General features: G+C 37.3%; 5 protein-coding genes and 1 pseudogene across 7 annotated transcripts; 2 read left to right on the top strand and 4 right to left on the bottom strand.

Annotated features, from left to right (window-relative positions):
- The first annotated feature begins 18,058 nt into the window (after positions 1 to 18,058).
- On the top strand, positions 18,059 to 21,029 carry LOC147544654 (zinc finger protein CONSTANS-LIKE 3-like). The gene is made up of 2 exons (XM_086635747.1): positions 18,059 to 18,288; positions 20,775 to 21,029. Exons 1-2 carry the CDS (start codon positions 18,121 to 18,123, stop codon positions 21,027 to 21,029), a joined length of 423 nt encoding a protein of 140 aa, XP_086491873.1. The 5' UTR covers positions 18,059 to 18,120.
- Positions 21,030 to 21,112: 83 nt separating this feature from the next.
- On the bottom strand, positions 21,113 to 24,063 carry LOC147544653 (Uncharacterized conserved protein (UCP012943)). Of its 2 annotated transcripts, none has more exons than XM_086637499.1 (4): positions 23,605 to 24,063; positions 23,371 to 23,512; positions 21,877 to 21,970; positions 21,113 to 21,730 (listed from the first exon to the last, which is right to left on the bottom strand). In XM_086637499.1, exons 1-4 carry the CDS (start codon positions 24,027 to 24,029, stop codon positions 21,441 to 21,443), a joined length of 951 nt encoding a protein of 316 aa, XP_086493625.1. In that variant the 5' UTR covers positions 24,030 to 24,063; the 3' UTR covers positions 21,113 to 21,440. The 2 variants fall into 2 exon arrangements, with proteins under 2 accessions (XP_086493625.1, XP_086493626.1); XM_086637500.1 differs by having other exon boundaries at positions 21,113 to 21,703.
- Positions 24,064 to 32,622: 8,559 nt separating this feature from the next.
- Positions 32,623 to 33,942, bottom strand: LOC147544652 (uncharacterized). Its single transcript, XM_086635746.1, has one exon. It carries the CDS (start codon positions 33,940 to 33,942, stop codon positions 32,623 to 32,625), a length of 1,320 nt encoding a protein of 439 aa, XP_086491872.1.
- Positions 33,943 to 45,100: 11,158 nt separating this feature from the next.
- On the top strand, positions 45,101 to 50,328 carry LOC147544651 (putative glycosyltransferase At5g03795). Of its 2 annotated transcripts, none has more exons than XM_086637702.1 (6): positions 45,101 to 45,332; positions 47,110 to 47,765; positions 47,880 to 48,010; positions 48,273 to 48,621; positions 49,206 to 50,057; positions 50,143 to 50,328. In XM_086637702.1, the coding sequence occupies exons 2-5, from the start codon at positions 47,364 to 47,366 to the stop codon at positions 49,890 to 49,892; spliced, it is 1,569 nt and encodes a 522-aa protein (XP_086493828.1). In that variant the 5' UTR covers positions 45,101 to 45,332; positions 47,110 to 47,363; the 3' UTR covers positions 49,893 to 50,057; positions 50,143 to 50,328. The 2 variants fall into 2 exon arrangements, with proteins under 2 accessions (XP_086493828.1, XP_086493829.1); XM_086637703.1 differs by having other exon boundaries at positions 45,331 to 45,441; positions 47,028 to 47,765.
- Positions 50,329 to 51,364: 1,036 nt separating this feature from the next.
- LOC147544650 (PLAT domain-containing protein 3-like) lies at positions 51,365 to 52,437 on the bottom strand. The gene is made up of 2 exons (XM_086637484.1): positions 52,131 to 52,437; positions 51,365 to 52,001 (listed from the first exon to the last, which is right to left on the bottom strand). Exons 1-2 carry the CDS (start codon positions 52,203 to 52,205, stop codon positions 51,519 to 51,521), a joined length of 558 nt encoding a protein of 185 aa, XP_086493610.1. The 5' UTR covers positions 52,206 to 52,437; the 3' UTR covers positions 51,365 to 51,518.
- Positions 52,438 to 59,000: 6,563 nt separating this feature from the next.
- Positions 59,001 to 60,925, bottom strand: LOC147544649 (protein FAR1-RELATED SEQUENCE 5-like; annotated as a pseudogene).
- Between the last annotated feature and the right edge of the window lie 11,164 nt (positions 60,926 to 72,089).

The raw sequence follows: 72,089 nt of genomic DNA, 5'->3' as shown, positions 1-72,089 counted from the left end.
GTTCACACCATATATATAGATACATGTCCTAATAATCGTATAAATAATTCCAACCAGAGGAATCCAAAGGCTGCTGACTTTCGGGATTCAGGATTACAGTTTGAGAAAGAGCTTGATTATATTTTTGGTGGTACAACTGCAGTAGGTGAGATGACATTTGCTCCGAGTTCTGGTGAAATGTCTTCATTCCTTCAGAACTTTAACACATAAAGAACAACAGATGACCAAAGTCAAGATACACAACCGTGTGTTAATGCTCAAACTAATGAAACACAACAATCTTCTGATGACGATATTGGAATAGGAGAGCCAACCGAAACTCAACGTTCTAGTAGGCAATCATTGCAAAATAAGAGGTGCAGAAGATCGTCTGGAGCTTCAAAGATTACCAATTCTATGGAAAAATTGATAGATGCAGTGTAGAATAGGACAAAGAGTATTGAAAAGGTATATAGCATTAGAGAGTGCATTGAAGCTCTAGGTACAATGGCAGATGTAATACCGGTAGGAAGCGAACTTTACTATGCTTCCTGTTAGAGTATAGCACCAGGCCCACTCGACAAGCCCGACCGACCATAAGCAAGGGGCAAACCGACTAGGGTTAATATTATAGGAAGTTGCTATATTATGTAATATTTTATGTATAAGTAAGTTTCCAATATTCCTAGATTACTTCTATATGTAAATCACTTGTAAACCTATAAATACCCATGTAAACCAATGAATACAATACACAGAGAATTCTTTCTAACATCTCTCTCTCTCTCTCACGATTTCTCTCCCTCTCTCTCTCTGTGTTCAGTTAACTGTTATCTCAATTATTCAAGAGGTGATTTACCTCTTCACATGGTATAAGAGCCAATTCAATTTTTTTTAATAATCAATTTTCTCTATCATGACTAATACTGAAGTCGATTCTGGAGATTATACTCCTAATTCTCCACCTAATCCGGTGTTTGATGTTCATCATTCTGATTCACTAACTACAATTCTCATCACTCCATTGTGAACCGGAGATAACTATGCCTCCTGGTCAAGAGCCATGAAGATGGATCTTCGGGCAAAAGATAAATTCGGGTTTGTAGATGGTTCTATTCCCAACCCCACTTCTCCAACTCAATTACACTCATGGGGAAGGTGTAATGATCTTGTTAGTAGTTGGATTATCAACTCCATTGCTCCGGATATTCGGTCTTCCGTTTCATACGATGAAAGTGCCGCCGATATTTGGCGTAATCTTTATGAAAGGTTTTTTCAAACCAATGCCCCAAAAATTTATCAATTGAAACGGGCAATTTCTTCCTTCAAACAAGAAGGACATGATGTATCCTCCTATTTTACTCAACTCAAATCTCTACAAGATGAGTTACAATCCCTTATGGTAGTCGATCCATGTATTTGTGGTCAAGTGAAATCGTTACTTGATCATACTAATCAAGAACGTGCTATGGAATTTCTTCAAGGGCTTCATGACCGTTTTTCGGCAATTCGAAGTCAAGTTTTGTTAATGGACCCTTTTCCTTCGATCCTAAAGATTCATTCTCTTGTCAAACAAGAAGAGATCCAACAAAACATCATGGCCGCTACTTCCAATCCACCGGAAGCCGCCACCCTTGCAACATACAACAATGATCAACGACCTTTTCGAATAGAGAAACCAAACGCTCAACGTCCTAAATGAGCTCGTCCCTTTTGTGACTATTGTCAACAACATGGCCACGTCCGGGCTTCATGTTATCAACTACACGGTTATCCAAACCGATCCAACTCGGGTGCTCGGCCAAATCGCCCACCACGACCGACCGGTCCTATTGCCGCCACCATAACCGAATCGGTTACTCCTCCCACGGGAACACCTCTAGCCACCTCATTAACTCAAGAGGAATATCAAGGTCTTCTTTCACTACTTGATCACCAACGCCAGTCTAACGGCGCTTCCAACCCTACTCAAGGTTCTACCGACGCAGGTATTAATTTTACAAGTATTAAATTCCTCTCTTCTCCTTGGGTTATTGATTCCGGTTCCGCCAAACATATATGTAGTTCTTTATCTCGTTTTTCACATTATGTTGATGCTCCACTTCATTGTTTTGTCCGTTTACCGGATGGTAAACGTATTCAAGTACGTCACATTGGAACGATTGTTTTCAATTCAAACTTAATTCTCAAAAACGTTTTACATGTTCCGGAATTTAAAATCAATTTAATTTCTGTCTCCCAACTCACCAATTCTCTTCGATGTTTAGTAACATTCGATTTTTGCTCATGTGTCTTTCAGGACACATTGACGAAAGCGAGGATTGGACTTGGTGATCTACATGAAGGACTATACTTTCTCCGCACGGATATTAGGATTTGCTCTTTTTCAATTTCTAGTAATAGTCTATATAATAAAGATGTTTCCGATATTTGGCATTGGCGCCTCGGACATCCTTCTTCTTCTATTTTTAAGTCTTTAATTTCAAAGAATCAATGTATGAAATTAGTTTCATTCAATAAAAATCCGTGCGAAATTTGTCCATTGTCCAAATTTACACGATTATCTTTTCCGTTAAGTACTTCTACTTCTTCTCGTCCCTTTGAATTAATTCATGCGGATTTATGGGGACCTTTCTCCGTTCCCTCAAACTCTGGTTGTCGTTACTTCTTAACCTTAGTGGACGATTTTACTCGTTGCACTTGGATTTTTTTAATGTCACATAAATCCGACACTACTCAATTTCTCAAGAATTTTTCTAATTATATATCAACTCAATTTGATTCTTCAATCTCACATTTACAATCCGGACAAGGAACGATTCCTATTCCGAAAATTCAATCAATCCGATCCGATAATGGTACGGAATTTATGAACCATGAACTTCAATCATGGTTCCGTAAGAAGGGCATTATTCATCAAACTAGTTGCCCTCATACTCCTCAACAGAATGGCATCATCGAAAGAAAACATCGACACATTCTAGAAGTAGCACGCTCCTTACGACTTCAAGCTCATTTCCCGATTTCCTTTTGGGGTGAATGTGTTCTAACGACAGTATATCTCATCAACAAATTGCCAACACCAACATTACAAGGCCTTTCTCCTCATGAAAAACTCTTGGGTTCTCCTCCCAAATTTGACCATCTTCGGGTCTTTGGATGTCTATGTTATACTAGACGCCTTTTGGTACAAACAAAGTTAGATTCCCGAGCATCTCTAGGTATTTTCGTCGACTATCCCCACAATCAAAAAGGATATCGCGTATTCGACTTGAATTCTCATAAAATAATCACATCTCGTGATGTTCTTTTTTACGAAGATAAATTTCCGATGTTATCTAAACATCCGATCCCTTCTCCTCCTCCCTACCGACCGATGGTCTCCATCCACGATGATGGCACTTTTACTTTTCCGAGGACATCACATCCACAATCGGCTACTCAACAAGCCTCTCATACCGCCACTGATGTGCCTATAGGCACTCCCTCACGGCCTTTCAGCTATGTCCCTTCCGCTTCGGATCAACCCGACAGTGACTTCCCTTCGGGCACCCCTGAGCACCTCACGGATCAAAGCCGGAGCCCAGCTCCCTCCTCTATCGATCACGCGCCCACTTCACTAGAGGCGCCTCCTCATGTTAATCCGATTCATCCTCCACGGCCGTCACGCAACCGCCGACCGCCCACTCATCTCAATGACTACGTCTGTCACTCTTACCCGGATTCTAACGTGGTATACCCTCTTACTCAATATCTGAATTTTGAACAATTCTCGGGTTCTCATCAAGTCTTTCTCAATTCGGTAATCACAACCATTGAACCCACTTTCTTTTCTCAAGCCGTCAAATCACCTCATTGGCGTGAGGCAATGTCTAAAGAAATTGCCGCTTTAGAATCAAATAACACATGGACCATTACGGACCTCCCTTCTAGAAAAAGGGCAATTGGATGTAAATGGGTCTACAAAATCAAATTCAAGGCCGATGGTTCCATTGAACGCTACAAAGCCCGTCTAGTAGCGAAAGGATACACACAAATCGAGGGTCTCGATTTTCATGACACCTTTGCCCCCGTCGCAAAATTAGTTACTGTACGCGTTCTTCTCTCAATCGCGTCTATTAAAGGTTGGTCTCTCCACCAACTAGATGTAAATAATGCCTTTCTCCAAGGCGACCTCGATGAAGAGGTCTTCATGAAATTACCCCCCGGTTTCTCCAAACAGGGGGAGTCCAAAGTCTGTCGACTTCGAAAATCTCTCTATGGCCTCAAACAGGCATCTCGTCAATGGTTTTCCAAATTTTCTTCCGTCCTTATCAAAAAGGGTTTCACACAGTCCCTTTCTGATTATTCGTTATTTTCTCTCTGCACATCTTCCGTACAACTTTACGTTCTAGTTTATGTAGATGATATTGTCATCACTGGAAATGATGAATCCGCCATTTCCAAACTCAAATCCTTTCCCCACACCACTTTCTCTCTCAAGGATTTGGGTCGTCTTCAATATATTTTAGGGATCGAAGTCTCCCGATCCTCCAAAGGCATCTTCCTTTCCCAATGCAAATATGCCCTTGACATCATTAAAGACTCTGGTCTTTCGGCATGCCGTCCTTCTCCCTTCCCAATGGAACAAAAGCTTCGTCTCAGTCCTTCCGATGGTGATCCTCTTCCAGATCCCACCGTTTACAGACGGCTGATTGGTCGTTTTCTCTATCTTACCGTAACACGTCCTGATATCTGTTATGCGGTCAATAATCTTAGTCAATTTCTACAAAAACCCAGCACTACTCACCTTGATGCTGCTCATCGGGTCCTTCGTTATCTCAAAGGATCCATTGGCTATGGCCTTCTTCTCTCTTCTTCCAGTTCTCTTCACATTACTGGATATTGTGACTCTGACTGGGCTGGATGCCCTTCCACTCGTCGTTCAATCACAGGTTACTTCACTATGTTGGGTACTAGCCCTCTCTCTTGGAAATCCAAGAAACAACCAACGATTGCTAAATCTTCTGCTGAAGCAGAATACCGTGCGCTAGCACATCTCACTAGTGAGCTTCAATGGCTGAAGTATCTTCTCAAAGATCTTGGCATAACACATTCTTCACCCATGACGGTTCACTGTGATAACAAAGCTGCTCTCCATATCGCCGATAATCCAGTTTTCCATGAACGAACAAAGCATATTGAGATTGATTGTCACTTCGTTCGGGAAAAGATCAAAGCAAATGTCATCGCTCCTCGTTTCACACCAACTTCTGAACAACTTGCGGATATCTTTACCAAACCACTAGGAGCTGATGCATTCAAGACGATTACTGGCAAGTTGGGCCTCACGTCCCTTTCTGCTCCAACTTGAGGGGGAGTGTTAGAGTATAGCACCAGGCCCACTCGACAAGCCCGACCGACCATAAGCAAGGGGAAAACCGACTAGGGTTAATATTATAGGAAGTTGCTATATTATGTAATATTTTATGTATAAGTAAGTTTCCAATATTCCTAGATTACTTCTATATGTAAATCACTTGTAAACCTATAAATACCCATGTAAACCAATGAATACAATACACAGAGAATTCTTTCTCACATCTCTCTCTCTCTCTCACAATTTCTCTCCCTCTCTCTCTCTGTGTTCAGTTAACTGTTATCTCAATTATTCAAGAGGTGATTTACCTCTTCACACTTTCATTGACAACTTCATGGACAAAGATGTGAGAGAGGTTTTTATGTCTCTACCAGCTGAAGTTCTTTTTGAATGGCTACAAAGGAGAAATAATAGTTTATAGTTAATAATTTAGATAAGCTATATTGATTAGGTTATTTGTTTATGATAAACTATTATTCATTTTGAAGTTCATTTTTTATTATTAAACCTAAACACTTAAGGTAATATTTTCAATTTTTTATTAGGTTATTTGTTTATGATAAACTATTATGGTTTAATTTGTGATATATGGAAAATTATTAAATAAATTGTGTTTTTCTTATATGTGGTTGTTTATATAATCATATGATAATTTGCTTTGAACAGTTATAATGGATTCAGATGAAGAAGATGCTATAATTCTTACAACTTACACCATTGCAAAATATTATTGTGAGAATTATGTTATCAAGAATCCAGTTAGAGAATCTGTTTTAAACGACAATGCGTATGTACTCGAGCTTTTACATGGACATCCTCAACCATGTCGTGATTTATTGCGGATGGACCAACATGTTTTTCTAAAATTATGTCATACGATGAGAGAACAAGGCTTGTTGAAGAACACAAGGAATGTGTCTATTGAAGAACAAATGACAATTTTTCTTATGACTATTGGTCATAATGAAAGAAATGTTATGATGTGTGATCGTTTCCAACACTCCGGAGAAACTATCAGCCGTCATTTCAATTTGGTATTACAAGCTATGACGAAATTTTCTACTTCAATCGTCAAACCTCTAGAAACTACTGCAGTTTCAACCCATATCCGGCATAACACAAAGTATTGGCCATTTTTCAAGGTAATTATTCATTTAAGTTTTTGATAAAATTCGAGTATATACTAGGTTGTTTATGATTATTTTTTTACTTATAGGATTGCATCGGGCAATTGACGGTACGCATATCAGTGCACATATTCCAACGACGAAACAAGTACCATTTAGAGGATGTAAAGATATATGTACCCAAAACGTGATGGATGTATGCTCATTTGACATGACATTCACTTTCGTACTTGCTGGATGGGAAGGTACCGCTAATGATTGGAAAATTTTCTATGCAACAATTAATAACCCGTTAATGAATTTTCCTCATCCACCACAAGGTAATTTATTCAACTGTGCAACATTTTACACATGATATTTCTAATTTACACTTAAAATACGTCTCACATTTTATCTCAGGTAAATACTATGTTGTTGATGCTGGGTACCCAAACATGAACGGCTATTTGGCTCCGTATCGCGGCGTAAGATACCATCTCCCTGATTTTCGTCGTAGTAGTTAAGCAAGAACACGAAAAGAAATGTTTAATCATCGGCATTCGTCACTACGAAGTGTTATAGAGCGGTGTTTTGGTGTATTAAAAGCAAGGTTTCCGATTCTTAAATGTATGCCACCGTGTCCATATGCAACACAAGTATTGATAGTTGTAGCATGTATGTCAGTCCACAACTTCATACGCAAAGAAACGACTGGAGATTGGTTAATGGAAGAATATGATAACGATGACGTCAGAGTTGATTATGATAATGGAGAAGAGCGTGAAGAAGGCTACAACGAAATGGGACCACAAATTATCAATCAACAACAAGTACAAATGGATAATATTCGAGAAATTATTGCTGACAATATTGCTCATGCGAATGATGTGAATGAAGATGATGATTAACTTAATACATTTTCCATTCCTAAGATATTTCAATAGTTTTTGCCTTTAATTGTGTAGATTCTATAACCAACTCCTGTCACAATTAGTTTTTTTATTGACATAAAATTTCGTTACATTTTATTATGTTTTATTACGGTAGATATATATATATATATACACATATTAAAAGTTAGGTAAAAGCACGTTAAGCCTATTTTTACCAAACGCTTTAGTATAGCTTTTGAAGATAAAAAAGCACTTTTATTGTGTCATACCAAACGGCCAACATAGCTTATTATAAAGAATTTTTGGGTTCCTAGTCCAAAAATCTACCCCTAATCACATATTTAGTCCCCCCTAATATTAATATAGGATTTTAAGCCAAAATAATAATTATAATTGATATTTAGTCCAAATTAGTTAAAGTATGTCTAGACTTTAAAGTTACAGTATTTTTCTGTTTAAAAATTCTTGTTTTGTTTCATAAATTACCTGTTATTTATTGTTAAAGTTTCATACTTTATTTCATGTTTTCCATACTTTATTTCATTTCTTTTATATGTGTCATACATAACACGTTATTTATCAACAATGTTTCTTACAAAACGAAAATGACTAAAAACCTATTTTCTGGGAAGATTGGACCTTAAACTTTTTTTGAACTTTATTTTGGACTTAAAACCCATGGACCCTATTATAAAGTACTTTTATTGAAGCGCTAAAAAAAAGCTCTAGTAATAAGCTATTTGCGTATCCAAATGAGGCCTTATTCAAGTAACATACTCGATTATCTTTTACCTGCTTAAGACCTGAAATCTCTAAACATCATATCTCTCACCACCCTTACATTCTTCATGCGTCTAAATCTTCGAAACTCTTCAAAAATTTGCAACTTGTGAGTCCTTCATAAGGCTATGAGCAAACCATTGAGGTCACGATACTTCTTAAATGGTTAGGTTTGTAGCATCTTTGTTACTCGATGATATTTCTCGTATTACCGGTCGCCTAGATTAGCTACTCTTGGAAAGACTCGAGTGACTTATGCTCACAAAATTTTACAAGTTCATCCATATCTAACAGGTTTACCATGTACATGCACTTTCAACTTTGCTGCCATAAGTTATTGTCGTTATTCACATTGACGATAACACCATGTGTTGCTCTGGTTATCATGAGTCGTTACAAAGTTCTAAATTGTCCTTCTTCAGACTTTAACTTACTAATTTCACTATCCATTTTCCAAATAAGCCGATATATAAATTTATCTTGTAAAATTTCTTAACTGTTTGCGGTTATCGATCCATGTAAACTTGTTTACTGCAAAATGTTATTATACATAACCTCCTTAGACACTTTTTTCTTCGATACTTCCACAATATTAATATGTCGACCTGCCCAAATTTACCACCAAAATTTCTTATTAACTCTTGGTTGTCCTCTCATACCACCTTGCAAAGCAATGAAGGTAAGAAACAACCATCATAAATCATCCCACGGGTTTCCCTTTTCCAAGTAAATGAAGTAAGAAACTAAGAATCACAAAAAAGCGAATAAATATATATAACATCTTTTAGTCTTCGGAGTTTTTAAATCTTGAAGTTTCTCGACGCCTAGTCTTGGTCATTTTTATCTTATGCTAAAGTTTTGGACAATCAATGCTCGACACTACATACAACTTATCGATCACCAAAATTAATTGCTCTAATACCACTTGGGACGCCTTAAGCCTTTGTAGTTAATGATATCGTGTGAATGGCCGCATGTAGGTGGTCGGTCGGGTATCTGTCAACGACCCTTCTCCAACATAGATAGAGAACAAGGGGATGAATAATTTATTTGAAGAAGGGTAAAGAAGGAAAGAAAATGTTGATTGCTAAACTTGACTAACGAGAAATGAAAAACAAGACTATTTTGGAAGCTGGACATCTTTCTGAGACCATTTTCGTGAGTTGGTAAGCAATAATATGCCAAAATGGAACTATCCGGAAACTTTCAATAAGATAGGGATGTTCATTTGATCTTTGTATCCACATTGTGATAAAGCCCTGTACATGGACTTTACAATATTAAATATATTCATGTAGCTTTCTCTTAGGAAAACTAAGTAATCACAAAATAATTCTAGCTCGGATACCAAATGTTGGAAATTAAAAGAGTTTAATTTCCGAATGATAAAGGAAATTATAACTTGTACAAACAAAGAAGAATGAAGAAGATATTTATCTGAATTGAATTACTTGACTTGATTTTGATCTAAATAAACTATAAAGACCGGTCTATTTATAGACCCAAATTCTACCCACTAACTAAGACCACTACTAACATGATTCTACTAACTCATCCATTAACCCCACTAAACTTAACTATCTAATTACTTAACCAATAAAATATATCTACTCATTAATTTTGAGTTTAAATTGGAAATTAAAAGAGTTTAATTTTCGAATGATAAAGGAAATTATAACTTGCACAAACAAAGAAGAATGAAGAAGATATTTATCTGAATTGAATTATTTGACTTGATTTGATGAAAATAGACTACAAAGACCGGTCTATTTATAGACCCAAATTCTACCCACTAACTAAGACCACTACTAACATGATTCCACTAACTCATCCATTAACCCACTAACTTAATCAACTAAAGAAAATAACTTCCCACTAACTTAACTCTCTAATAACTTAATTATTAAATCAATTTTGAGTTTAAATAAAATAACATTAAAATTAACAGTATCGTATCGGTATCTCAAAATAAGACCTAGCTAGAGAGTAAGAAACTAATACTCTGACAAAGAATACAACATTCAAATGCATATATATTAGTGATGTGCATGTACACAGATTCAAGCAGAGAGGTTACTAAGAAATACTAGTAAGAAGAAAATATGGTTTACTCCAAAGAAATTGTGGTGGTCGTACATAAGCTCACAACACAATGGGACTTCTTCACCCGTTGACAGTATCCACCTCCCAAACAAGCTCATTTTATGCATGAGAAGAAAACCAGCCTATAAAATCAAATACTCACATGCTTATCAAAAATGTGAATTCCAAAGGCCAGTGCTTCTTGACCCGTTAACAAATAAGAAGTTCTAGAACCATATTTTCCGGTCTAGAATGTAGTTTCCATAAAACTCGTACATAGTTCTCTATCTTTCAGACAGACAATAAATAGAATTTTCGTATAGCACTTTAAGGTGGAAGGATATAATATGGTGGTCCTATGTCATTTTCATATAGCACTTTAAGGTGGAAAGATAATATGGTGGACCTATGTTTTTTGTTTTGTGAAGGCTGAAAGTCATCTACTCAGTTTAATCATGGATAACCTTGGTGTCTCTTTGTATGGTTTATCTACCTTTCCTTATGAACCATTCAATAGGAACATATGGTGGACCTATGTTAGCCAATCACTATAGAGTTTTCTTTTCCATTGGTGCCATGATTAGTAAGACCTGGAATACTCGAACATGAATCATTCTAGTGGAATTAGACAGACACCCGTAGTGGACAATTCTTAGTTGGATTGGTTGCCAAGTTCGTTTCGACTTAGGTCTCGGATTTCGAGACACAGGTACTATATTAATTTTCTAAAAAGAAATAATTGTTAATTGGATAGGGTCAGGCTGACCACGCGACAGGTTGGTCCGATCGCGTATCAAATAGGTTAAGACAGACCAGAACTAAGCAAAATGACTTTAGCCAGCGTAAGTTCGAGATAGATGAAAATTGTATTGTGCTACTCATTGTGTATAAGAGATTTTGAAGAAAAAACTTTCAAGAATAAATCGGCAGTGCTACAATTACAAAAGATTTTGACAAAATTCTTGACTTGATGACTCATTGTCGTTAAAAGACAAAGTTTCTTAAAATTTGACTACGGTCTGGATCATTCTTCTACTTGAATGACTCTGTCAAGTCAAGAATTCTGTCAAAATCCTTTGTACACTTGGATAATCTCAGATCAGCTTATCCAAACAAAGAATATAGTGCCATATGGTCACCCACTACAAAATGCCTAGCCAGACATTTTATGTGGACTACTTTTGCAAGTAATCAGAAGTGAATATCCTTGTTATGCGAAGACAAGACAAGTTGTCATAAAGTTAGGGTTAGGGACTTAGGGTTACTAGATCTTACAAATTGTATTTGAATTCAATTCTGATGTAGTCTGTAACAATCTATAATAACAGTAGTCGTAGAGTAAGGGAAATTCCAGAAAGATTTGAGAGAAAATTCTAAATAAACGGGTGGAGTTTTTCTTGATGTAGGACATAAATCAAGAAGAACTTGACAAATCAACTCCAACTGTTTATTTGAGATCTTCCAAAATTTGCGTGATTTTCTCTTGCTAGATGATTTTCCCTATAATACATAGTTATTATTTTTTTTTTGTCTTTTCTTACTAGAGATTCAAATTTGATTTAGACACAGACATTAGACAGTTCAAATTTATCTACAGATAATTATATCTGAGATACCTCCTCTTCAATTTTTTTTCAGTCTTTTCTTACTAGAGATTCAAATTTGATTTAGACAAAGACATTAGACAATTCAGATTTATCTACAGGTAATTTATGTCTGAGATACCTCCTCTTCAATTTATCTTCAAAAATCTAGATTAAAAGGAGAGAAGAATGGAAGAAGAAGGACGGAGAAATTAATGACCAAGTCCTTTCAGCAAAAGAAAAAAGACCAACTAACTAAAATGGCTCTAAATAAAGATTCCGCAAGTTAGCTTTAATTTCCAATTTTCTCTTTTCCTTTATTTTCCCTTTTTCTTAAAACAACATCTTTATTTATCCATTCCTTTTCCAAAACTCATTTAAGAAAATATAGAAGGCGACTTTATTCAATGCTCGCTTGTTTCCATGAATTTTATGTGATCGAGCGAGGCCCATACACTCCCATAATGAACTCAAGAAAGATTAGATGCACCAATGTAAAACTTGCTTGACCTCGGTTTATGCTCATTAGTGTAATGTGTAAGATATAATTATTCGTGTTTTACCCATTTTTTTTTTTTTTGATGAAGGTGTTTTACCAAGTTACACCTAGTAAGTTTAAATATATAAGTCTTCAACAAAAAAAAAAAAAAAAAAAAAAAGTTTAAATATATAAGACATTTCATCAAAAAAAAAGTTTAAATGTATAAGTGGGTCCTCTAGGACCTTAATTAAAAAAACCCCAATCACTCTTGGTACTTGTCACCACAACTCCGTCAATCTGACACAAAAAGAGAAACCTTTTTGGTATAATGGATATATAGGAATAGGAATAAACGTAGTGTTTATAGCCACACCTTCATTCTAGATCACTTGGTGAATAATAATGTCCCTTTTTTCTTGTATTATGTGTGTGTGGTTGTTTGGAAGAACAATATTCTAGGCCTTTTATGCCCTCACAAGTAAGGAGGAAGAAAAGTAGTATGTTCTCGCTTTCCTACAACCTTTTTTTTTTGTTGAACTAGTACTCATATATTAAATAAAAACGTTATTACAATATTTATTAACTAACATACATGGAATATTCTTCCAGCTTTTGCTTGCCTTCTTCTTTCTCGCCCATTTCGCTAGTTTATCTGCACTTGAATTTAGGTCTCTCTTTACATACTTGAATTGCACTTCTTCAAAGTCTTTCCTTCTTTCTTTAATTTTGCGTGTATGGATTAACGATTGTCAGTTCACCACATGTCGTTTTCGGTAGAGATGTTTGATTAGATTGATATTGTCGCTTTCTACTATTATCTTCTTATAATGATTCTCCTTCGCCCATTCGATACCAAATAAGATAGCCATTGCTTCTCCTTCTTCACTGTTTCTCGCTCTCGTGGATGTTACTTTCGCTGCGATGAATTGTGATTCTGCATTATGAACTATCATACTGATTCCCACATTGGATGTTACATTGGTATATGAAGCATCTACATTTATCTTAATAAAATTTTCCGGCGGAGGTTGCCATTTTTCACTTTTATTCTGCCTGTTTTTCTCGGATTTGGTGCTGGTTTTAGGAAAATTATCAATCATTCTGATAATTTTTTTGAGATCATTTAATTCATATTGAAAGCAGTGGTCGCACCTCACTTTCCATATTATCCATAAGATGGTAGTAAAGTGAATATTATTACTAGTGTAGCATTGATTCTTTTGATTTTCCCAGGAGAAAATCCATTCAGATAAAGAAGTAATGTTCTCCACGATGATGTTGTATTTAAACCAAATGTTTTTAGCTAATGCACAATGTAAAAGAGCATGTTCTATAGATTCAATGCTCGTGCAATTCGGACAAGTGTTATCATTATTTATATACTTACCTATTCTATCCTTCACTGGGAGTGCTTTGGTGCAGATTTTCCAAATGAACATCTTGATTCGTGGAATTGTTGGGAGAGACCAAATGAAGTTCCAGTTCTGGTTATTCGTGTTATTGATGTTAGTAGAATTACTAAGGTGCTGGTACATAGAGGCGACCGTAAATTTTCCCGTTTTAGTGAGTTTCCATCTGAGCTGATCTTTACCTTCGTTATTCAACGGGATAGACTGAATAAGATTCTAAATATGAATGTCAAAGTTTTCTCTTAAGACTTCAGTATTCCAACTGTTGTTCGAGATCAATTGTGACACTTTGGTGAGATTAGAATTATTAATGTTAGGAATTCTGCCATTACTGTCTGGGATCCAATTTTCGGTCCATATATTAATATCTTCCCCCGAATGCACTTCCCAAATCGCTAGATCATCAAGTAAGCTGTAGTGCTTCCTTATATTCTTCCACGTCCAGGAGTGATGAGTTTTAGCGGGACCAGGGGTATTAGATTTAGGAAAGTATTTAGTTTTGAGAATTTTTACCCAAGTAGCTTCAGAGTCAGTCTTGAGTCTCCACGCCAATTTAGCTAAGAGAGCCTTATTGTCCAAATCTGGCAGATGAAGCCCTAGACCTCCTAGTTTTTTCGGAGTGCAGATATAAGACCAAGCTTTGGTGCAAATACCTTTAGACTTACCCCACCTGAAATTCCGTTGAACGACCTTGATGCTTTTGCTAATTCCTTTAGGAATTGCGAAGCACTGCATCTGATATCGGGGTACGGCCGCAGCAATGGTTGAAAAAACCACCGTGCGACCAGCTGGTGAGAGGAAAGAGTGATTCCAGTTATTAAGTTTCTTCTTGATTTGTTCCAGAATGTCTTTGAAGACGGACATTTTTTTAGCACCGATGAAGAGTTGCGTGCCCAGATATTTCTCTGAAGTGGACGCATTTTTGACTTTCAGGGTACGCATGATCATTCTCTTGAACTTTGGATGCGAATTCTTAGAATAGAAAATATTGGACTTCGCATAATTAATCAATTGCCCTGATGTCTCACAAAAGTCCTGAAGGATTTTCTTGAGTAAGTGGATATTGTCTAAAGTGTTTTTCCCAAAAATAATGCAATCATCTGCAAAAAGGAGATGGGAGATCTCCAGATTCGTATTGCCAGTGGGAAAACCTAAGAATCTATCTTGATTGTTATTCATCATCAACTTACGACTGAGGTCTTCCATAGCTAAAGTAAACAGGAAAGGGGATAGGGGGTCGCCTTGTCGAATGCCTCTAGTGGGATGAAATGCTTTCCCCGGATGACCATTTATAAGAACCGACATAGTAGAAGTTGTGATGCAAGTATTTATCATATTGATCCAATGCTCGTTATATCCAAGGTTCTTCATGATGTCTGAGAGAAATTTCCATTCTATTCTGTCAAATGCTTTAGACATGTCTAACTTAAGACCAAAATATCCAGCTCCTCCTTTCATCTTCTTGTAAGAGTGAATGATTTCCTGGCCTATAATGATATTATCAGTAATTTGCCGACCTGGAACATAAGCGGCTTGAAAAGGAGATATAATAGGGCTCAAAGTGTGCTTAAACCGATCAGCCAACAATTTGGTAATTATCTTGTACGTAGTATTAAGAAGACTGATGGGTCGATAATCTGCCGGTGTTTGAGGAATCGGGGTTTTAGGGATCAAACAAATATGAGTGTGATTAATTTCCGGAGGTAATTGAGCGGTCTTGAAGAAGTTTTGGACCAGGTCGTATATATCTGCATTGATGGTCTCCCAGTTAGATTGGAAGAAGAAAGGAGGAAATCCATCTGGACCCGGCGCTGCTTCTTTCTTGAGACTCTGGATGGCCCAGTTGATTTCCTCCCTATCAGGTATCATTATGAGGTGTTTATTTTGCTCTTGAGTGATAGTGGGTGTAAAAAGGTTAAGCGTATTATAATCTTCTTTCGGATTGATCGTTGTACTAATATCAAGAAGATGCGACGTGAACGTATGTTGGATATCTGTAATCTCTTCGTGCCAATCACCATTTTTATCTTTGATCGCATTAATCTTATTGATTCTGTTGCGCTGAATAGCCTGAGAATGAAAATATTTAGTATTCTTGTCACCTAGATTGATTAAGTTGTTACGAGATTTCTCCTTCCACAGACTTTCTTGTTGGTTATAGAGTTCTTCTAGATTAGTAGTGAGTTTGTGTTCTTCCTCTTTAGTCTTACTATTTTGCAGGCTGTTAGTAATTTTATTGATATTGTTGTCGATGTTACCAAACACATTCTTATTCCACTTGGAGAGCTTCATACTTAGCTTTCTGAGGTCTTGTTGAATGTTATTAGAATTTTGATATTGCTTAATGTGCTTCCAGTTGTCCGCGATGAAGTTGAAGCATTATGGGTGTGTCATCCATGTTCTGATGAACTTAAATGGCTTAGGAGTGGTATAACTATGGGTTTTATTGTCTAGAAGGATGGGCAAATGATCTGATCCGACTGCTTCTAAGTGAGTGACTCCATAAGCATGGAATTGGTTAAGCCAAGGAAGATTAGCCAAAGCCCTCAGTGTCTTTTTTTTAGGATTATATCAACTACTTTCGTTGCATCATAGACATTCATGTTGAGTTTTGTATTAAGAGAAGATGTTTTGAGAACAATTCTGTGTATCTCGGGTCTCACCCCATTTATATAGATATTTTAGAAGAATTCCACTATTTGGAAAACAAAATTTGTGAGTTTTGAAGTGGAGAAGCTTTTAGGGGTTCACTCTTCTACTGGAAATGCTTTTCATAAGGAATATAGAGTTTATAGAGAGGGTCATAAGTTGTAAGGTCAGGAAAAATTAGCCTTTGGTCCAAAAGTAACATTTTAATATAAAAAAAATAATGGGAGGAACAAAACATGAAATCAATCCAAAATGAAAGGTTTTAGACTAATTTGTCAGGTTTAGTAGAATGACTAAAATTAGGTTTGGATTTAATATCTTTACATCCCAAAGGGTTGGGGATGTAAACTACATATATTGTACATTAGTTTGTATCCGGTTCACATGAGTTACGTCAGGTGCACATGAGTTACGTCAAACGCACATGAGCTATGTCAAACGCACGTAAACTATGTCATTCGAAAGTCATATAGTTATGTACAGGACGTTTCAAAATGTATTTTGCACAGATTTATGCACTGTGCAAAATACCATATGAAGAGAGTGACATGAAAATTTATTGTGCATGAATTAATGCAGGGTTCAAGATAGTAGATAAGGGAAGGGCATTCGTTCAAAAAAAGAAAAAGAGAGAAAGGCATTTGGATAGGTATTGTACATAAAAGAAACATGGCCTTTTCATTTTACATTATGTAATGTACAGGGGGAAATATATTGGTGTACAACTTTTTGCCTACCCGAACATACAATATTTTGTGGCCTAAAAATCCTTTGTCGACCATTTTTTGGTCAGTGGCTTTTTGGCCTGCCTGGAAAATCCAAAGCTTAATGCACTGTGACTTGGTCTTCCATTTGTAGTCCTAAGAGCATCTCCAATGCAACACTCAAACTCTAAATCTTACAGTGTCACATAGGATTTTTTGAGTTTTTTCTCTAAAATCCATCTCCAATGCAAAACTTAACATGAATCTCTAAAGTGATGTGTCAAGATTCATTTTAGAGATCCTTAAGAGGACACTCTAAGTTTAGAGTGTCCTCTTGATTTCTCTAAGTGCCATATAAGCAAATCAATTAGTTTTAAACTAAAATATAGGTTTTTGGAGTTTCTCTTGAGTGTTGCATTGGAGATGGTTTTGAAATGGAGTGTCTCTAAATGGTCAAATAGGAAAGAGATCATTTAGAGATCCATTTTTCACACTTGACACATAAGATTTTTACAGTTTTTCTTGGGATGCTCTAAGAAACTTGGCGGAATGGGCCTGCGAGATTCAAAATTTTATACCTTATAAAAAAATTTTGTTTCCAAAAAAAGATAGCCTAAAAGACACATGAACATGTATATCCCTCTATCTCTTCTTGAAGAAAAGTGAACTGTACCAAACCACCCCATTCACAATTTTACATTCACATGGATAAGCAAGTCAAATATGCAGAAGTAACCATCTGGCAGAGAGAGTGGGGCCAAACATAACCTTTCCAAACTTTATGTGTGATTAGTAAATATAAGTAATTCCTCAGTTGTGGGACCAACAAAACACCAACTATTTTTGAGTGTTTGTGATTCAAAGAATCTGCCACATAAGAAAATCAAATTGATCATACAAATCATTTCCTTGGCTCTCATTGATTCACTTTCCTCTCTCAGAATCAAAACATCTCTCTATTTAAACAATTTCATAGTGATCATACAAATCTATTCCTTCCCTCTCATTGATTTATTTTCCTCTCACCATCAATTGATCTACCCACTTCTCTCTCTATAGATCACACTCTCTCTAGATCATCTTCTAGCAGTATTCATGGAAGTTATGTATGAAAATGGTATGCACAAGTTCCTTCTCTACATAAATGAAGCAACTGATTTTGATGATTTTCATTCATCTTCAAGTAATGGAGAAGTACTGTTAACACAACCACCACCACCACCACCTCCTGCTCCTCTTGCTTCTACCATTCTCCATCATCAGGTCCTACACAAATACACAACTTTTGGCAATTTGACTACTTTCTTTTTATGTACAAGCCCAAGTACATATTTACATGCATATATGTGTCATTCTTGAAAACATAAGTACTTCTTTTTCAATCACAAGTGTTCCCACCCTTGGGGTGGACTAGATCTGTTGTGTTTCCACTTACCCACTAATTAGGTTCTTTGAAAACAAGGGAGTCGGTGTATGTTCTTTCCTCATTATTTAAATCTGACTCGTCTGAATTTAAATTGCCTTAGTAAAAACATAGTAGTCATTTGATTGTAGTTCAGATGATGACCTCTTTTTTTGTACTATTTTATGTTTGACTTAAATAGAACAAGAATGAAATTGAATGACCTACATATGATTCAGTCACCATTAATCAAATAAAAACAGCCGTTGTGGAGGTCTGACTTGACTCATATGACTAAATGCAAATGTCCGAATCATATTTCAAATTTGACTTAAAATAGAAAAACGGATGCTTTGCCCAAGTTATGCTCCACATACAAGGATTTTATACCTTTTCACCTGATTCCATTATATTTGAGAATTTTCTTAAGAAGCAAGTAGTCTTACCAATCAATTCTTACCTCAACTTAAGTTTAGTATTTCTCGTTTTGGAAAAATAACCAAGTCTATGTTTGAAACATGTGTATGGTAGACTCTTTCTCGAGAAATTACCAATTTACCTTCAATATTTACTACAACGAGTATAGTAGACTCTTTCTCTTGAGAACTACATGACAACTTCTTAGAAACTGAATTACCTGTATGGTACCATATTGGTATGTTATTTGTTGGGATATGCGCATTATATTTTTCCTTATGGTTCAAGACTACACTCAAAGACAATATATTTTACTCTGCTATTCAAACTAATGAATATTAACTAGGTAACTGAAATCTTTTGTAGTTTTTCAACAACAAAAAGAACTTGTAGTTTAATACTCAACTAGTTGATCTTATAAATGCAAGAGATATGAAATTAGGAAGATCGAATTTAAAGCTTCACAAGTAACCTAGTATCTTGTAATATTTTTACAACTATTGAGCATTCTGATTTCTTTCGAATTTGATAATTTTATATGTATTTTTTCTGAGGTGTAGATGGTGCCACCACCTTCAATACTCAATTTTAGGTAGTTATAATAGTAAAATATAAGAAGTGTTGGCCTCTAACCTCATCCTATTCCAATAACCATTTACATTTTAGCAATAGAAATACATAATTTCCTTTTTCTCTTAGATATTTTTATAGAGCTTATGACTGTGATATCCCCAACTAGATATAGTAATAGAATAGTTCAACTAGATGTTTTACCTTTTTGTTTTTTTTTAATCGATGTGATATCCCCAACTTGTGGAAAAAGAAAGTATAATGCGAAGTTTTAATTGCGCACCTAATAACTGTGAAAAGCGCCCCATATAATTTTCAAATACATCCCATATATCTGTTCAAGGCGCCCCATCAAAGCAAATTTGAGTGGAATTTGTGCGAAAAGGAGGCGCCTTTAACACACGTAAGGGGTGCTTTAAAATGGTTGGAAAATCCATGGAAATGTTTTTGTTGAAATGATATTTCTTGTTCCTATTTCCATAAAATAAACAAAATTCACCAAAAAATGCCACAATATATCCTACTCCCAAAATTTCCAACTTCTAGGCAGACAATTTTATAAAACCCCCGCATTATTGTTATAGGCACCTTTGAAATAGCCAACAATTTTAAATGCGCCTAATGTAATAAAGTGAGGCGCCTAGAACTTCCCCTTCTAGGCTTCCACTCTTTCTCTGAAACATAGAAAGGTTTTATCTGATTTTTAGAAGTCTTTGATTTTCCTTTTCTTTTTCCGCAGGTCCTCTTTTGTCAATTATTCTTTAATTTTTTACTTATTTTTTGTTCAGTGAAGAAAAAAAAATAGTAAAAAAAAATGTTGAATTTTAGAGAAAAAAATGATAGAGAAATTGTTGAATTTTAGAGATACTAAACAACTATGTTGTAAAATTTCATGCTCAAAGTTGTGGGTCTTTTTATTGTTTCTACTTGTTCTCCTTAAAACTTTTTCCAGAGCTCATCCACTACTTCTTTTCCATTTGAAAATTTTCCTGCTCAAAGTTGTCATTGATGATAAATTCGAGGGGAAAGTAGGCGAGAAAACTTTCTCCAAAAATACTTTAGGGCTTGTTTGGACAAATTCAAAGCGTTTTCGGCTCACCTATGTGAAATTTCCTCAGATAAAACTCGTATAGCTGAAACGGATAGAGTGAATTTTGAAAAAGACATCCTCTTACGGCAGATGCTAGAAAGACCCTAGCATCTCCAACAAGCTAAATATTATAAATGTACCCATCCACTGCCATAACAAGATCTTGAGTTCAATGCTTACTGCTCGAATTACATGTAATATAAGGTACAGTTGGTGTTGTAATATTGGATGATTCGTACTTTATTCATCTATTTTTTTTTCCTCGCGAAGGTGCCACTTTTAGGTGGTATGTTTACGGATGTCTCACCCGGAATACTGAAAGATTTGAGTGATGTTATGAGTACGTATGTCCGATCAAGTAGCAATGCATTTAGAAAGGCCAAAGTGTTGAGGTACAAAGAGAAGAAGAAGAGAAGGAACTTCAGGAAGACAATCAGATATCCCTCAAGGAAAGCATATGCTGAAATAAGGCCAAGAGTCAGAGGCCGATTCATCAAGGCTACTGAGTCAACTCAGTCTAGCTAAATTTAAATCAATTGTTTCTGGACTCTATATCCTCAGGAAACAGGACATGTCCTGTTTAAAGAATAATACAACTGAGATGCTCATTTACTGGACAATTGTTATATTATCAAAACCACAAGTTATTACAAAAGCACAAGTCTAGGCCCCAACCTTACTGGGCGAGTACGAAGTAAACTGGGCTACTTAAGTACGAAGCAGGCTCAGTTTGCATGTTTCCCTTCTTCGGTAAGGGCTCAGATGGTGAACTTAAACACACCACCCGACTACTATGCCAGACTAACTGAGTTTATTCTATCAAGATAAAGTATATCCACGGACGGAGTGTTCATACAAAGTTGTTAGTCCAACTAACCTAATTTTCGTAAAAAACAAAACATACCTTGTTCTAGTGTAATGTCGTCGAATGATGATCTAAGTCCTCTGAGACCGATTCAAGACCACAATCAAGAGAACCAGAATGGAGAGAAAGAGAGACGATCTCAGTGATTCTTTAAACATATCTTTAGTCTGTCCTTTGGTCTGGTCCTCTGGTTGAAGCACTATATTGAAGAGATGCGAGAGTTTCGTGATGACTTGTTCTACCTTCGCCTTAGTATTATCCAGAATCCACTTTAAAATGCTTGTTATTGGATAAGGGCTTCCGTCCAAGCTCTCTTGTTCTTCCTCATTCTCGCCTGTATAGGCCACAAAATCTTTTGCATCTGTATATATATCAGATGGATCAAGCAAAAATCTTGTATTAAGATGAAAATAATTTCGGTATGGAAAAGAAATTGTTCAATAGCAGTAACGGATAAAGAAAAGACCGACGCAAGTAAGTTATGAGATTCAAAGGATTTGTACAAACCAGTGTAAAAGGACTCTCTGATCTCCTGTACCACCTCATTGTTCAAAACCGCATCCCAAACAGCTCTATCGGTGGATAAGGAGACAACCATTCTCTACATAAAATACAAAAAACAACCTAATAAAATAACAAAGATTCGAAAAAAATCCGACAAATATAAATATAAAGTTTTGCAATGCAAATGTGCCAACACTTTCAATTAACAAAATCTTGCTAGGTTTTTGTCATGTCAAAACGCAATATCAGTTGTAGATAGAAATAGAACAATCTATATTACTTTTACAAAAAAAAAAAAAAAAAAAAACTTCGGTATTTTTCATAAATTCATTCTTAACTAATCAATTTATATTTTATAGAGATAATTTATACTAACAGAAGCCATTTGAATACACTGTGTAGAACTTCGCTATGATCGAACTAACAGTTCTTTTTTAAACTTATCTCCCTACAGTAATGGTCATTGAAGAAGGAACCAAATATAATGGCTAATCGAGATAACCCCCCATTCGAGAGAATTGGTCAAAATTTATTTCAATTTGAGGCATAAACTCAATAAGTCATTATTTTGAGGTCATCCCCAAAATGACCACTACTAACCGCGGGAAAAAATCATTATTCAAACGGTACAATGATCAAAGTACACTTTATCGTCCAAGCGCACAACTCAGAAAAATGTTCTACTACCAAAAAAACAAGCCGAAATTCGGTTGGGAATCCAACGTCTACGGCCTGATCTCGGTCTGCTTTTTTGGGCAAAGCATCAACCTTGGTACAACTAAACGGTCGGGCAACACGTACTTCTGGAGAGGTTAAACTCATTAGCCATCATTTAAAAGGCATCTTCAATTGATCACTAATGTGCTAAGTAACAAAAAAAAAAAGTAAAAGGAAAACAATTGACAATAAATGTAGAAACATTAGATATTATATTCTTGACCATGTGATTTCCACTTATCCATGTTGGCTCATATGCTTCCTCGCTTTGGGTTTCTCTCAGCCTCGGCATATATGTCTTGTTACATGATTTGGAGCATGCTTTTTTCGTAATAGTTGAGTCTATCTCATCTGTGACTAAAACAGATGATTACGGGGCTTTGTTCTTACCGAAGGCTCGACAAGACTTATACAGATGATTACGGGGTTTTGTTCTCAGCGAGGGCTCGACAAGACTATTACAGATGATTACGGGGTTTTGTTCTTAGCGAAAGCTCGACAAGACTAATACAGATGATTACAGGGTTTTGTTCTTAGCGAAGACTCGACAGAAGTAATCCATATGATTACGGGGTTTTGTTCTTAGCGAAGGCCCGACAGGACTAATACGAATGATTACGGGATTTTGTTCGTAGTGAAGGCTAGACAAACCAACCCAAAAGGACTGTGACACTTACTAAGCTAAGGCATGGCCCATGTAGTCTAGGCTATTTACCCTCTCCCCATAATGAGATAAAATGAGCTTCACATCTTAAATGATAAATCAGTATAGGACAGTACCTGGATAGTGGGCTCAGTTTGCAATAAGTGGAAAGCATCATAAACCCTTTCACATCCATGAGATCTTCCTAAAATACATCCAGGATTATATAATTCCAGGGCTGGCTCCATCCAATCCACATCTGACCCTGGTGAGGGAAATCTGTAAACCAAAATTTCAATAAATCAATAAAAAAATGTTTTTTGGGGGGGGGGGGGGGGAAAGAAAGATGTTTATAAAAGGGATTAGTTTACTGTTGAAGAGCAGAGACAGCAGTTTGAACTTCATCTTTGGAAGGAACCTCCCCAAACACAAATCTATCATAAAAGCCATTTTCAGTTTCATCTAATTCTCCATTTACAGATACCCATTCATCAGTTTCATACATGTCATTAGAACATGAGGAAACCCAATTTGGAGCAGAAGAAGAAATGGAAGCAGAAATTGAATGAGTAGGAGAAGCTATTGAAGAAGATGAAGATAAAGATAATATGTTTGATGAAGTAGTATTTGCATGTTTATTGATATTGGATTTTGTTGTATTTGTTTTTAGAGCTTCTTGGTGAACTCCTCCTCCCACACCTCTTTTTCCAACAGCCCTCATCATCCCTCCACCACCACCACCACCTCCTCCTCCTCCCCCAATCCAACCACCACTCCCAAATGACCTTCTCATCATCTCTCTCTCTCTCTCTAGCTTTTGTTCTTTCTCTAGTTTTGAGAGAGAATACTGAGGGACAGAAGATAAGTTGCTGTAGAAAATTACTACAGTATGTTACATATTGATAGTTTACAATAGTAGAAGCAATCTAAGCCGTTAATCTAGAAATGGAATTTCTGATTAACTTATTCTACTGGGTCTGGGTCCACCTAAGGAGAGCTTCTTTTATATTGGGTCCCAATCAGAGGGTGAAAATAATCAGAATATAAACAAGTAAGCTGTATGTAAGATAAGGATTCTACTACTTGGAGTGTGTTATATTCTCTCCTTAATTGTTTAGATAAGGGCTTCTGAAACTCTTACTCGTACTATTTTGTAGCAACACGTTAGTTAGGTCGTGGCTCTATTGATCTTCAGAGGTCTTAGCAAATGTGGAGACAGTTGGTTTAGGCGGAATAATTGAACGGTTTAGATCTTTGTCCTACGAACTGCTATGTCTACCTGAGATGCATAGTAAGACGACGTAACTGGTGTTTTTTGTCGATCTGATCTGACTTGAAATAGGACACCTTCCTCTATGTAAGAGGCAGATGCTTGGTTTCTTCATTGAGGCGGTTTAACATGAGGCGGTTTAACATGAGGCGGTTTTGAAAATCAAATTGAGTGGCGGTTTCAATTTGGATGGTTTCCAAATTTCTTCCAATCTCCACCGGCTTATATTATATATAAATATAGGGGTTGAGTGCTTTAAACAACACCAACACAAGCAACAACAACTCTTCTTTAGAGAGAGCTAAAGAGAGAGAGCAAGTGAGAGAGAAATTTTTTGTTCATAGTTTTGAGCGGTGTTAAATTTCTCGGTCGTTGAAGATTTAGTATAGAGGTTAATTTCTATACGGTACCATCTTGGGACGAACTTGCGGGTTGTGTGAGTCGTCTTCATCTATCCTTCAATAAAGATTTCTTGTTCGCCCGAGGACGTAGGCTTTAAAGCCGAACCTCGTTAAATTCTGTTCGCATATTTGATTTTGACTTAGCTTTTCGATTAATCTTCATAATCGGATCAATTTCTAGGATAGGTTCGATAGCTTCCGCGACTTTTAGTTATAACAATTGGTACCAGAGCCTTGTTGAGATTGAACGAAGAGAAGATGGGATCGAGAAGTGGTACGGTCAAATCAGGGAAATATGAGATAGAGAAGTTCAATGGGAAAAATGATTTTTCTTATTGGCGGTTGCAGATGAAGAATCTGTTAATCTCGCAGAAATTACATAAGACGTTGACGGGAAAGAAACCAGGAGAGATGTCAGATGAGGATTGGGAGGAGTTAGATCTCGAAGCACGGGCTACCATTATGTTGTGTCTTGAGAGGGACGTGGCGTTCCTAGTAGACGGAGAAACAACGGCGGCGGGTGTGTGGTTAAAGCTAGAAAGCAGTTTCATGACGAAAACTTTAACGAATCGGGTCTACTTAAAATCCAAATTATTCACATGTAGAATGGAAGAGGGTTCTTCTATTCAGGAATATGTGAATAGGTTTGACAGGATTATCTCAGATTTGAAGGATATTGATGTTAAGGTTGAGGATGAGGACCAAGCCCTCATATTGTTACTTTCATTACCTAAATCCTATGAGAACCTTGTTCAAACTTTGATGCTTGTTGGTGATAGTCTAACCATGGAAGAGACGAGAAATTCGCTATTAGCGGATGACCTTCGTAAGGTTGCTACTAGCAGTATGGCGTCGGGTGGAGTAGACAAGGAACAAGCACAAGGGTTGTTTGTAACGAGGGGGAGGAGTAATGAAAGGGGAAAGGGAAAGGGCGGGAAATCTAGATCCAAATCTAGAGGCTCTTTCAAGAAAACGTGCTTTAGTTGTGGTGAGCTTGGCCACTTTAAAGCGGCTTGTCCAAAGAGAAAGTTGAAGCAAAAGAACGAAGGCTACAAGGAGAAACAAGAGATGCAAGAGGCAGGATATGTGTCAGAAGAGGCGGACGAATGTTTCTCGGTGACAGAGGTGTCTGAGAAGATCTCCGATAAGTGGATGCTTGATTCAGGGGCGTCACACCATATGTGTCCAAATAGGGAGTGGTTTACTACCTATAGGAGTATAGATGGTGGTACAGTTATACTGGGTGATGATAGTATATGTAAAACTGTGGGACTCGGAACAATACGGATCAAGATGCACGATGGAGTGGTGAGAACATTGACGGACGTAAGACACATACCCGATTTGCGGAAAAATCTAATTTCCCTTGGTGTGTTGGAGCGGAACGGCTGTAAGATAATTATAGAGAATGGCTCCATAAAAGTCGTTAAGGGTTCTTTGGTGGTAATGAGAGGTACTCGTTACGGTAATTTATACAAACTTCTGGGGACAACAATTACGGGAGATGTAGCAGTAGGAATCAGTGGAAGGGATCCAACGGCTAGTACGAGGCTTTGGCATATGCGCCTTGGGCATATGTCAGAAAAGGGTCTATCCTTGATGTGCGGGAAAGGCTTGTTGAAGGACATGAAGAAGCCTTGCATGGAGTTTTGTGAGCATTGTGTGTTCGGGAAAGCACACAGGGTGACGTTCTCTACAAGCAAGCACAGGAGCAAAGAGGTATTAGACTACGTACATACCGATGTCTGGGGACCGGCAAGTTACCTTCCAAGGGTGGTTCCAGGTATTTTGTTACATTCGTTGATGATCATTCGAGATTTGTCTGGCTTTATTTTCTGAAGCATAAGAATGAGGATTTCAACACATTCCTGGTGTGAAAAGCAATGGTTGAGAACAAAACTGGTCGAAAGCTGAAGACGTTAAGGTCGGATAATGGGACTGAGTACACGGATGGGGCATTCAAGGAGTTTTGTAATCAGGAAGGCATTGTGAGGCACTGGACAGTAGTAAACACACCTCAGCAGAATGGAGTCGCAGAGAGATTGAACCGTACACTACTTGAGAAGGCTAGATGTATGCGCTCCAATTCGGGATTAGGCGTAGAATGGTGGGCAGAATCTGTTGCTACAGCTTGTTATATTGTGAACAGGTCTCCACATTCTTCTTTAGATGGCGGCATACCTTACGAGGTGTGGTCAGGTGAACATGCAGATTATGGGAGACTTAAGGTTTTCGGTTGTACGGCCTATTATGATGTTAAAGGTAACAAACTTGACAATAGAGCAAAGAAGGCAATTTTCTTAGGATATGCTACAGGAGTCAAGGGTTATCGGTTATGGTGTACGGAAGACAAGAAGTTTGTAATCAGCAGAGATGTGGTGTTTGATGAGTCGTCTATTGTAGCTATGGCGAAAGCTACGGTGCCTAGTTGTGGTGATGTTGGGTCTACTAAAGCTCAAGTAGTGGAAGTAGAAATCGAAGACCAACGGGTTTCTAGGAATCATGATCAGGTGGAGCATCAGGATAATACTCAGGATGAGGAAATTGATGAACCCGATCATGAGGAGGTTCAAGGGGAAGGTACACAAGTTTTACAACAACAACAGCAGGATGTTTCGGTACACACTAGGCCGAAACGGTTATATAAGCCGGTACAGAGGTTAGGGTCAGACAAACCTCTTAGGCATTACGGGCAGGCAAATGTGGTTGAATATGCACTCTCGGTGGAAGACGACGAGCCGGTCACCTTCAAACAAGCTATTACCGCGGAGGAAAGAGAGAGTTGGTTGGTTGCTATGCAAGAAGAGATGGAGTCTCTCCACAAGAACAAGACATGGGAGGTTGTCCCATTGCCCAAAGGTAAGTCTGTTATTGGTTGTAAATGGGTGTACAAGAAGAAAGAGGATTCTTCCGAAATCAAGGGTACAAGGTATAAGGCAAGACTAGTGGCCAAGGGTTATGCACAGAAAGAAGGGGTCGACTACAATGAGATTTTCTCACCGGTCGTGAAACATACTTCTATTCGGGTGCTATTGAGTATTGTTGCTCACAGGGATCTTGAGCTGGAACAACTCGATGTTAAAACCGCATTCTTGCACGGAGATTTGGAAGAAGAAATTTATATGGCTCAACCAGAGGGATACAAGGTTGAGGGCAAAGAAAATCAAGTATGTCGTTTGAGGAAATCTCTTTACGGATTGAAACAATCCCCTCGCCAATGGTACAAACGATTTGATTTTTTCATGCTAAAGCATGGTTTTCGCAGAAGTGACTATGATTGTTGTGTATACATCAAGAAGCTTCGCGAAGGTGACTTTATTTATCTCCTTTTGTATGTGGATGACATGCTTATTGCTTCTCGAAGCATGGTGGAGATAGATAAGTTGAAATCTCAACTCAGTCAAGAGTTTGAGATGAAAGACATGGGCGCTGCAAAGAAGATACTGGGAATGGAGATTAAGAGAGAGCGGTCAAGTAAGAAACTGTACTTGAATCAGAAAGGTTACATCGAACGAGTAGTTTCTCGATTTGGGATGCAGAATGCGAAGGCGGTGTCAACACCTTTGGCACCACACTTCAGGCTCTCGGGAAAACAATCTCCCACTACTACGGTGGAGAAGGATCATATGGATCGTGTACCGTATGCTAGTGCAGTTGGCAGTTTGATGTACGCTATGGTGTGTACTCGTCCGGATATTTCACAAGCGGTCAGTGTGGTTAGTAGGTTTATGGCAAACCCGGGGAAGACACATTGGGAAGCTGTGAAGTGGGTCTTGAGGTACTTGAAGGGTACTGTTGATACGGGTTTGTGCTTTGGTGGAGACACATGTCAGGTAAGCGGTTATGTTGACTCAGATTATGCTGGCGATCTAGATAGAAGACGATCTACTACTGGTTATGTATTTAAGGTACATGGTGCTCCAGTTAGTTGGCGATCGATGTTACAATCTACAGTTGCATTATCTACTACGGAGGCCGAGTATATGGCTATGGCCGAGGGTGTGAAGGAAGCATTGTGGTTGTGGGGTCTTCTGGATGATTTAGGGATTAAGCAGGAGTGCGTAGATGTATGGTGTGATAGTCAAAGTGCAATCCATTTGGCGAAGAATCAGGTACATCATGCTCGTACTAAGCATATCGATGTCAGGTATCACTTTGTACGAGATGTCATAGAGGAAGGTGATGTTTCTCTCATGAAGGTACACACGGATGAGAATCCCGCGGACATGTTGACTAAAGTGGTGACATGTAGCAAGTTTCAGCATTGTCTGGAATTGCTACAAATCGGCTCGTGTTAAGTTGCCCGAAAGGGCGTAACGGCGACAAGATAAACTTTATGTGAAGGATTGGTAGAACTACGGTAGGCTTGATCCTGTAAAAGGGTACGTAGGCAGTCATGGTCATATGGCGCAGTCGGATGAAGTTACAAGAAGCAGATATATCTTACAAGGAGTATCCTGGTGTTCGTCCAAAATTTGAAGTGTATCAAATTGTGTACGAGGTGGAGAATTGTAAGAGACAGATGTTTGGTTTCTTCATTGAGGCGGTTTAACATGAGGCGGTTTTGAAAATCAAATTGAGTGGCGGTTTCAATTTGGATGGTTTCCAAATTTCTTCCAATCCCCACCGGCTTATATTATATATAAATATAGGGGGGTTGAGTGCTTTAAACAACACCAACACAAACAACAACAACTCTTCTTTAGAGAGAGCTAAAGAGAGAGAGCAAGTGAGAGAGAAATTTTTTGTTCATAGTTTTGAGCGGTGTTAAATTTCTCGGTCGTCGAAGATTTAGTATAGAGGTTAATTTCTATACGGTACCATCTTGGGACGAACTTGCGGGTTGTGTGAGTCGTCTTCATCTATCCTTCAATAAAGATTTCTTGTTCGCCCGAGGACGTAGGCTTTAAAGCCGAACCTCGTTAAATTATGTTCGCATATTTGATTTTGACTTAGCTTTTCGATTAATCTTCATAATCGGATCAATTTCTAGGATAGGTTCGATAGCTTCCGCGACTTTTAGTTATAACACTCTATTAGAGCATTTCTAATGCAAGACTCAATCTTAAAGTTAAAATCTTAAGTGACATTTAGGACTTTAGAGTTCTTCTTAGAAAGATCTCTCCAACGAAAAATGCAAATTTTTTTTTTGTTGAACTAGTATTCATATATTAAATAAAAATGTTATTACAATATTTATTAACTAACATACATGGAATATTCTTCCAGCTTTTGCTTGCCTTCTTCTTTCCCATTTTGCTAGTTTATCTGCACTTGAATTTAGGTCTCTCTTTACATACATGAATTGCACTTCTTCAAAGTCTTTCCTTCTTTCTTTAATTTTGCGTGTATGGATTAACGATTGCCAGTTCACCACGTGCCGTTTTCGGTAGAGATGTTTGATTAGATTGATATTATCGCTTTCTACTATTATCTTCTTATAATGATTCTCCTTCGCCCATTCGATACCAAGTAAGATAGCCATTGCTTCTCCTTCTTCACTGTTTCTCGCTCTCTTGGATTGGATGTTACTTGCGCTGCGATGAATTGTGATTCTGCATTATGAACTATGAGACTGATTCCCACATTGGATGTTACATTGGTATATGAAGCATCTACATTTATCTTAATAAAAATTTCTGGCGGAGGTTGCCATTTTTCACTGTTATTCTGCCTGATTTTCTCGGATTTGGTGCTGGTTTTAGGAAAATTATCAATCATTCTGATAATTTTATTGAGATCATTTAATTCATATTGAAAGCAGTGGTCGCACCTCACTTTCCATTATCCATAAGATGGTAGTAAAGTGAATATTATTACTAGTGTAGCATTGATTATTTTGATTTTCCCAGGAGAAAATCCATTCAGATAAAGAAGTAATGTTTTCCGCGATGATGTTGTACTTAAACCAAATGTTTTTAGCTAATGCACAATGTAAAAGAGCATGTTCTATAGATTCAATGCTCGTGCAATTCGGACAAGTGTTATCATTATTTATATACTTACCTATTCTATCCTTCACATGGAGTGCTTTGGTGCAGATTTTCCAAATGAACATCTTGATTCGTGGAATTGTTGGGAGAGACCAAATGAAGTTCCAGTTCTGGTTATTCGTGTTATTGATGTTAGTAGTATTACTAAGGTGCTGGTACATAGAGGCGACCGTGAATTTTCCCGTTTTAGTGAGTTTCCATCTGAGCTGATCTTTACCTTCGTTATTCAACGGGATAGACTGAATAAGATTCTGAGTATGAATGTCAAAATTCTCTCTTAAGACTTCAGTATTCCAACTGTTGTTTGAGATCAATTGTGACACTTTGGTGAGATTAGAGTTATTTATGTTAGGAATTCTGCCATTACTATCTGGGGTCCAATTTTCGGTCCATATATTTATATCTTCACCCGAATGCACTTCCCAAATCGCTAAATCATCAAGTAGGCTGTAGTGCTTCCTTATAGTCTTCCACGTCTAGGAGTGATGAGCTTTAGCGGGCCCAGGGGTATTAGATTTAGGAAAGTAATTAGCTTTGAGAATTTTTACCCAAGTAGCTTCAGAGTCAGTCTGGAGTCGCCACGCCAATTTAGCTAAGAGAGCCTTATTGTCCAAATCTGGCAGATGAAGCCCTAGACCTCCTAGTTTTTTCGGAGTGCAGATATAAGACCAAGCTTTGGTGCAAATACCTTTAGACTTACCCCACAAGAAATTCCGTTGAACGGCCTTGATGCTTTTGCTAATTCCTTTAGGAATTGCGAAGCACTGCATCTGATATCATGGTACGGCCGCAGCAATGGTTGAAATAACCACCGTGCGACCAGCTTGTGAGAGGAAAGAGTGATTCCAGTTGTTGAGTTTCTTCTTGATTTGTTCCAGAATGTCTCTGAAGACGGACATTTTTTGAGCACCGATGAAGAGTTGCGTGCCCAGATATTTTTCTGAAGTGGACGCATATTTGACTTTCAGGGTACGCATGATCATTCTCTTGAACTTAGGATGTGAATTTTTAGAATAGAAAATATTGGACTTCGCATAATTAATCAATTGCCCTGAGGTCTCACAAAAGTCCTGTAGGATTTTCTTGAGTAAGTGGATATTGTCTAAAGTGTTTTTCCCAAAAATAATGCAATCGTCCGCAAAAAGTAGATGGGAGATCTCCAGATTAGTATTGCCCGTGGGAAAACCTAAGAATCTATCTTGATTGTTATTCATCATCAACTTTCGACTGAGGCCTTCCATAGCTAAAGTAAACAGGAAAGGGGAAAGGGGGTCGCCTTGACGAATGCCTCTAGTGGGATGAAATGCTTTCCCCGGACGACCATTTATAAGAACCGACATAATAGAAGTTGTGATGCAAGTATTTATCATATTGATCCAATGCTCGTTATATCCAAGGTTCTTCATGATGTCTGAGAGAAATTTCCATTCTATTCTGTCAAATGCTTTAGACATATCTAACTTAAGACCAAAATATCCAGCTACTCCTTTCATCTTCTTGTAAGAGTGAATGATTTCCTGGCCTATAATGATATTATCAGTAATTTGCCGACCTGGAACATAAGCAGCTTGAAAAGGAGATATAATAGGGCTCAAAGTGTGTTTAAACCGTTCAACCAACAATTTGGTAATTACCTTGTACGTAGTATTTAGGAGACTGATAGGTCGATAATCTGTCGGGGTTTGAGGAATAGGGGTTTTAGGGATCAAACAAATATGAGTGTGATTAATTTCCGGAGGTAATTGAGCGGTCTTGAAGAAGTTCTGGACCAGGTCGTATATCTGCATTGATGGTCTCCCAGTTAGATTGGAAGAAGAAAGGAGGATATCCATCTGGACCCGGCGCTGCTTCTTTCTTGAGACTCTGGATGGCCCAGTTGATTTCCTCCCTATCAGGTATCATTATGAGGTTTTTATTTTGCTCTTGAGTGATAGTGGGTGTAAAAAGGTTAAGCGTATTATAATCTTCTTTCAGATTGATCGTTGTACTAATATCAAGAAGATGCGCCGTGAACGTATGTTGGATATCTGTAATCTCTTCGTGCCAATCACCATTTTTATCTTTGATCGCATGAATCTTATTGATTCTGTTGCGCTGAATAGCCCAAGAATGAAAATATTTAGTATTCTTGTCACGTAGATTGATGAAGTTGTTTCGTGATTTCTCCTTCCACAGACTTTCTTGCTGGTTATAGAGTTCTTCTAGATTAGTAGTGAGTTTGTGCTCTTCCTCTTTAGACTTACTATTTTGCAGGCTGGTAGTAATTTTATTGATATTGTTTTCGATGTTACCAAACACATTCTTATTCCACTTGGAGAGCTTCATACTCAGCTTTCTGAGGTCTTGTTGAATGTTATTAGAATTTTGATATTGCTTGATGTGCTTCCAGTTGTCCGCGATGAAGTTGAAGCATTCTGGGTGTGTCATCCATGTTCTGATGAACTTGAACGGCTTAGGAGTAGTATTACTATGGGTTTTATTGTCTAGAAGGATGGGCAAATGATCTGATCCAACTGCTTCTAAGTGAGTGACTCCATAAGCATTGAATTGGTTAAGCCAAGGAAGATTAGCCAAAGCCCTATCAAGTCTCTCCTGAATTAAGTTCTCTCCTAGTTGTTTATTATTCCACGTGTATGGGTTACCTTGATATCCCAAGTCTAATAATCCTAATTTATTAATAATCTCCAGAGTTTTAGGAATATTCGAATGGGATCCTATAGTGCCACCCGATTTCTCAGTCGGGTCTAGGATAGTGTTAAGGTCTCCTATCATAACCCACGGGTTCTCTTGATCTTGGTTCATATTACTAAGAGTTTTCCAGGGTTTTAATTTATTCTTATGATAAGGTGAACCATAGAAACCTGTAATAGTGATAGCTTTATTCCAACCCGCAATGTTCAATTCTGCTTGAATCATGTTGTTATCAGAGTATAGGATCTTAAGATTGAGGTGGTGCTTCCAGTAAATAGCAAGACCGCCAGCTTTATTAATAGGATCTACCAAGAAGCAAGAATATTCTTTATTAATAGGGATAATCTTTTTCATGTTATGAGATTTATTTTTGGTTTCCGAGAGGAAAATTATATCAGGTTTATATTTCATGATAATGTTCATCAGGTGTTTTTTGGTGAGATAGTGGAAGCGCCCCTAACATTCCAGCTCAAGATGGAGGGATTATCTAAGTTGGGCTTATGTTGGGACATACTTAGAAGCTAACTGAAAAGCCCCAAATAAACTTACAGGCACCCACCGAAAGAAAGCAGGGGGAAGAAGTTAATGGCCCAACTGGCCAGCAGAGGAGCCCAGTCTCGAAAAAATAGGTCTAAAGGCACCTGAAAGGTGGGAGACTATGGAGACCAGAAAGCAAAAAGATCAAACTAGCAGCAACACTAAAAATTCTCAGCAGAACTTAGCTAACGGAATAACAGATTAAAGAGACCTAACAGTAAGCAAGAACATAGACACAAACTAAATAGATAACAACTTAGATAATATAAAGCAACATAGTACGATCATTACAAAAGGTATAGCAGATTAAAGATTACTTCTAAACCAAGCCTAAATCTGCCACTAAAACCTAAACAATCCAAGTTATCTTATATTAACTTGTTGTTTTCTTCATCTGCATTCAAAAGACTATCCCACCGACTGTATCTAACTCACTAATGAAACAAGATCATACCAAACTTAACTAACAGATAAGTATACAAAATAGACAATTAAAAGACTAACAACTAAAAGACTAACAACTAACAACACTGCTTAGTTGACTGGATTGGACTGTTCCTGACCTCCTTCCCCCCTTTCTGCACCTGAGAATTCCAGGAGACTCTAACAATGAGTCTGCAAATATATGCCTTCTTATTTCTTCTTGACTGTCCATTGACTCAGATGATGTGTAGAGCCATTTAGAAGGGACAAGAGAGGACTGACCTAATGAACCTGAAGAAGAGTTAGAATCTCCTCTGAACTGAACTCCACTACCTAAAGCACCTCCACCCCAATACATCTCTTTCTGTTTCTTCTTCATATAGTTTTTAAGGTCTCCTTCCTCGATTTTAACCTCCATCAAAGCATTCGACTCTTTCCTTTTCCCTCTCTGCTGAAATATTTCATGGGGAGGGGTAGGAGCTACTGGGCTGATATGAGGATTAGTCACTGGAATAGCACTAGAGGAAGCAGGGAGAGCTCTAGGGACTTGAGTATCCATAGGAGAGAATACCTGAAGATTATTGGCTCTAATACCAGGAGTAATGGGGTGTTCCACTATCCTACAGACATGACAAATTGCTTTAGGAAATCTGAGATAACTGAAGTTAATGGGCTTTCCTCCATCAGTAAATATAGAATTCAGTGTGGCTAAAAGAGGAGTTCGAATGTCATACATAAATTGAATTCTAATGTAGGGGTTAGTCACCATACTGAAATTTTTTGCAAGAATTTGCATAATATACCCCATGCAGGAGAAGATGATTTCCAAATCATGCTGGTTTTGGATAGCTGAAGGAAGACCTGTGAAGCTGCACCACATAGGTTCCTGCATCAACTCTGGAAGCTCACCCTCTAAAGGAAAATCTATCTCTTGCATCACAACCAACAATCCTCTGATTATCCAAGGTCGTCCTTGATTGATCTCATTCATAACAATGAGATTCTAAGGCTTAATAGTGAAGTAATTATGACCTCTGGATATAGGGGATATCTTGCATTCTCTGAAAAATTTCGATTGAACAGATAAATTCCTCCTAATGAACCCAATTCCATAGTTATAATGACAGCATAATCTAGCCACAAAACCCGAAGATATCTCCTGTAAGTCTTGATTTTCAGAGGGTTTGGGATAGGAAATGGTAAGATTACCATAATCGGACAGACTTAACTGAATAGCCATACTCTTTAATGTTAGGTTATCTATATTGCTCTCTGAAGATAAAGTCGACATTAAAAGGCTGAAGAAGGTGAACAAAAGGAGCCAACAGTGAAAGTAGGGTTTTGAATCTCGGCGAGTGGAGGAATTAAATACTAGGGTGATTGTTCCTAGACAACTAAGTAAAGGCTGGAGGATATCAAGGGATCTCATACTCTAACCTAGAATCAGACGGAATAATCACTAAGTGTACGCATGCACCTCGGGAAAGAATTCAGAGTCCAAACATCTGTCGGTTCGGTTGAACTGGCCAACAGACTTCAGCCAAGAGTGAAGAAAAAGGAGGATCGTTACATGCATGCATGGTTCAGGAGGCGGGAACAGTCCAATCCCAACTTTACTCCTACACATGTTAAGAAAGAGAAAGATTAACTAATGTGTAAAAGACAAACCTTGTATCCTGTGCTTTGATCTTTTGATCTGCTACCCTCTGATCTTCTTTTCTTCCTCTTTGTTTACCACTTGTTCTTCATGCACTTTGAGAATAGAAGCCTGTATTGATTATCTCGTCTTTCAATCCCTTTTGATTGGGTGATTACGATACTCTATTATCTCGATTTAAGTGTAGATCTTGTTGAGATTATTGATAGTTCTTGCTCGATTAGTTGAGTTTTGCTGATTAAATTAGGGTTTTGGTTTTGGGGGAAAAGGAGAGAGGAAAAAATCGCCTTGCTTACGTCATTCCACTACTTCTCTCTCCTAAAAAACCTTACGAAAAATGCAATTGAGATCTTAAGATGCTTGGAAGCACTCAAGTAAGTCATATATGAAAGAGAATCTCAATTAAGAGTTGACACATAAGTTAATTAGTTTTTTTTTTCTTTTTTACTTTTGCATTGGAGATGCTCGTATCACCTATCATTCTGAAGACCTCACGACCGGTCTATTTCACCTAAAACCCCTGTTTGATATACTTCAATCCTCAAATGATTTTGGCACGAGACTGCTAAATCCTCAACCACGACTCTGTGCGATATACTTAAATCAAGCGGAACATTGTTATCTTCTCTTTAAAAAAAATTTGTTTTTTTCCTCTCTCTCTAGAACAGATCTAGAGAGAGAGAGGAGGGAGAAAATATTTTTTTTGTTTGAAGGTCGTCGGTCGGCGACCTTCGCCGGTGAAGATGATGAGGTGGCGATAAGATGAGGGGGCAGAGAGAAGTGATGAGATGTAGGAGAGAGAATGATGACTAGTTAACGGTATTCTAACGGTAACTGAAAAAAAGGAGCCGGCTGGAAATTTTATAAAGTTAGGAGATAGGCAGGAAGCTGGTCACAAAGTTAGGGGCTATTTGGGAAATAACCATTTTTTGTACTTTTGCATTGGAGATGTTCTTATCACCTATCATTCTGAAGATCTCATGGATGGTCAATTTCACCTAAAACCTCTGTTTGATATACTTCAATCCTCAAATGATTTTGGCACGAGACTGCTAAATCCTCAGCCACGACTCTGTGCGATATACTTAAATCAAGTGGAACATTGCCATCAACAACAGTTATTCATTTCTTGCGTATTTAAAGGTAAAATTCTATTAAATGGTGACATTAACTAATCTCGTGCAATTAATTTGGTTTCAATCCATAATAAAATTTCCTATTTCTCCATAGGGCTTAACTTGTTCTCCTCCGATCTAACGCGGAGCTCTAGTGGAGAATGAAACGGAACTTATTTTCTATTATCTCCTCTATAATTTTTGAAAAATGCTGTTTGGGGCGAAAGCCAAAAAGCGAATGAATAGCGACCCAATCAGAGGCTGCCACCTGGCCCAGAAAACTAAAAAACACGTGATTTTGTCTCCTTTCAAAATCTTATATTTCGATCCAATATTTTTCGGCGTTTCGCTTTCAGTCCCTCAGCCAAAAAGCAAGAACTTTGCTTTTGAGTCTTACTAACCCGCGTCCCTGCACAAGTTCGACCTTATCATCCAACTAAGCCATCACGCCCAATTCATCTCCATCGCACCCAATTCATCACCCGGTTCATCATCACCCGATTCATCATCATCATCATCACCTGATTCATCATCATCATCGTCATCACCCAATTCATCATCATCATCAACAATTTCCTTACAACCATCAAAACTACTCCAATCCCTACAAACCCAACCACCCAGAATTCCTTCCTTGCAATGACAGTAGCACCCATCACATCTTCTTCCTTTCCAATTCCAAATCCATATGGGTTGAACCCATCTTTTTCATGGCTAATATCCAGTATTCCAATTTAAAATTTGAAACCTGATAACTTACTTGTTAGGGTTTCAAAATTCAAACATTATCTAGCTTTAATCTAATTATTTGGTTAGATATTAATGATGTTTATGTGTGTTTACTTCTTTAGTGATGCAAAGTATCTCTTTAAGGGTCAAGATAGATTAGTAGTTAGTCAACTAATTTTATTACTACCTAGAAAATGTAAGAATAGAGTTATAAGGAATTATCTAGTAGTTGCCTACGAAATATAAGAGTTTAGTCTTAAAAAGTGTCTAGTAATTGCCTAGGGAATGTAATAGTGTGGTCCTATAAATGGGGATCTCTCTAGTCTGGAAAATTAGTGAAGAATTCTCATATAACCAAGTAATATCAGATCTTCTTCCCCAGCAAACTTCTCTCAAGTCTTTCCCTTGGTTTTATCTCAAGAAATCAAGGCTCCAACGGTGTTTGGAGTACGAATTAGCTCTCCTTACTGCTGTAAACAGTAAGGTCAGCCTGTTCACTTTAAGTGTTTCATTAAGTGGTATTAGAGCCACGCTAGATTTGTGATTCTGCGAATCTATGGCAGGGCGGTGTAATAACGTGGAGCAAAGTCAAGGAAGTACCGAAACAAATCCAGCAGCAAGTAATATGGCTACAAAAGAAGATGTGGAGATGCTTCAGCAGCAACTTACACAACTTTGTGATCGCCTAGAGCAAGCTGGAATCTTTGGGCCTCGTAATGTGACTAATACGGAACAAAGAGAGCAACGTGCCAACATATTTCAACAAACGTATCATCGAAGAAGACAACCAGATCCATCAAGGGTACAAACACAACACCATGTAGAAGAATCTTCAGACGAAGAAGGTGAAAATCGGCCTTATGAAAGACAACCTCCTTTCAATTTTGGTACTCGACGTAATCAAGACCCACACGTGAGAGTAGAAATTCCAGACTTTACAGGAGAGGAGCAAATAGAAGAAATTTTGGATGGGTTGAATGAGGTTGAAAGAATTTTCGAGTATTTGGAGCTACCAAAAGATAAGAAAGTCAAATTGGTGGCTGTTAAACTAAAAGGGTATGCATCTTCTTGGTGGCAACAATTACAAATGACAAGAATGCAGCCCGGAAAGGAGCGAGTTCAGACATGGTCAAAGATGCAACGGTTGGTTCGGAGTCAATTTCTTCCATTAAACTATGAAGGTATGTTGTTCCAACAATACCAGTCCATTCAGCAAGGAAACCGTTCAGTTCGGGAGTACACCAATGACTTCTACAAAATAAAGACTCGTGTAAACTTGGTTGAACCAGAAACACAAGTCATACATCGTTATCTGATGGGACTAAGGCCAAATATTAGAAATTGGGTCGAGTTACAGCCTTGTTGGATATTGGCTAGTGTTGTTCAGTTGGCAATGAAGGTTGAATTACAAAAAATAAGACCTCATAATCGGAAAAATCAGATGGACAGAGGGTAAGTGCAAGTAGGGGCTTATAATGGTCAAGGTGGTTCAACTCAAAAGCTCGAAGTAGGACCTTCATTCACACAAAGGTCTGGACCAGCACCTTACTCTCAAGGGCGTGGACAGAATCGAGGAAGTGGGACACCAAATTTCAATATGGGAGGTCGTGACAATACCAATCAATATGTGGGAGACAGAATGAAGTGCTACAAGTGTGGGAAAGAAGGGCATAAGTCTGCTGAATGTCGAAAGAGGAATGCCAGTTTACTAGTAAATAAAGAAGTTGAGGACTTTGGAGCTGCTTATGACGATGGTGGCAGCACTAATGAGGAAAACTTGTTAGAGTTTACAGAAGATGAAGTCTTATATGATGACAAGGATTTTCCAGCTCTATTTGTTCGACGAGCCATGCTAGCACCTAAAGTTATCGAAGCTAAACCCCAACGTAATAACGTCTTTAGAACAAGATGTTCGTCACATGGACGACTTTGCAATGTTATCATTGATAGTGGTAGCTGTGAGAATTTTGTTTCTAGAGAAATGGTAACAAAATTGAACCTTGCTATGCAGCCACATCCAAAACCATACAAAGTAGTCTGGTTCAAGAAAGGGGGCGAAGTAAAGGTAAGCCATCAATGCTATGTTCCTTTCTCAATTGGTGAAAATTATTCGGATAAAGTTTTATGTGACGTGGTGGATATGGAAGCTTGTCATATATTGCTAGGGAGACCATGGCAATATGACAACAAGACTGTCCACCTTGGAGAAAAGAACATTTACGCTTTTTACAAAAAAGGCGTTAAAGTGGTTCTTGCCCCAATGATAGAGGAAGACTTTCCTGAACTCAAACGAGAAGGAGAACATGTCTCATTGACAGCCCAACACTTTATAGAAGAGCTTGAGGCAAACTCAGTGGCATATGTTCTTATTGTGAAAGAAGCAAGGAAGCCACACCAAACTCATTCAGCTGAAATAGAAGCGTTGTTAGATGAATACATAGAAGTATTTCCTCATGATCTGCCCTCTGGATTACCGCCTCAAAGGAGTATCCAACATCACATAGATCGGGTGCCAGGAGCTAGTTTACCGAATCTGCCACATTATCGAATGAATCCCAAGGAACATGGGGAACTACAAAGACAGGTTGAAGAGCTGCTGCATAAGGGATTTATTAGGGAATCACTGAGTCCTTGTGTTGTTCCAGCATTGTTAACACCCAAAAAGGACGGATCGTGGAGGATGTGTATTGATAGTAGAGCAATCAACAAGATAACAATCAAATATCATTTTCCAATACCCCGATTAGACGACATGTTAGATATGTTGCATGGGGCAAAGGTATTTTCCAAGATTGATCTCAAAAGTGGTTATCACCACATAAGGATTCGGGAGGGTGACGAGTGGAAGACGGCCTTTAAAACAAAAGAAGGGTTATATGAATGGATGGCGATGCCCTTTGGTTTGTCAAATGCGCCAAGCACATTTATGCGTTTGATGAATCAAGTTTTAAAACCATTCATTGGGAAGTTTGTTGTCGTATATTTTGACGACATCTTAATCTATAGTCCATCCAAAGAAGCACATCTACTACATCTAAGGGAAGTACTTGCTGTCTTACACCAAGAAAATCTCTATATTAACGTGAAGAAGTGTGACTTTCTCACTGACTCTTTGTTGTTTCTGGGTTATGTGGTAAGTGCAAGTGGAATTAAAATGGATGAGAGTAAAGTTGAAGCAATCAAGAACTGGCCAGCACCAACTACAATAGGAGAGGTACGCAGTTTTCACGGATTAGCGACATTTTACCGACGTTTTATCAGAAATTTCAGCACCATAGTGGCTCCATTAACTGATTGTATGAAGAAAGGGAAGTTTGAATGGACTGCACATGCTGGAAAAAGCTTCCAAGATATAAAAGAAAAGCTGTGTTCAACACCTATTCTAGCATTGCCTGACTTTGACAAGGTTTTTTCAAGTGGAATGTGATGCATCCGGAGTGGGGATTGGTGCAGTCCTAAGCCAAGAAGGGAAACCAATAGCATTTACAGCGAGAAGTTAAATGATACAAGGCGGAGATATAGTACCTAGGATCAAGAATTTTATGCTATTGTTCAAGCATTAAGGCATTGGCAGCACTACTTGATACAAAGGGAGTTCGTTTTGTTCTCTGACCACGAAGCACCAAAACATATTAACAACCAAAAGAAATTAGACAAGAGACATGCCCGTTGGGTTTCGTTTCTTCAGCAATTCACATTTACCATAAAACATAAGTCTGGAATCTCCAATAAAGTGGCTTGATGCACTCAACAGGAGAACAATGCTTTTGACAAGTACGACAACAACTATTGAAGGATTTGACTGTTTCAAGGAGTTGTACGATGTTGATCCATACTTCAGTTCCTTTTGGAATGACTCTAAAACAGGACAGCAAGGTAATTTTGTCTTGCACAATGAATTCCTTTTCAAAGGTAACCAGTTGTGCATACCTGATTGCTCATTAAGAGAAAGAATCATCTTTGATATGCATAGTAGTGGCTTGGGGGGACATTTTGGTCGTGATAAAACCTATGCTATGGTCGAACAAAACGAGGGATGTGAGCATGGATTTTGTCTTGGGATTGCCTAGAACCCAACGAGGGATGGACTCCATCTTTGTAGTGGTGGATCGTTTTTCTAAAATGGCTCACTTCATTTGTTGCAAGAAAACTATGGACGCTTCTCACATTGCCAATCTCTTCTTTCGTGAAGTTGTTCGCTTGCATGGGGTACCAAAAACCATTACATCAGATCGAAACTCTAAGTTCTTATCGCATTTTTGGAGGAGTTTATGGAAAAAGCTTGGAACTGAACTTCAATATAGCAGTTCCGACCATCCACAAACTGATGGGCAGACTGAGGTGGTCAATCGAAGCCTTGGAAATCTACTACGTTGCTTAATCGGGGATAACCCAAAACAGTGGGAAGTGGTTACAGCTCAGGCAGAATTTGCTTACAACTATTCCAAGAATCGAAGCACGGGTAAAAGTCCTTTTGAAGTAGTATACGGAAAACAACCACTCCATTTTCTTGATTTAACTCCCATAGTAAACAACAGTAAGCGAAATGGAAAGGGAGAATACATGGTTGAGGAGATGAAGAGGCTTCATAACGAAATCAGGTTGAAGATTGAAGAATCCAATGCCAGGTACAAAGAACATGCAGATAAGAAGAAACGGGGTCAGACTTTTAAAGAAGGGGATCTGGTTATGGTTTACCTAAGAAAAGAGAGGTTCCCAGCAGAAACTTATTCGAAACTGAGCAAAAAGAAAATTGGACCATATCGGGTTATCAAAAGGATTGGGGAAAATGCCTATGAAGTTGATTTACCACCATACATGGGCATTGACTCTACATTCAACGTTTCAGATTTGTATGCTTATCACGGGGATGACGCGACCAACAACGAACTCGATGGCGAGTTTTCTTCAGGAAGGAAGGGCTGATGCAAAGTATCTCTTTAAGGGTCAGGATAGATTAGTAGTTAGTCAACTAATTTTATTACTACCTAGAAAATGTAAGAATAGAGTTATAAGGAATTATCTAGTAGTTGCCTAGGAAATATAAGAGTTTAGTCTTAAGAAGTGTCCAGTAATTGCCTAGGGAATGTAATAGTGTGGTCCTATAAATGGGGTCTCTCTAGTCTTGAAAATCAGTGAAGAATTCTCATATAACCAAGTAATATCAGATCTTCTTCCCCAACAAACTTCTCTCAAGTCTTTCCCTTGGTTTTATCTCAAGAAATCAAGGCTCCAACGATGTTTGGAGTACGAATTTGCTCTCCTTACTGCTGTAAACAGTAAGGTCAGCCTGTTCACTTTAAGTGTTTCATTATTTAAAAAAAAAACCTTTCTTTATCAAATCAATCTTGTGTTTATTTTGTTCAGTTAAGCTTTTTGGCATAGAGAGGGAGAGAGGAAGAGATCGATTAGGGTTTATTTGCTTTGGATATGATCTGGACGGTTAAAACGATTAACGGTCCAGATCATTTTATTGGAAGAGGGACTGATAGAGAAACGCGGGTAAATATGGGACCGAAATATAACACTTCGAAAGTAGGGAGAATCACGTGTTTTCCAATCTTCTCCGCCAAGTGGCAGTCTCTGATTGGGTCGCTATCCATTCGCTTTTGGCTTTCGCTCCGTATAGCATTACTCGTAATTTTTTAACCTTTTGTTATCTTCTCTAACCTTGTTTTAATTGTTTCAGGAAATTGGGAAGGAGGCCCAATTTCTTGTATTTTTTTGTTAAAAAGACAACCCATCTTTTTAACTAGTTAGGCCCCAAGTAAGTTATAAAAATAGACTTGAAGGACATTTTTAAAGGCACCAACTTTTTAAGAGTAAAAAATACCCTTCATTCAATTAGAAATACCTAGTAATAATCTAACTAATAAATCAGGAACTTGAGTTTTTCTCATGAACGAACCGAGTTGGATTGTCGACGCCGATTAAAATTTCTGGGGTTTGAATCGATTTGGCTATAAGATAGGTTAATGTTTTTAGGTTTTGGTGATTTAATCTATTTGCTTGTTGTTTGAAGAGGCTTTTAAGGGGTTTGATTTAGTTTTTGGTTCTAAATTCTAGAGAGAGAAAGTTATATATACTTTCAATGGAAGGAGAATTTGATAGTGTTTCAAGGCATAATCCAACTTCTTCATTGCTTTATTTTCATTGAGTTATGAACGATGGATGACAATTTGTTAGTTTTGATGTTTATGTTCAAACTTATTTGTTGGATTTATATGGAAGTTGTGAAAGTATAGTTGATGCAAGCAATGTGTTTGATAAAATGCTTGAAAGGGATGTTGTTGCTTGGAATGCAACGTTAGTTGGTTATACAAGACGTAGGTTGGTTGAAATATCTATAAAGTTGTTAGATGAAAGGCTTAAGAGAAATATTTTTTTCTTGGACAATCATGATTGATATTTATGTTCAAATTTAGAATTTCATGAAAGCTTTGGAAGTTTTTCGAAGAAAAGTAAAATGATGGTGCTAGAGCTTATAAAATGACTATTATGAATTTGTAGGGGTTTTAGCTAGTTTTTCGATACAACATTTTATTAGACAAAATATAATAATTTGATTTGTAACAAATTTTATGTTAAATCAATTCAAAACTAATTTACAAACCATTTGCATGGCATTGCAAGGTGTTTGCAAGGCTTTGCAAGGTGTTTGCAAGGCTTTGCAAGGCTCTGCAAGGTGTTTGCAAGGCTCTGCAAGGTGTTTGCAAAGCTCTGCAAGGTGTTCGCAAGGTTGTGCAAGGTATTTGCAAAAGTCATGCAAGGTGTTCGCAAGGCTCTGCAAAGTTTTTGCAAGGCTCTGCAAGGTGTTTGGAAGGCTCTGCAATTTGTTTGCAAGGCTATCCAAGGTGTTTGCAAAAACCATGTAAGGTGTTTGCAAAAACCATGCAAGGTGTTTGCAAGGCTCTGCAAGGTGTTTGCAAGGCAGTGCAAAGTGTTTGCAAGGCAGTGCAAGGTATTTTCTTAGACTAGGGTTAGGTTGGTCTTTTTACTGAAATTGAAAATTACATAATTGCCATAAGGGAGGTGAAGCCTAAAAAATTTTGATGAATCCTTTTTAACCAAAATCATAATTTTTAGGGAGTTTTGGCCAAATTCCCCCCCTTATTTCCCTCCAAAATAAACGCAGCTTCTTTCAACTCTTTCCACCACTCAATCTCCTCATTTCTCTCTCATAATTTCAATCCCTCCCCTATCTAAAGAAGAAAACAGTACGACCCTTCAATGCCTCTCTCTCTCTCTCTCTCTCTAAAGCAAATGCAGTCAGCAAGTTAAGGGTAAGCAATTATCTCAATTTCTTCATACTTTCTGATTGTTTCTCAGTTTTTATGTGTTTTACTTATAGTAGTAAGTTTGAGCCTCAACATAATTTTGAGCTCAAAACATGTAAGATTCTAACCCTTGCATAAAAAATAAAAAATTTTGCCATGTCTTTATTTAAACTGAATGAATGGCAATTGTTCTAATCTTAAATCATCCGTTTTTCGTTTAATGACATATTGCAAGTGGCGATGTCAGAAATTTTTGTTTGTGGGGCACTTTTTCGTAATGAAAGAATTCCATAGTATTCGCAGACAAGAATCAAAAAGCAACTCCTCAACAAAATTTTATTTATAGTTAAGATTTATCATGGTAATTTTGACGTATAACAAGCTATCTCTTTAATTTTCTCATCAATAGTTTGGTGATCTTTCTCCCAACTAGATTCCGAAATAATATTAAAATAGAAAACAAAGAGAGGGAGATGAAGAGATAGTGGTGAAGATTAAAATGAAACAATGGTGGAGACGATGAAGAGGAAGTGATCCTAATGAAAGAAAAGATAAAGATAAAGTTTTTAATAACATGTTTACTATGACCGATCTGACAAATGCATAGAAAAGACAATTTTGAATTCCAAAATACAAGTGACCGAAAATTCTGAAAAAATTAAAATGTTGGGGGTTATTTAGAAAAAATTTCATCACTACACGATCATTTTAATAAGTTGATCATTTTGAGGAGGTCAAAATTGAGTTTGCCTAATCAATAAGAACCAATTTTAGTCCAACATGGGCTTAGGCTAAGTAGTAAAAATTCTAGAAAAAAAGAAATGTTGTGTACGAGACTGGATCCCAAGACCTTAATTATGTATTTCAAGATGTCATCAAAAACAAATATTATGTATTTCAAGCCTTTCACCACCTAAGCCAGGTAGAGAACCTGCTTGAGAAACGGAAATAACTATATAATACACTGGTTAGTGCACTATAACATAAACGAGCCAGATTAGGGTTGTGGGGGTACGGCCCCTATGTGGGCTCGCTCATTGTAACCAGATAACTAACAATTATCATTCACATTATAAATCTTAATCTCATAATTGAACAAACATATAAAAACAAAATATTGATTGGGACTGAAAACATTTATGGCTTGTGGGATTAGTTAGTCGTAATTTAGAAATTTTCAAATTTGTAGTTTTGTGGGTTCTTGGTGATTTTTTGAATTGGACTAGTTACTTCCATTAGCATGTAGTAACTGCCTATATAAGTATGAAATGTAATACTATCATAGTTTGAGATTCTAGACCCTTAATCGTCTCTAGTCTTAGTAGTCTATGCTGCTTGAACTAAATAATGTGAATCTTAAGGCACACGTATTTAGAGAAGATGTTATCTGCATTTAGATCGAGATTAGTGGTTATAACATTAAAACTATTTTCATGAGGATGCAATGTGAAAGAGAAGATTCATATGTAAGGCACTTAGTCTGTGCAATACTTCCCAAACTTGGGCTGTAACATTACACCTTGTCGTACATATTCTTTAGGCCTTATGGGTGGGTTTGGTGCCTAGATTGGTCAAGTGGAGAATCATGAGACAGTCCAAGGCAGACCCATGCCAAGGAAATCCTTGTATAGTGTCGAATTAGACTAGTGGTGCCTAAATCAAGGACAATATGGCATGTATTGAGACATGAGTTTCATCAAGATGTTTGTTACAAGAAATGATTTTAGCTATTATTACACAGAACAGTAATTCTTGACATGGCTCTTTCCATGTTGTGTTGCAGGTGGATTTGAGCATAATTTGGTTTTAGTTGATTTAACTTCTTGTACCGTCGGGGACTTGATACATTCCCACGTTCATTTTCTATGGACTTAGTGAGGGGTTTTCAGGTTATTGGACAATAGAGGTGGAAAGCAAACAGATATATGCTTATACTAGGTTGTGCTTGCAAAATTTTATTGGCTTGTCAAACTGAAATGTTGTAGAAAGACTAGTATCATATTTGGATTATGGGTGGGAAAAAAACTTCAAACTATTATGAAAGAACTCACACGACATTGCTTGGGCTATAAAATCAATTGGAGAAGAGTCATACTTGTAGTAGCCATTATGACAACAACATGGGTTTTTCTACAGATTATTACACTTCCACACCCCTGGTCGGACTGGTTTTTCATCCATCGAGTAACATTATCATCTTATAAAGACTCGACAAGTATCGTGCAAGAAAAAGAAGCACTTGATATGGTTGAGCAATTTCCACAAGTTGAACTCAGTGTTTCGAACCCCACAACCACCTCGAGATCCTCGAAGCGTGTTGCGGGAAAGAGAACTAAAAGTCCTAGGAGGAGAAGAGGAAGAAAGAAGGTTAAGAAAAAGGAGCCACCACAAGAGCCAATTGTCCCTCCTCCACCGCCTAGAGTCGTCACCGCTTGGCATGTATAACTCATTTAGATTCCATATGGTCTTTCTTCATTAGAGAAAGTGGGTATTGTCCTGCAATTTCAGATTTTTTTTCTTACATTTCTTTTTTTTTTTGGTGCTAATGTTTAGAGATACGTTTGGTCGCTTCCACGTGATGAAGCACTCGTGTATGCACGGAAGGAGATTGAGAATGTCACAATTGGTAGTGATGATCCTGATCTTTATGCCCCTATTTTTCGGAATGTTTCTATATTCAGAAGGTGAGCTTTATCCATTATGGTCTTGGATTACTAACTTAAAACTTTTAATCTTAGCATCTGTTTGGTTGAACAAGTTGATAACGAAATCATCTTTCACTTGGTCTCGCCTTTACATCAACTTTTTATGAGATTAGTAATTGATAGGAACGCGCCTAGGCTCAACAATAAGTTTAAAGTATTATTTCTAATGTTGTTATTTACAAGTTGCAACCGTTTAAAAATTCATCTTTAAAAGCTTTACTGAAATTCGCCAATCTTGCAGGAGCTATGAGTTGATGGAAAACATACTCAAGATTTACGTCTACCCAGATGGAGACAGACCCATCTTTCACGAACCACATCTAATGGGTGTTTATGCTTCTGAGGGATGGTTCATGAAAACGATCGAGGAAAACATGCAGTTTGTGACACAAGACCCGAACAAGGCTCACTTATTTTATCTTCCCTATAGTGCACGTCAGCTAGAGCTCGCTTTGTATGTGCCAGATTCACACAATATAAAGCCCTTGTCTATATTCTTAAGGGACTATGTTAACATGCTTGCTGCAAAGTATCCTTTCTGGAATCGTACCCGTGGAAGAGATCATTTTGTAGTTGCTTGCCATGATTGGGTAAGATGGGAGCTTATTTTATTCCTTCGGTTTGATAATGTCTGCATTTTGTGTTTTAGGTCAGAATAGGGGCTTCCTGCCCATTTAGGAGTTAAAAACTGTTCTCTAATACTAAAAGAAACCAACTTAATTATGTTTAAGTGAGAAGAAAGAAACTTGCCCCATCTAAGATCCTGAACCAAAATACACTTGTTAGAAGGTTGCTAGAAAAACATAACATGTGTGTTTTCGGGTCTTAGTTCCTCAACTATGAGATGACAAAAAGACCATAACCAAAACTAACTTCATTCACCTAACTGTGATGTTTGTCTTTGTGAGTGCCTTAATCTGACTCGCCTGAGTCTGACTTCTTTAAGTCAGGGGTGCAATAGTCAGATCTAAAATTGGAAAAAGAAACACCATTGTGTACCGTTCATTATAGCTATTTGATCTAGCCCATCGGAGGCTGCAATCATTATTTGGTCGTCTCTGCTATTGGCTTAACATTCAAGTTCCTTTTGTGCATTCGAGTTTAATCTAGTTAGTCGAGTTTAGTCTAATGAGTAGTCACCAGTGTTAACATGTTTGAAACCTGATATGTGTAGGGTCCATATACATTAGTTGAGCATGAAGAACTAACAAAGAACACGATCAAAGCTCTCTGCAATGCTGACCCATCTGAAGGGATATTTAAAGCTGAGAAAGACGTCTCACTACCAGAAACAGCAATAAGAAACCCAGGTAAACCGCTTAGAGATGTGGGTGGGAAAAGAGTCTCTCAACGCCCGATATTAGCCTTCTTTGCTGGAAACATGCATGGTAGAGTCCGACCCAAATTGCTTGAAGTCTGGGGTGACAAAGACGAAGACATGAGAATCTATGGGCCTTTACCCCCAAGAGTTTCGAAAAATATGTCTTATGTTCAACACATGAAACATAGCAAGTTTTGTATTTGTCCAATGGGGTACGAGGTAAATAGTCCTAGAATTGTTGAAGCATTCTATTATGAGTGTGTTCCTGTTATCATTGCCGATAATTTTGTCCTTCCATTTAGTGAAGTTTTTGACTGGAGTGGTTTCTCAGTAGTTGTAGCAGAGAAAGATATACCAAAACTGAAAGATATTCTTTCGGCTATTTCTTTGAGACACTATCTTGTTATGCAAACGAACGTGAAGATGGTGCAAAAGCATTTTCTTTGGAACCCAAGACCACTCAAATACGATTTGTTTCACATGATTCTTCACTCGATTTGGTCTAGCAGGATTAACCAAATTCAACTTGAGCAGCAATGAAGAACTAAAAAGAGTTTACTCGGTGTATATATTTCTAATAATATGAGAAGAGTCTTTTTTGTTAGTGACAAACCCGAAGGCTATTTGTCGACTATCATCTCAAGTATTTTCCCCTCACAAACATTATCCAACAGAGGAGAGCTGAAATGGTGGTCAAGTCATTAGGTAAGACAATTTGTTTCAGTAATCCATTCACCAGTCCTTGATATATTTGCAAATCGTGAACTGATTAAGTTTTTATTATTTGCAGTTATTTAGAATCATTCAACTAGTTCAATTTAAGGTGGAAGAAAACCTAGAGGCTAGACGGGATACTGTAACGAGACGTTTAGGTAATTTGTGCAAATCATGTTGTAAGCACATTATCTTGTACCATAATGCCCGCACCTTGTGTTACGTACGTGAAAAACGAAAAAAATTCCATTGAGATAACAAATATGTTTATCTTTTTCTTTTGTTGGATAGTCTTTTTCTCTTTTCTCGTTAACACTTAAATTTCTTCTGCTTTTAACCTTTGAAAATTCAAATTTCTACACTGATCGAAGTAACTAGACTATTTATTTGTTAAAAGAAAAAACAAATAATAATTTAGCATAAACTAAATATGTTTTTGTTTACATTTTTAAGAATCCATCTTAATTGAGTAATAATATGAAGAAGACAGTTTTTAATGATTATATGACCATGAAAGATAATGATAGAGGGACGCCAAGATAGTCTATCTTGTCATGCTAACTAATCAAAGAAAGTAAAACATGATTTCGTATGGGGACATCATGAACTCCAAGTCTTATAATGCAAAAGAATATATTAAATGCAAAAAGATGGAGATCAGATATGAAGATTTGTTGAACATTCGAGGAAATACGAGAAGAAGGGGAGCGTAATTAACAAAGAATAAAGAACACAACTAATTAGCCATTAGGAAGGCGAGAACAATGTAGGGGTCCCTCCGTATTGAACCAATCCTGGAGGATAAAAGAACCTAATAGATTTAAGACATGACATGTTTTTATATAGTATAACAAAAAGACCTAAAGTCCAACTACATTATTTACACCCTAATAATCCCAAATCAAATAACCAAAGATTCCACCTTCTTTGGAAATCTGGGAATCGAACCTGAGACCTCCAGGGATTTCTGGAGTTTATGTCAACACCTTGGAATCACTTGGGCTACCAATTGTTGACAACTATGTAAGTTGTGAGAGGAGGGATTAGATAATTTCATAAGTACACAAGAGAAAGTCCCAAATTTCGAACAAAAATGATTGGGGGACTTCGCCCTATTCTTCTTAGCATACTTCATTGTCCAGGTGGTCAATGACAGGGGGGTATTTCAATCTTTTACGGTCTCGAAAACATTGTGAGAAAACTAAAGTATCCTTATCCTATTAGAGCGAATATACCACCATAGTGTAGGGCTCTCCCTTTCAACTCAAATTGAATTAATTTTTGGTGGTGAGGCAGGGTTGAGACAAAGTAAAGGGTGTGATTAAAAATTCCCATATCCAAAACAACAATCATACAAACTCCCATACATTATTATTCAATCCACAAATTGAAAAGAAACAAAAGAAAATCTCTTCCACAACACTGAAAGAGATCCACAAATTTCGTAGTATTCTACTCCGACTCAACAGATCCTCCTTCTTGAATACTTCTAACGACGAGAGGCCCACCACTAACATGCGCCTGTGCATTAGTCTTCTTCCAGCATCCATCAAGAACAGTAGACAGTTGGTAAGGTGGAGCGTCAGTAGCCAACCACTGCTGGACATAAAATATGGTCTGGCTGCACTGTTTGTGGGGTCCAGTAGAAGTTACTTCGATAGAATCACAGTACCATCCATGATGTGCTCCTAAGCCGTTGGATGTAAGATTTAAATGACAGATCGGTGTATCAATACATGAGCCCCTCACTGTGAATATATCAAGATTACCCCATTCGTAATAATCATGATCTGGACCCATTAATCCCCATTTCTCGAGATCTGGAATGTACACAGATCTACCTTTTGCATCACCAAGTTCAACGCTGATCTTTGAATCTGTACCAGCTTTTATGATGGTCCCTGTTTTAACATAAAGTGTGTATACACATTCTCCCTACAAAAAAAAAAACAAAATTCAGAGAATTGGAGGATGATTGATGAATCATGATGATGATGAATGATGGAGAATGAGATCTAAGATTCAAAATTGTAATGGAACGGTTGTGATTTGTCGAGTACTTACGGAATTAGAGTCTCCGGTAGCAGCTGTGAGGAAGGAAATTAGAAGGATCAATGAGTAGAAGGATCGATTCATCATCTCTCTCCCTAACTCTCTCTCTCTCTCTCTCTCTCTCTCTCTCTCTGCGCGTTGAAATTTAGTAGTGGAGAGGGGATGGAGCACTTGAGCTTTATAACGTGGGATTGTAGGGGTGGGGCACTCAATTTTTACTTGACTTGGTCAGTTTGGTACGACCAACTCAAGTGTTACACACCACCAACTGACCATCACTTTTTGGTGTAGCGGTAGGACATCCCTCTTAAGCCCGTGGGATTTTGGGATCGAGTCTCGTGGAAGTAATTTATCACCAAGATTTATCTCATTTAATTTAGACATTAAATAAAGTAGATGTTGTCGGACTTTAGGCCTCTTTGTTGTTGGGGTTTAGGTTTCTTTAATTATTAGTTAAACTTAGGCGATTATCGGATTTATCACATCTTAATGATGTATTAATATCTTATAACGAATAACGTATATAGTAGTCGATTTCTAAAAAAAAAAAAGTGTTACGCACCAAGTTCATTGTTAATACGAAAAATGAATTGTTGGCCCAAAATTTGAGGGGTTAATAAAGTCCCCACCCCCACCCGGACTCCCCAGCCACAAGCTAAAATGAGAAGGAAGTCCAATATGTCAGAGACACCATACTTTTTCCTTTTCAATTTTTTTTTCTACCTCATTTATCTTTGGACGACACATTTAGCATACTTTCTCAGATTGACTGTTGTTTTGCATTAATGAGGGTCTAATCATGAGAAAGAAATCTTCCCATTTAGATTTCTCATATTTCTTTCCCATTTGGATTCCCTCTAGTTTCAATTTCTACAAAAAAAAAATCTTATCTTCATCCTTTTTTGCTCTTTCAAAATTTCTCTTTATGATCATTTTTTCTCAAAATAGATGTGGAGTTTCCTAATACAGTTGGTGAAGAATGAAGATTTATTAAAAATTTAATGGCAAGGAATGAGATATGAGGTTATTGATTTTGGAAGGGTTTGATTTCTTGAACGGATTTGGTGAAAGTTCAAAGTTTAATGGTGAAGAAATATTTTGAATAAATCTAATGGTGAAGAAATTTGGAAAAGTTAGAGTGAGTGAAAACTTAATGGCGAAGAACGTTTTTGCTTGAACAAATATTCATGAGTTTTGGAGGAATTTCAGCATTGGGTTCGGAAACATAACTTATGTGCTTTGGAGATTTAAAGTCGTCATTGTATCTAAACCGACCCAATCAAAAAGACGAACACGTCATCAATAACAAGACTTCATTAATTTTTGTTTTCTCTTTCTAGCTTTCTTCATCTCAAGGATCATCATTATTAGATCTAGATAAGCGAGAAGCTTTGAACAGTACATTACAAAATGTATAGTGCTTCGCAAACCCAATCAGGAGAAGGCTATGTAAACCAAGTCAGGATACTCCAATATGTACAGTTAGAATGCTTAGAGTCCAGGTTGTCCTAAGTTAATGGTATACATTTCATGTGCACTTAGAAGGCTTTGTAATCTAAATAAGCGGGAAGGTTTGTAATATGACACCCCGTGTTCCGAATCACGGTTTGCAAGACAGTTTATCAAAGAAACTCGGTCTCAGACTCACTAAAACCAGTTTCAAATATAAACCCAAGTCAACATTCTCGTCATGGGTTATAAATAAAAAACAAACACAACGGAAAGATCAATATAGTTTAAACCTTTTGAAAATATGCTCGGAAAATGTGTAACCCAAAATAGTTTTTCATAAAGATAAAACACAACTTGAATTCATGTATATGAACAATTTACAGAAGAGACGGAATTTTGACAGAGTCTCCTCTATAAATTGAACCTATCAAACCTGTCAAACATTCATACATGTTTTCATAAACTTCAACTTATCAATAACATCAAATTCAAATTAATGTTCATACTATTTACATGTGTACAATCACAAACAAGTGAGAGAACGATCCTAAGTATTCTAGATATATGATACATATATAATATTAACATTTGATAAAATCGCAAGTTGAAAATATAATAGAAATTATATTGAGCTTACATAATGTGAGTCAACAAAGTAAACTATCACTCCGGTTCACCAACACGTGGAACTGAACAAAACAAATAGAAATGAGATAATCCGAAAGTCAGCTCAGTAGGATACCTCGACATCATACCCCGCACCACACACATCAACAATTTAATATATCAATAGTTATAAGTATGACATATATACAGAGATATCATTATGCACATGCAGCAAAGCAATATAGCAAGATAATTCAGCTTACCAAGATCACGACTGAATACGCCCTCAGTCGGGGCCACCTACTATTCGGTTAGGAAGAACCGGTAAGCCTTTTTGATGCAGGCGCATAACACGTGGGCCCACGACCACGCGTGCCCATGTCCCAGTCGGCCACAATAGTGGTCCTAGTTAGTATAGGATTAGGAAGTTACCGTAAATTGGTGTTTCTTTTATTTAGAAGTTTCTATGTTTTAAGTATTTTTATTATTTAGGAATCCTAGTTCGAGTTTATCTAGGAAAGTCTATTATCTTATAAAAGGAGGTTTAGTCTATTTTGTTATGCAGATTGAAGAGAAAAACCATTGAAGTTAATTAAGTTTTAGTTTATTTTTCGTTTTCTTTACAGTACCTCGTTTATTTTATTGTTCTTATTTTAATTCCGCTGCGTCTACATCAAGTGGTATTCAGAGCCATTTTTTTTAACCAATCACAACGGTTAATACTACTGTTCCTTCTACAACAACTAAAGAGAGGACACCAACGTTTGCTTCCGAATGGGACAACATCAACAAGAAGTTATGCTCGGTTACAAAATTGGAAGAAGCTTTCGATAATTACAAGAAGGAAAACATGGAAAAATTTAACCATATCGATCATCAATTTGATCAAGTCAATGAATCCATCATGAAGTTATCTAAACAACTCGAAAGCATATGTAAGTCTCCCTCTTCTACCACCACCCCTTCATCTTCCACTACGATCCAAACCTCCTCACAACAACCACCTCCAAACACCACCAACACAACCGTTGGCATTACCACACCAATCCCAATACCCCTATTCGGTCACACCATCACCAACCCATGCTCGACAACAATCCCTTCACCGATTTTTCCATACACCAACCCGACAACACCACTCTCACCGGTTTTCCCATTAGCATACACAAACCCTACAAACATTCCGACCACACCCCCTTTCTCCTTCACCAAACACCACACATCCACCCGATCCGAGTCATTCTCTCCTCACCAATCCATTACCAACCCGTCCTATAGCCAACCGAGTACAACCCAACCATACCCCTTCCATGATCCTCGGCAATACTACTCACCAACCCCACAAAGACCTCGAGAACTCACCAATATCATTAACTTAACCACTCTACCAATCGATACCCACCAACCAAACCGTGACTTTGAATTCTCGTGAAACCACAATGATACACCCCCTCGCCAACCCTCTCAATCCATGTCTCCCCACCTCACACCAAACCGAGGTGCATCTTCCTCAAACCGCCAAACCGAACCCCACCAACCGTATCAAGGTCGAGAACCGGAACCCCTCACCCACCAAGATCACCGTTTCCCCGACACCTATCCACCTTCCCGAACCCATCTAACCGAATCATTCACCAATCGACCCAACGATTTCCCATCCCCTCCTCGCAACCGAGAACCTGACTTCGCATTAACCCAACACCATAACCGAGAAGAAACTCGACTCCAACATCGAACCCACTTTGATGAACCCGACTACCCACCGTACACACGAAACCGAACTGAACTTCGTCTTCACACCCGAACCCAATCTGATGAACCTGATCGACACAATACCCGTCTCAACTACCGAGAACCAAACCCCACTAGAACCATCCCACGACACCGAACAACTCCTCTAACTCGTCCCGCTCAGGCCGAACCCGAAGATCACCCTCCCGAAGTCGATAATGACCATCAACAAGCATATTCTTCTTACCGTATACGCATGGACGTCCCGACATATGACGGTTCTATCAACATTGAAAACTTCTTGGATTATATTGCCCGATTGGAGATTTTCTTTGATGTTATGCAGGTACACGGGCAAAAACAGGTACGATGTGTTACCGGATATCTTTCAAAAACGACTTTAACTTGGTGGAAACAGGAATCTGAACAACGGCGATTATCAAATCTCCCTCCATTATCCTCTTGGTCTAAACTTAAACCGCTTATGATGGCACGTTTCCTCCCTCCTGATTTCGAAAATCAATTATATTTGGAATATCTTCGTTGTCGCCAGGGTCGATGCTCAGTTGAAGAATATGCTTCCGAGTTTCAACGTTTGAGTACTCGGCTTAATCTCCCCGATGCGGAATCCATGAAATTGGAAAAATTCAAAGATGGCCTTCGAGGTAACATTAAGGATCTTGTCAACCTCCGTCCTTTCTCTTCCGTCTCTGAATGTATTAGTGTGGCTCGTTCTTTTGAGTCCGATTCTAGATCAATCTATCGGGGAAACTACATTCGTTCCAATTATGTTAGGCCACCTCCAGATGACTCCGATCTATCCAAACCAACGGATGACAGATCTAAGAATATTACTGAGAATCCATATAAAAAACCACCTCCAGTTAAGTGTTTTCGTTGTTTTGAAACAGGTCATTATTCTAATAATTGCCCGTTACGTGGTAAAGTAAACTTAGTGGAGAAACATCCTCCCTTGGATTCAGACGGTGAGGAGGTCGATCATGTCAATATTGACCCCGATTCAGGTGAACGTGTTATGCTAGTGACTCGTAGGGTACTTTTTACTCCACTTGAACCCGATCGTTCTCAAAGAAAAAATTTGTTTGTTACACGAGGTACGGTTTTAGACAAAGTTTGTACTATCGTTATTGATAACGGTTGTGTGGAGAATTTGATTTCAGCTAGACTAGTTGCTTACTTGGGTATTCCTATTATTCCCAAACCACATCCTTATCGTACTGCTTGGATTCAATTTGGTACTGCTACACGTGTTGATCGCATGTGTACCTTTTCACTCTCTATTGACTCTTTCTATTTGTCTGATATTACTTGTGATGTTACCGACATGGATCTATGCCACATTATTTTGGGACGACCTTGGCAACCAGATATGGATGCTACTTACAAAGGACGTTTGAATGTTTATGAGTTTCCATGGAAGAAGAAGATTATCACCTTGTTGCCGATTGCAAAAGGATCTACTGAACTAACCTCCATCCAACAATCGGTTCGGGACGAACCTTCTGGGGAACGGGGAGCTGATGCAGGCGCATAACACGTGGGCCCACGACCACGCGTGCCCATGTCCCGGTCGGCCACAATAGTGATCCTAGTTAGTATAGGATTAGGAAGTTACTGTAAATTGGTATTTCTTTTATTTAGGAGTTTCTATGTTTTAAGTATTTTTATTATTTAGGAATCCTAGTTTGAGTCTATCTAGGAAAGTCTATTATCCTATTAAAGGAGGTCTAGTTTATTTTGTTATGCAGATTGAAGAGAAAAACCATTGAAGTTAATTAAGTTTTAGTTTATTTATTGTTTTCTTTACAGTTCTTCGTTTATTTTATTGTTCTAATTTTAATTCCGCTGCGTCTACATCACTTTTTTAGTACATAGGCATGCGACGCCCTATCGAACATTTGACTACTGTAGTATACACATGGATCCACGTAATACCCCGCTAAGAGCTTCCGTAACTCAACCTTCGTCATCATCACCCATCGGGCTAGCTTGTGATCTCAATACGCACCGAATAATAAATCTTACCCAAACAATGATACGCTTAGAATATGTCATGAATTATCCAGACAACTATATAAGTATCATCGAGTAACAGAGCCATATACCCACATCGATACAATTATCCCGTCTTCAGGAGCGTCCTACCTCCTGCCAGATCTGATGCTACCTCGCAAGGTAATTCATTAACCATTCGAAGACTACTTAATCAATGCCCAACGTCAAACAATCATTACACGTAACATGGTCCAGGCGATTCCGCCACCATGTTATACACGCAGTTCAAACGATTCCGCCACCACGTGATTATTGTTTAGAAAAAACCAATTTATTTTGAAAAGATAAACATCCATAACACACATATCACACCACATACATTCACATCATATCATTATATCATCATTTGAACTTGAGAACGATAAAAATAATAACTAAATATATATATATAGTGGTGAAACAGGGAATACCCGTGCTCCAAATAAGATTCATTGGATCATACCTCTTCTTACACCTCCAGTGGTGTTATTACTAAACTCCACCTCTACTCGAGTTCCCTATTGTAGTATAGTAGTATAACTGAAATATAAAAGGGCAAAACTGTCAGTTAACAGTTACATAACTATGAAGAGATCTCTTGCAACGCAAGAATGCATAAAATGAATGAAACTAGATTAAAAATGTCTTGTCGGCTCTATGGAGTTCACTTATACATTCCACTGAATACCTAAAATTTATGCGAACCAACAAATTAAATTCCTATAAACTATATTTTACATTCCAGCATCTCCATAAACTGACAAACCATATAAAAATCCCAATAATATGAATCTATAACTCAAACTGTCCATTAATGTGAAATATGACAAAGTTCGGGTAACCTTCTACATTCTAATTCATTCCTAAAACTAGTCCAAATATGAAATTCGAGCAGTAAAATAATTCGGCAACACCTCGTCTATATATGGACAGCCCGAAATAGTCCATAATATCCTAATAAAATTCCTAAACATAAATCATTCGAAGAAACTAAAGAATAACCATTTCAAATTATGAAATGAAAAGAAATTAGACCCACTATACATTTTTCTCCTTAGATGAATTGTTAATCATATTTTCTTTAGATATATTAGTTGTCTCAGTCTTCATTGCACTTTCGACTTCTTTCAACGCATTATGTATGCTATTCATTGTTAGTTTATACAATTCAATAGATGTTGCACCTTTAGTTGCAATATTAATTGCTTCTTGACAAAGTTTACTATATCTAGAAACGCTTTCATTCAAGTCACCTATCACTTCTTTACCTTTTTCATCGACCACCGGTCCATATTTTGCATATTTTGTCCATCGCTTTAATATGTACTGGATTGAAATACTTTGAACATCTTCAACTAAAAAGATCTTAAGAATATATCTACATAAATAACCCGCAAATTTCAAAAGTTGACAACTACAACTTGTAGACTTGTCAAGAGAGTCGAAATTGACCACATGTGTTGCTTGTTTTGTTTTCTGGTCTCCATACTTAATATCGAGATTTTTTTCCTTTCTCTCCCTACCAGTTCATGCTAGTATGAAATACCCTCGAAAAATTGACTTTGAAAGTTTTGAAAGATGGTTCTTGCGTAAATTTTTGCTGCTTGTTTCTCAATATTTATTGAAAATCTCAAAGCCCTTAGTTTATGATTGGTCTCGTAGTCTTCATCATTTTCCGCTTCTCTTCTAGCTAATACCACCCTTTCATATTCTTTAATAAATTTTGCTAATTCAAGACAAACTCTTTTTCAAGTACCCATCGAAGAAGGAATTGATATTCTCACTATGTTGAGTTGTATACATTGTTGCACAAAATATATCTCTTATATAAATTGATGTCCATTTTTCTTTTTTTAAATAACCTTCTCAACCAATTATTGTTTTCTAAATTGTATCGTTTCAACATTGCTTCTCAATTTGAGTGAAACTCTTCAATTGTCTCATTCCCGTACAAACAATTATTGAAGTCACGAGCAAAACCCTTGTGTTCATGAATAATATGAGGTAAATTCTTCATTGCATTTATGCATATATGCCACAAACAATAACAATATCTCGTACCAGATAATACTCTCACAATGGCGTTCCCGATAGCAGATTCTTGATCAGCAAGAATCACTTTTGGTTGTTTGCCGTTCATTGATTTAATCCATGTTTCTATTACCCACACAAAAGATTCTTCTGATTCATTATAAACTAATGCACGACCAAATAATATTGTTTGGTAATGATGGTTGATACCGACAATTGAGACAAAAGACATGTCATATCTGTTAGTTCCATATGTAGGATCGAATAAACATCTCCAAAGTAATGGTAATCCATCATTGACTTAGTATCAGTCAAAAAAAAATTTGTTATTTGTTTTGAATGAACTTGATAGAATAAAAAAAGGGCGAGTTCTTCCTATGTTGACGTTCAAAATAATCAAGTAAAACTTCTACGTCACTCTTTACATGAATCTTCTTTTTTCCTCTTTGTATTAAAGAAATTCGCCGCGTCCCTTTCCGTAAACCCAACATTCTGGAACCCCCAGCTTCACGCGCCATATAATTGATCATAAGGTTTATTTTCACACCTGCTGAACGCATGTTATTTGTCATTACTCCTTAACCTTTTGTTATCTTCTTTTGTGATCGAAGTTTATGTCTTTTGCTTGGAGTCACAAGATTGTAATTGTGCTCTTCTACAAATTGAGACACGATTGATTTAGTTTTTATTCTCAATCTTATAAAAATCATTGCTTTGCAATATGTTCTTTTCTCACAACGATTCTTTTTTTTTCTGTAAAAGTTTCAGATGAAGTAGAATTACACAATCCTTATAGTGAACAAATACTTTCGACCTATTATTGTGTTGGTGCGGTTAGACTTACATGTCGAAGACTTTCGAACACTAAATCTCATCTTGGATGCATATTGATTATAAAAGTTGTAAGCTTCATCAAGAGATTCAAATTCCATGCTAACATAAAACCTAAATTCATTTGTCTCATTCTTGATGTCATCATGTGTTTTCATCTTGAACATCTCTCTCTAATTCTTCATGTGTAACACCCTCACAAAACAAGGGTGCTGTTAGCAAAAACAAGGGTGCAGATAGCAACACCCTTGTAAATTTTTAAAACCCTTTAACCCCTTCCCGACTCCTTTATTTTTTTTTACCAGTTTTTCCCTTCCCTTTGTGCAATCGTCAGATAGTTTTAGAGAGAGAGAGAGAGAGAGTAAGGTTTAGAGAGAGAAAGTGAAGAAGAAGGATAAAGACGATCAAAGAGCTTTGCTAAGGTTTGGTTTCTTCATCTTTGTGCTACATTATCAGGTAGGTTTCTTCTTCCCTAGGGTTTACATAGCCCTCTTTAATTTCAAACCTAGATTTGAATGGTTAGAACTATAATGACTTTAAACCATTAACTTTTGTTAGGTTATCATCAACTTAGTACCAATTAGTGACATAATAGACATATACTATGATTAAAAACTAATTACAACAACAATATAGTAACCCTAAACCATTATAGTTATATTAATGGAGTATATATATACCCGGACAGCAACCTAGGTTATTTAGGTTATATAAATATGGTATAAATACACCCGGACAACAGCTTAGATGCTAAGAATTATTTGTGTTATGTTATTGATATTGATAATTGATTGCATGAGATGATATGTATGATATTGGAGCATAACTGCTATTATTAGTTTTGTGTGATATATTGCTTTAGGTTGTTAACCTAGAAAGCATAGGCCAGTCGGAACCAAGAATGGTTGGCTCGACATGTGGGTCGATTGCAAACACTAGTTACTGATGTGATATTAGATCACTTGGTGGACCATGATCTTGAGTTCCGTTAATGGATTGAACTAAGACTGGTTGGCTCGACATGTGGGTCGATTGCAACACGGGTTTGTCAATGTGATATTGGACAACCCAGTGGACAAGGGGCTTGACTTCTAATATGGATTGACGGTTGTAATCCATAAGTAATCGGTGGTTGGCTTGACAGGATGATCGATGCAAACACAAGTTCATTCTTGTGGACCACCTACTTCTAGTTTGAGAAGTAACTTACCAACTAGAGGTTGGCTCGCCTCCTGCTCATATGTGAAGTGCTCGTGTTGCACTGTGCTCGTGTTGCACGGATTCCCTTTATGTGTGGTATCCCTTGTCTATTGAGAAGTTTAAGTCGATGCAAACACAGATGGCAAGTGAAGCTATCTTGTGGACCTCAAAATTGGTTATGTCCCTCCAAAAGGGAAGTTGTATTGGTTGAATCTTTTCAACCGTGTAACAGGTTGACTTCAGTTGTGTTGGCACGAAAGGTGTAACTCAATGGACTATGTTATTGTTTTTCTTCTGTTTGATACTTGGTTTTGTTGTTGAATTGGTCTATTTAGACCTTAGATAATTAGAAATCTACTAGCTGGGTTCTGACCCAACCTACTATTTTTCAGGTGATAGAGATCGGGGAACGCCACAAGTTTGATCTCAGTTTGTCAGCTCGGAGTTTCTTTCTTAGTTTTCGCTTTCGAGATTAGGTAGTTATTTGGAGTTTCGCCTCCTAGACAGTTATTTCTTTCATTCGTGATTGTCCATCTACGTGTCGATGATTTAGAAACACTGTTTGAGTTAAGAAAGTTTAATGGATTTCTTTTAAATGATTTATTGATTCTTATGAGCTTCACATTTGATATTATTTGTCTCTTTTGATGGATATATCGACTATGTTTACTGTTCTGCGGAGAAATGCTTTGAGTTTAGGTTTTCATGGCGGTCGACGTGAAAATCTAGATTTGGGGCGTTACATCATGTTCTTCGTTGTTTATATGACTTAATTTACAGTCATCATCTTTCTCATGTGTAATGTAAATTTCATTTTTTTCTCACTATCAATATATATATATATATATATATATATATATATATATATATATGTTGGGGTTCACCCTTATTGATATTGAGAAATATACCTCTTTGTGGAAGCATGTTCTCGTGGAAGAACTTGTTTACAGAAGACGCTAATTACTGTGAGATTTTCTAAAGGAGTAAAAGAAATTAATGTTTTTTTGTATAGTTAAATTTTAAAATTGTAGTGCAATTAAACATGTTATGATATTTTGGTTAAAGGAACTCTCTAAAATACTGAAAAATAAAATAAAATAAAACTCTATAATTGAAGAGAAAATAAAATCTCAAAGTTTCGTAACAGACTTACTAATTCTTTTGCGAAATAGAAACAAAAGGTGAGACATAGAATTACTTAGGTAAGAATTATGTAAATAATTTGGTCTTAATGGGTTATGTTGGATGACGATAAAATTAGAAAAAGTAAAAAAAACAAACAAATGAGAAAGAAATAGGAAGTTTCATTAGCACTAATGAGAATTCTGTAAATAGTTGAACTTTTATGGATTACAATTAATTGGGTAAAAATATGGAGAAAGCTAAGGGATATGAGCTGCCATCCCATTCTCATCCTTCATCCATGAGAAAGATCTCAGCTTATTCCTACCGTTGATGACTCGAGCTCATCCAATCACCACCCATAAGAACTTTGAAAAGTGCAAGGACACCACCCATAAGAACTTTGAAAAGTGTAAGGACATTTAATTTTGTACTGTACATAACAAAATGTCATATAAATTTTTAAAAAATAGTTTACATTTTGGAATGAATGTGGAGAAAATTTTATGATGTACTGTACATCACAAAGTGTCTTATAAATTTTCATTAAAATAGTTTACGCTTTGGAAGGAATGTATAAGACACTCTATTATGTACTATACATAACAAAATTTTCTATAATTTTTCATCAAAAAAATTCCTGTCTTGGAAGGAATGTAGAGGACATTTTATTATGTACTTTACATAACCAAATATCCTATAAATTTAATTTCATTAAAAATCTTTAAATGAATCTACCATCATATATCATATAATGAGAAAAAGTTTGAAAGAAGAAAAATAGTTAAGATTGTGAGAGAAAAAATGTTTAAAAGGAAACAAAGTAAAAAAAAAAAAAATACTGAGAGAGAAAATTCTGGAGATAAAATAAATAAAAAAGAATAAAATTTAAGAGAAGGTATCGAAAGTGGGGTAAATACGTCCATATACAATAAATTAAAACATGTACACTTAGTGTCTTATCTGTACAGTACATAATATATTGATCCCCAAATGGAACATTTGGTATACATATTATTTGAAAGTGCATTTCTGGTTTTAGTAAAGGATTCTCCTCTAAACCCAACTCTCTTCCATGTACACAACTTTCTTCGACGTACACAAATATATGTCATTTACACAAATTTCTTTCTTGTACACAAATCTATTTCCTAAACATTTATGATTGTAATATGGCAGTTAGAATGTAATACAAATATGTTACATTCTTACTGATCTTCAGTAACCGTCCTCTTCCCCCTTCGCTATATCTTGTTGGCTATTATCTACTTGGGCTTCCTATAACGAATGAATATTTAGTGGTTAGTACATTTTTAACTACACCATACATTTCAAAATGCCCCATTGGCAGAATTATTATCTGGAAACATAATTGTGTAAAACAATATAACATATAATGTGCATTGTAATATGTACATGGACGTATTTACCAGGAATAAATTTCTGTATCACCAAATAACATATTATGTACATCGCAATATGATCATGGAAGTATATTTATAACTGCACTGCACTCTAGAAAATGTACAAGAAACATAATATTGTGTAACATACATATATTACATTAATAATTTTTCCTACTATCATCAGAAATGTTCAGGGAATAAATGTGTGTATAGGAAATAAATTTTTGTGTAGAAAAATATTTGTGTTCAGAAAGAAGTTTGCGTATAGGGAATAAATTTGTGAAAAAACCTTTCATTTCTGGTCCAAAACCCCACAGAAGAATCCGCAACCACAACCAGAAATGTAATACAACCAGAAATTTGTGTAACATACTTGTATTACATTCTAACCCTACTTCAACCAGAAATGTACAAGGAAGAAATTTATGTACAAGGAAGAAATTTGCGTACATGGAAGAAATTTGTGTAAAAGCTTTCATTTCTTGTGTAAAAGCTCTCTACTACAACCAGAAATGTATTGTAAATATTTTATTTAGGGTGCAAGATATTCTATACTATAAAAGATTTACCATAAATTCAAACTTACCTTCTTCTTCCTGAGGCTTGTTCGCCTCACCCTCTGTTCATCCGTAGCATTCGTTTGTTTTTTTTTCTCTTTGATCTGGTTCTTGGTTCGATTATTGCCACTTTCTTTCCAAATTTTCTTGGAGTGTTCATTCTAATCGTCTGCATATCAAGAAAAGGCGAAAACAGAAACACGTTTTTAACAAACTCAAAACCCGGTCTGAGTATATCTCTCCAAAAACTTCAAAAACTTTTTGATTTGGGTTATAAAGAAAAACAGGAAGAAGAAGTTAAAGAACTAAGAGGATACTTATTGTTTCTATGAAGAACAAGAAGAGGAAGAAGAAGGTTTTTTGTTATTTTTCCCCTACCGTGAGAATGTGCTTTTACTCTACCGCTGAAGCTCGAGTTTCAGACGAAGTGAGTAATAAATCAACGTTTTTGAAGGAGATTTAGATTTTCTGAAGGAGATTTAGGTTTTTTGAAAGTTTCTGAAGGAGATTTAAGGGGGAGAGTTACGTTCGAGCGAGTTCTTATGGTGGTGGCTGAAACCCTGAGTTTTAATTTTTTTAGTTAAAATTTTATGTGAAGGATTATTTGAATATTAGACATTCTAATATTTTATTAAAGATAATCTTGTCCATAAATATAAAACTAAATGATTCTCGGGAATAGGAATCATAAACCCACCTCCCTTATTAGGTTTGCTACTATCCCGTTCAGGGGGAATCCCATTCCTAGAGGAATAAGATTCCCCCTGCATTCTCGCAAGCAGCCGAACAGTAGTCAGGATTGTGATTCCCAGGAATCACATTCCATTCCCACGTGAATCCCGCGTGCCAAACATGGCCTAAAGGTTTTGGCATCCTATTGACAAGTTTATTTAGGGCAAGTTTGGCAAGCAAAAGTGGAATGCATCGCCGGAAATAACATTCCTGTAATGTGATTCCTTGTAATTGAATTACTTTAGTTCTTGACGCAACAAAAAATACGATAAAAAACTTAGAGTGTCGGCTAAAGCTTCGAAATGACGAAATCTCTTAACACTGGAGAAAAAAATCGAAAAAACTATAGAATAATTGAATTGATTCCCTAAAATTCTAGATAAACTTTTCGTACAGTATTAGAAGTTTCTTAATCCTAAATAACATATTTGAATTTATAAATAAACAAAATACTTAAATCTACAACAAATAATGTTTTTGGGAAGCCAAAAAACTATTAAATATGGTATTTTTCTATTAACCTAAAGTAGTAAACTATTAAAATTAAATTATACTAATATGTTTAATATATATTCTTGTAATATCTTTTGAAGATTTACCTACATCAATCTCCTCCATTAAAAAAAACTCTGATCGAGTTTACTAATTAATTTGAACGTTATCTTGATTGGTAATCCCTTGATAAAAACATTTTATTGAATTATGCATAGGAATCATCATATATTCAAACTTTACTAGTGAAGAAATAGATTATGTCACTAAAAACTTTCAACTATATACCTCAAATGTGACTCAAACTATATTTTCATTCAAATAATAAGCTTGAAAACATCTTGAATATGCATGATTAAAAACCATAAACTTCGATGAAGATTGTCCGATAAAATAAAGTATCAATTTATGTTCAACAACTTGAGATTCACAGTTACTAGAAAAAAAAGTCTACACATAAAGTAAAAATAATTGGACTAAGGTCAGACTTGAAAAGTTTTTCATGTTCCTTATAGTCAATTTCCTTGCCAACTTCTTTAGAAAAAAACAAACCCCTCACAGTGTAAATTGATAGTGATGATGTCTAAGAATGACTTTAAGTTATCATTCAGGATACGAAGATTTGATGAACCAAACTATCATTTTCACTCTCTGATTATAGGACAAAACCTACAAAAAACTCGAAAACCTTTCTGACGGTCAAATAAGTGTTTTTGCAGTTAAAGAATTTAATTGAAAGTGTGAGTTTACAATTGAACCTTCGAAGCCCTTGTTAGGACGAACTTGTTGCTTTTAGAGACTCGACTAGCCGATGTATGACGATCAACCGAAATGATGCGGCAGTAAATCGCCGACTTAGATGAGACCACTCTTTTGCGGTCGTAGACTCATCTATGAACATTGTTGTTTCTCTAGTTATCAATCGAGAAGTCGGTTTCTCTCTGTCTTGGCTTGATTTAGACAAAGTTTCCTTTCTCTAACTTATAGAGAGATCTGTATCGAAATTGTGCCCAACAGAGGAAGAGGATGGCCGTTGGATGGGGATCTAAGGAGATCCCGCTTCCTGCCTGACGCGGGATAAGCGCAGGCCGTTGGATCTCGCTGACCCAACGCGCCTAGCGCTATCCCGACACGGTCCCGCTTCTCATGAAGCGTGACCGTTAGATCTTCGCGGATTCCCGCGGACAGAACGCCAGCCGTCCAGATGTGGACGTGCGTGCGTTGCTCAAACGGTCCCCAATCTGACTTGTCCTCTTCGACGATTTAATCCCTATTTCAACCGATCTTCGTCCAAACTTTAACCTTGAATTTCTCATTCATCCGGAATCGGATTTGAGTGATTCTTGGCTCTAAATTGAAGAGCTCGACGAGACGAACGCAATGGTGCATTCCGTTTTTGAGTTTGACGAGTCGAGTCGAGCCAAAATTGGCTCCGATTCCAACAATCCCCCACATGAATGAAAATTTGAGGTTTTATGCTATGATATATGCAGACATACTATACTGACAGACTGACACTGACAGAGCTCATAAGCGGAACTTCGCTGCATCGGAAGAAGGTAGTCTTTCGACTTTGAACCTTTCCTAGTGAATAACTACAAGGTCTACAAGGACGGCAGTGAACTTTTTGTCTTGAACTGAGTCCTGGGAATTGTAGTCCAAAATAGCTATCACACAGCTAATCCCTTACTTACTTAGGTTCTCGGTTGTGTTCATTTCGGCCCTGAACAATCCCGATTTCATGTGTGCTTTAGAGAAGTCGGCCTAGACGACCTTCTCACGGAACCGGCATCAATTCACACACATATAGGTTATCCGTAATAAGGTATCCTGCTATACCTCACGTTAGAGTCAAGTTCTAAGTTTTCGGATTCATTAAAAGCTTAATGCTTAACCTCTCAATGCAGGTAACACTGTTGTCATCCTAGGAATGGGTAAGAGATAGAAATCTCTTACAGTGTTACTGTCGAGTCAGGATATAGCTTCAGTTGCCCTTTGAACCTAGATCGTGGGATCTCCAGTCATCTAGGTAGGGTTTCACCATGCCTTTACTCATTTACTTTAGGCGTTAGCCCCATTCCCCTTGATGATGCAACTACTAACTCTCTAGATAACCCTTTTGTAAATGGATCCGCTAGGTTATCTTTGGATCTTATATAATTTATAGTTATGATCCCTTCAGAGAGAAGTTTCTTAACGGTATTATGTCTTCGACCAATGTGTCGAGACTTACCGTTGTACATCTTGCTTTGTGCTAGTGCAATCGCTGCTTGGTTATCGTAGTGTATGTTGATTGCAGGCACCGGCTTTGGCCATATTGGTATATCTTCAAGGAATTGTCGCAGCCATTCTGCTTCTTCCCCTGCTTTATCTAGAGCAATGAATTCTGAATCCATTATCGATCGAGCAATGCACGTTTGCTTCGAAGATTTCCAAGATATGGCAGCCCCTCCCAGTGTGAACACATATCCACTGGTTGACTTAGTGTCGTCGGTATCTGATATCCAATTTGCATCTGCATATCCCTCTAAGACTGCGAGATATGTGGCATAATGGAGTCCGTACTCCTTCGTCTTTCTTAGATACCGTAACACTCTCGTTATGGCGTTCCAATGTGTGTTATTCGGGTTACTCGTAAATCTACTTAGCTTACTGACTGAGTAGGCTATGTCTGGTCGAGTACAGTTCATTAGGTACATCAGACTTCCAATAATCCGAGAGTACTCTAATTGTCTTACTGCGTTCCCTGTATTCTTCATTAAGTGAATACTTGGATCTATCGGAGTATTCGCCACTTTTAGGTCATCATTGCTGAATTTTTCTAAGATTTTCTCAACATAATGCGTTTGAGATAAACTTATCCCTTCAGCCGTCTTGGAAACCTTAATTCCAAGAATGACCTCCGCTTTCCCTAAATCTTTCATGTAGAAAGTTTTCGCAAGCATCTTTTTAGTTGTATTAATGACATCTAAATTATTTCCCATAATTAGCATGTCATCTACATACAAACATAGAATAACACATCCTTTCGCAGTGATCTTTGTATAGACACATTTATCACATTCGTTGATCTTGAATCCGTTTGATAATAATGTGTCATCAAATTTTAAGTGTCACTGCTTTGGAGCTTGCTTTAGCCCATATAGTGATTTCACTAACCTACACACTTTCTTTTCTTGACCCGGAGCTATGAACCCTTCTGGTTGGTTCATATATATCTCTTCTTCTAGTTGTCCGTTTAAGAAAGCGGTTTTCACATCCATCTGATGAATTTCCAGATTATATAAGGATGCTATAGCTACTAACACTCTTATTGAGGTGATTCGACTAACTGGAGAATAGGTGTCGAAGTAATCTAACCCTTCTTTTTGTCGGAATCCCTTTGCGACAAGTCTCGCTTTATACTTGTCTATAGATCCATCTGTTTTCAATTTCCTTTTGAAAATCCATTTGCAGCCTAGAGGCTTACAACCCGGTGGGAGGTCTATTAGCTCCCATGTATGATTTTGCATGATGGTTTCTATTTCACTATTAACAGCTTCGTTCCAGAATGGAGCTTCTGGAGTAGCCATTGCTTCTGTGAAAGTTTGAGGTTCATTTTCTACCATATAGGTTAGAAAATCAGGACCAAATGTCTTGGCTTTCTTTGTCCTTTTGCCCCTTCGAGGTTCGAGTGTTGTTTCCTCGATTTCCATATCATCTTCTTTAGATGTTTCTGGATTTTCCTCTTCCTCATCTCTTACACGTTTTCTACTTTCAGATGAGACTTCTGAATTCTGTTTGAAAGGAAAGATGTGTTCAAAGAACTTAGCATCTCTCGATTCCAGAATGGTGTTTACGTGTATATCTTCGATTTCAGACTTCTGTACTAGAAATCTATAGGCGCCACTATTTATTGCAGGCCCTATGTATACACAGTCCACAGTTTTAGGTCTTATCTTGACCCGTTTAGGAGGAGGAACTAATACCTTCGCTAGGCACCCCCACACTTTCGTGTATTTAAAGGATGGCATCCTTCCTTTCCATAATTCATATGGAATTTTACCAGTTTTTCTATGGGGTAACTTATTTAATAAGTGATTCGCCGATAATATCGCCCCCCCCCCAAGTTCTGAGGTAAACCAGAACTTATTAAGAAAGCGTTCATCATTTCTTTTAATGTTCTGTTTTTCCGCTCTGCTACACCATTTTGTTGAGGTGTATAAGGAGTCGTCGTTTGATGAACTATGCCATTCTTCGCACATATCTCGACGAAAGGAGATTCATATTCTCCACCTCGATCGCTTCTCAAGGCCTTAATCTTTTTATTAAGTTGAGTTTCCACTTCGGTTTTATAAACCTCGAACTTATCGATTGCTTCATCCTTACTCCTTAGTAAGTAAACATAACAAAATCGAGTGGAGTCATCGATAAAGGTGATGAAGTACTTTTTACCACCTCTGGTTTGAACCATCTTTAAGTCACAGAGATCACTGTGAATTAAGTCTACAGGTTCTGTGTCTCGTTCTATTGATTTGAACGATGTATTAGTCATTTTTGATTCTACACATGTTTGACATGTTCGTTTTGAATCAATTTCGACTTTCGGAATTAACTCTAAGTTCATTAATTTCTTTAATGACTTGTTATTCACATGTCCTAGTCTTTCATGCCAAATATTAAAAGACTCAGTAATATAAACGGAATTATTAATCTTATTAATAATAGACGTCTTTGGCGTTACAGAGTTTACATTTAGTTTAAATAACCCCCCACCTAAGTAGCCTTTCCCAACATACATCCCATTCTTAGACAGGACGAAGTTATTTGACTCAAAGACTAGTTTGAACCCATTCTTGCTTAGAAGAGAACCAGAAACCAGATTCTTTCGGATATCTGGAGCATGGAGTACATCGTTCAAAGTTACTTCCTTTCCTGAAGTGAACTTTAGTATGATCTTCCCTTTTCCTCTGACCTGGGTGGTTGAGTCGTTTCCCATGAACAGGGTTTCTCCTTCACCTACTTCGTTATAAGAAGAGAAGAGGCTTTTGTCACCACAAATGTGACGAGTTGCTCCGTTGTCGACCCACCACTCTCTCTGGTTGTTAACCAGGTTAACTTCAGATACCACTGCACAGAGGTTCAAGTTCTAAAGTTTCTCAGTCACTTCTTCGGCTTCAGTAATCATAGCACATAGATTCTGAGTTTCGGTGTCTTCTACCAGCGAGGCTTGGTCATTCGCCTTCTTATGTCTTTTGCCGATTTTGGAACGACACTCCTTAGCTAGATGACCTCTTTTGCCACAGTTGTAACATTGGCCGAACCTAGTCATTTTCTTCGTCTTTCCTCCGTCTTTAGACGGATGCTGACGCTTCTTACTTGGACCGGTCTCTACGACGTTCACATTCGAGAGTCTTTCAGAGTTCTTCTCGGCAATGCGACTGTCCTCTTCGATTCGAAGCTTTAGGATGAGTTCTTCAAGACTCATATCCTTATTCTTGTGGCGGAGATAATTTTTAAAGTCTTTCCATCCCGTAGGTAATTTCTCAATCAGAGCTCGGACCTGGAAAGGTTCATTCGTTATCATGTTCTCTGCCTGTAGTTCCTGTAGGAGACTCTGCAGTTCTTGGACTTGGGTCATAACTGGTTTTGAATCAGTCATTTTGTAGTCCAAGAATCGTCCTACGATGAACTTTTTGACACCCGCCTTTTCAGTTTTATACTTATTGATAAGGGTGTCCCACAGTTGTTTAGACGTTTCTATAACCGAATATAGA

The sequence above is a fragment of the Eschscholzia californica genome, unplaced genomic scaffold (genome assembly GCF_041429995.1).
Source record: "Eschscholzia californica isolate CP2 unplaced genomic scaffold, dmEscCali1.0.p SCAF_4, whole genome shotgun sequence".
Lineage (NCBI taxonomy): Eukaryota > Viridiplantae > Streptophyta > Magnoliopsida > Ranunculales > Papaveraceae > Eschscholzia > Eschscholzia californica.
Note: the sequence above shows the minus strand (reverse complement) of the source record. Positions and strands in the feature narration are given on the sequence as shown.

Coding starts and splice junctions, on each gene's coding strand:
- LOC147544650 (XM_086637484.1), bottom strand. CDS start 52,205: ATGATGAATCGATCCTTCTACTCATTGATCCTTCTAATTTCCTTCCTC. Junction 52,002..52,130: donor CTACCGGAGACTCTAATTCC/GTAAGTACTCGA, acceptor TTTTTTTTGTAG/GGAGAATGTGTATACACACT.
- LOC147544654 (XM_086635747.1), top strand. CDS start 18,121: ATGGAAGTTATGTATGAAAATGGTATGCACAAGTTCCTTCTCTACATA. Junction 18,289..20,774: donor CTACCATTCTCCATCATCAG/GTCCTACACAAA, acceptor TTCCTCGCGAAG/GTGCCACTTTTAGGTGGTAT.
- LOC147544653 (XM_086637499.1), bottom strand. CDS start 24,029: ATGATGAGAAGGTCATTTGGGAGTGGTGGTTGGATTGGGGGAGGAGGA. Junction 23,513..23,604: donor GCTGTCTCTGCTCTTCAACA/GTAAACTAATCC, acceptor TTTGGTTTACAG/ATTTCCCTCACCAGGGTCAG. Junction 21,731..21,876: donor CAGAGAGTCCTTTTACACTG/GTTTGTACAAAT, acceptor ATATATATACAG/ATGCAAAAGATTTTGTGGCC.
- LOC147544652 (XM_086635746.1), bottom strand. CDS start 33,942: ATGAAAAAGATTATCCCTATTAATAAAGAATATTCTTGCTTCTTGGTA.
- LOC147544651 (XM_086637702.1), top strand. CDS start 47,364: ATGAAAGAACTCACACGACATTGCTTGGGCTATAAAATCAATTGGAGA. Junction 48,011..48,272: donor AATGTTTCTATATTCAGAAG/GTGAGCTTTATC, acceptor CCAATCTTGCAG/GAGCTATGAGTTGATGGAAA. Junction 48,622..49,205: donor TAGTTGCTTGCCATGATTGG/GTAAGATGGGAG, acceptor TGATATGTGTAG/GGTCCATATACATTAGTTGA.